The sequence below is a fragment of the Lactuca serriola genome, chromosome 3, assembly GCF_051521515.1.
Source record: "Lactuca serriola cultivar US96UC23 chromosome 3, Lser_US96UC23_V15, whole genome shotgun sequence".
Taxonomy (NCBI): domain Eukaryota; kingdom Viridiplantae; phylum Streptophyta; class Magnoliopsida; order Asterales; family Asteraceae; genus Lactuca; species Lactuca serriola.
Window position 1 is genome coordinate 153,747,779 of NC_136410.1, and position 72,089 is coordinate 153,819,867.

General features: G+C 37.1%; 1 protein-coding gene across 1 annotated transcript; it reads left to right on the forward strand.

The window, feature by feature from the left end:
- Positions 1 to 18,679: 18,679 nt before the first annotated feature.
- LOC145095806 (uncharacterized) lies at positions 18,680 to 19,117 on the forward strand. Its single transcript, XM_079033628.1, has one exon. The coding sequence runs from the start codon at positions 18,680 to 18,682 to the stop codon at positions 19,115 to 19,117; it is 438 nt and encodes a 145-aa protein (XP_078889754.1).
- The last annotated feature ends 52,972 nt before the right edge of the window (positions 19,118 to 72,089 follow it).

The following is a 72,089-nucleotide window of genomic DNA, read 5'->3' on the forward strand; positions in this document are numbered from 1 at the left end:
CTCTCTGTCTATGTGTTGTTTCTCAATTTCCGATTTATGACGACCGAAAACAGACTACATTTGAACACATCAAATTAGTCTTGGCTTGGCCAAGCGCTTCGTGCCATCACTAAATCATCGAGGGGCCCACAGATATCGCTTTCATCCTACTCTGGATAAAAGGAACGGATAAACTTTGATTCAATGCTTGCTTGCACTCACTCACCGAATCACACACAACATATGTTTTATGACACCAATTTACTGGTGCGTTTACATATTATCAATGTGTAACCGACTCGCAAGATACAACTCGCACATCTCGGTTTCAAGAATATAAGATATTATCGTCTCACCAATCACTCGTGATAAAATCCATGAAGTGATTCAAGTGAGCGTGGGTTTAATCCAATGCTGAAATCATATTCATAAGCACTCATGAATGTTGCAGCAAACATTTGCTTATGTCTAATACACTTTAGACAATCCACACACCAATTCACGACAGTCTTCATTCATACCTACTTCCAACATATGAACGACTGTGGTTCGTTCGAATAATTTGATTGTTCTGAACCAATTTAATTATCCAGGAAGTCAAAACATGCAAAGTGAAACACAAGAATAATACTAATCCCATATGGCCCCAAACTCTGGGTATAAATAAAACATTTTATTTAATCACCATATTGATTACTCATTATTTGTTGTTTCGGGTAATCAAACTCTTACTTGAACTATTACTACACTTGTCCCATCCTCTCAGCATGCACACAATGTTTACCTACGGTCCTTACTTTGTGAAATAGATCAAATGAACATATTTCCAATCATACTCATTTCACAACTCCCAATCCTTATCATAAGTATAAGAATATCAAATTCTTGTTACTTATGCTAGATTCTAACATTTTATGCAATGATTCTTTCGTAAAGTCATAGCTCAAAATCATCAAGACTTGGCCAATCTCTATCAGAAGCAATTCTATAGATATGATGTCTATCATTCAAGGTACATTCCTTTGAACATCCTTCTTGCATAAAAGTTTCTAATCTAGATATAGATTCTCAATATCCAACTCCCAATATGGAAACATTTCCATATTTTTCCATACGACAACTTATTCTTAATAGAATCTTATCTATTCATAATATTATCGATATGGTCTGTCGAATACCATACTTCCAACTACTCACAAGCGACCAATCCTCAGCGAGCTTTGGATTGTCCTTTGATAGTTGTTTAATTATTTTAGTCAAAACCGATTCTAGTGCTTTTTCCCTCTAAATGCGCTAGACATTTGGAAAATTTAGAATGGTCAAATATAATAGCACTAGTAATCAATCCTATACCTGAAGCGTATGGGATACGATGCATAATGTCTTACATAAAGATATGAAACTTTATCAAACTTCTGCCATAATATTTAATGTGTCACGTTCTCACAATTCGAACTATGAAGAGGGATGCCATAATCATAATCGAAATTTTGAGAATGCACTATGTATCCTTGACTAAATTTATTAACATTCCACAACCTAAGCCTTTAGATTTGAAATGAAGTACAATATTCTCTCCCTTAATTATAGCAAAACAACTATTCAACCCTTACGATTTTGCAATGTATAACTCTTGTTTTCTATAATTAATATTGCTAACTTGCAATACTTGTTTTAATAATCATACAAGCACAACATTTATGCTCCCACTATCATGATGATTATTATTGAATAGGCATAACACTTATGCTCCCACTAGCTGTGACATGATAATCCTTTATCTAAGCTTCTTAAACCTATACACCTTTGCCTTAGATAGCTCATATGTGTGTCTAAATAATTCAAACTAATTTCCAAATCTCACAATTCGAATCATGGAAAGGGATACCGTAACCATAATCGAATTCGAGAATACAATTTCACAACCACTATCTTCTTAAAATCTCTCTTAGTGAAAGCATTTCCTCACAGTCATCTTCATGAAGGAGGGAATCTTATGACTCTTAGATTTTAATGGTGTATGTGTTCCTATCCATACGAATTTATCAAAACCATGGTGTGCGACAAATACAAACTCATATGGACCGAACTTTCTCAATCTTGATTTCTTGCCTTATGGTAACACGAGTGCCTACCATGTATTCCAAGTAGTTAAGCAGCTTACCCTTTCCTATCAATTTACTTTTCATTGATCAAGGTGCTTGCCTTTTATGCGTTCAAATGAGAACTCATAGAACTCACATGCATAATTAACCCAATTGGAATGGCACAGAAACAAAATAATGTAAACACGATAGGTTGTAGACCTCAAGTCGTGTGCTAGTGATAATCAATAAGGTTTATTCTTGATTAGTTCTTGAAACTTTTCAAGACCATTAAGACTCCCACTGAATCCTTGACATATAAGATTCTCTTGTCAATAAACATTTCTCGACAAACAAATATTCAAGAGTTAGTGTAGATTTTATCAAGACAAAACACTTCACAAAATTGGTTCTAGTTGGTCTTTGTCTTATCCAAGACATCACAACTTTCCAATTTCAAATGTACAAGAATAAGAAAACCTTTTCAAATTCCAAATTTGATGAATGTTATAAAACTTCTTAAGACTTGTCACTCAACTCGCAATCTTAACTCTAAGACTTGTTTTTGGAACGAAGTATGATTGACTTCTTGATTTAACCATTTCTTGAATTCTTGATTCCTCTTCTCAGACATACAGTTGCAGTAAGACTCACTTAGAGGATCAATTGAGATATGGTTCTTAATCATTAAGACCTATCATAAATCATAATAAAAGGTACTCTCCCTTCTTCTTAGAATAGAGAAACTTTTATCTTTCTGCCTACTTGATTCTTCTTATTCGTTCTGCTATTTATTGAAACTCTTTCAATCAAATGAGAATCACACTTAATCTCATAAGCATAATCATATTTACTTAACCATAGTAAATCATGACGAATATCTTCGTTACTCTTGTGGTGGACTTGATCAACACACAACTTTGTGTACTCGATCTCCTAGTCCTTCACTTGACACTTTGTCAACGAATTAGTCTAATTTTCAAATATGAAATTTCTCATTCATCATGCAACCAAGTTGTATGATTCCAAGTTTCTATCCAATTGAAACTTGGGTGATGAGAAACTTTCCCTATTTTGACATTTCCACAAATAACATAATTAAGAACCAAATCCATTATTGCTAATAACAGAAACATTCAATTTTTCATACACGCCATTGCAAGGATAAATATAAAATCAAAGTCTATTTTATTGCGGAAATTTTTTTCCTTACAATGCAATTCATTGAAAAACTATGTCAATACATATTTCTAAGCAATGTATTCTAACTCTAAGTAGTAGCTCAAGAATCCAATCTTCAAGCAATGCGATCGAAATCCAGTCAACACGAATTCAACCAGCAAAATTTCGTGGGAAATTTGGTTTTGAATGATTTCCTATTGAGAGTCAAGTCCAATATGACCAAAATTTCAAGCACTTTGACTCAAGAACATAAATCTCACAAGTGAAGAATTGGAAGGAATTTACCGAATCGTGCGTGGGATTGTGTTATTCTTGATGTGAAAGACCTTCTTTAATCTCCCCAAGCTTTCCCTTTTGAAGATTAAGACACAAAAACACCAAAATCATATGAGATTTTCGGACCTAGGGTTTGTCAAGACCACCAATTCCACCATTGGAATGCAAGAAAATGATGTTTAGGATGAAGAAGATGCAGTATAGATGATAAAAATCAAACCTTTTTGGAGATGTAAGCCAAAATCTTGTAGAAATTTAAAGGTTTCGATGAAAATCGGACCTAGGGTTTTTGTTGGGAGAGAGGCTGTTATGAAGCGATTGTGGGGATAAATGAGGCAAAGCGCCGATTTTTCTCATTAAAAACCACCAGGTCTGATGCACGAACATGACCCGTGTTCCCACAGGCTAAATTAACATGCCCCGTGTTGGGGGTTTTTATGTTAACTGAAGCTCGAACACAGCCCGTGTTGAGTATAAGGCAAAACTCAACACGACCCGTGTTGCTCTCTGTATGGGTCAAAGTAATTTTTTATGAACACGGCCCGTGTTCAATATGGGCCAAAATCCAACACGATCCGTGTTACTCTCTGGATGAAAAATGATGCTTTTTTCATGAACACGACCTGTGTTGCTCTCTATATGCTAATCCCCACTTTTTGAACTTAAAAATTCTCTCTCTTTGAAATGAAATGCGTTTGCATCCCAAGGTCCGTTTTTTTTTGTTTGAAAAAAAATGACAAAACACATTTGGAACACTAAAAACCATAAAAATGCAAAGAACGAACCGTTTAACGAAAAATGACGTAAATACCCCCGGGTTGCCTCCCGATTAGCTGCCCTTGTTTTAAGTCGTTGGCTCGACTTTGCCCCCAAGTATGCTTTAGTCTTGGTACGTGGGGTTCTCTAACACATCAACCTCCTCATTCTTCACCTCGAATCCTTCATAAAACGGCTTCAATCTATGACCATTAACTATGAATGTTTTACCGTTTTGCTTGCTCGTGATTTCCACCGCACCATGGTCAAATACCCTTGTGACCACGAAAGGACCATCCCATCTTGATTGTAACTTCCCTGAAATTAACTTGAACCTTGAGTGGTAAAGAAGCACCTTTTGTCCTGCACAAAAGTCTTCCGGGAGATCATTTTGTCATGGTACGCTTTTGTCTTTTCTTTATAAATCATGTTGCTTTCGTAAGAAGCATTCCAAATCTCCTCTAACTCTTGAATGTCTAGCTTCCTTTTGTTTCCCACCTCATCTTCATTCATGTTGAATTTGTTTACAGCCCAAAAAGCTTTATGTTCAAGCTCAATCGGAAGATGACATGCTTTTCCAAATACTAGCCTATATGGGGACATACCAATGGGAGGTTTTAAAGGCAGTTGGTATGCCCATAAGGCAACATCTAGCCTTATGCTCCAATCTTTGTGGTTTGGGTTGATCGTTTTCTCCAAGATGTTTTTGACTTGCCAGTTTGAGATCTCGGCTTGTCCATTTGTTTGGGGATGATAAGTTGTTGAGACTCTGTGTGTCACCCCATACTTCTTCAAAACAGCTTCGAGCATCTGATTGCAGAAATGGGTCCCGCGGTCACTTATGAGCGCCTTTGGTGTGCCAAACCGTGAGAAAATCTGTACCTTAAGAAAATCTACCACAACTTTGGAATCATTAGTACGGGTGGCCTTAGCCTCCACCCATTTGGACACATAGTCCACCGCCAATAAAATGTATGAACAACCAAAATAAGGCGGAAATAGTCCCATAAAGTCAATACCCCATACATCAAATATCTCACACACTAAAATGGGAGTAAGGGGCGTTTGATTCCTAGAGATTAAAGATCCGGATTTTTGGCACTTTTCGCAATGTGCACAAAACACATAAGAATCATGAAATATAGAAGGCTAAAAAAATCCGCTATCTATAACTTTCCTAGCTGTCCTTTGGGGTTCAAAGTGACCATCTTAACCATAAGAATGGCAAAAATTAAGGATAGATTGTACCTTTTTCTTCTCAACACACCTTCGGATCATTTGATCTGCATAGTACTTCCAAAGGTATGGCTCGTCCCATATGTATCGCTTGGCCTCCTTCTTGATTTTATCTTTTTGCCAACAGGATGAATCCGGTGGAAATTGACTTGTGACCAAAAAATTGACGATATCTGCATACCATGGTGCTTCTTTGGCTACAAATAGATGCTCGTCTGGAAATGTGTCACATATTGGTATACCATCTTCGGTTGATACAATGCGGCTTAGATGATCCGCAACTAAATTCTCCTTTCTAGTCTTGTCTCTGATCTCAATATCAAACTCTTGCAAAAGCAGCATCCACCGTATTAACCTCGGCTTCGAATCTTTCTTTGTAAGTAAGTGCTTTATGGCTGCATGGTCTGAATATATGATCACTTTAGTTCCAAGGAGGTACTGTCGGAACTTCTCTAGAGCAAAGACAATAGCAAGCAACTCTTTCTCCATTGTGGTGTAGTTGCCTTGTGCATTATCAAGGGTCTTTGATGCATAGCAGATGATATGATGTGCTCGATCCACCTTTAACCCAATACCGCCCCAACAATCGTGTTGCTCGCATCACACATAATCTCAAACGGAAGCTCCCAATTAGGTGGTTGGATGATTGGCGTAGAGGTGAGTAAATCCTTCAAACGATCAAAGGCATCCTTGCATGGCTGAGTAAATGCAAATTCATCATCTTTTTGGAGTAGTTGACACATCGGCACTATAATCTTTGAAACATCTTTGATGAACCGCCGATAGAAACCTGCATGACCAAGAACGAACGAACTTCCCGAACATTTGTCAGGTAAGGAAGACTCTTGATAACATCTATCTTGGCTTTGTCAACTTCCAAGCCTTTTTGGGATACAGTATGACCTAAAATCAATCATTTGTCCACCATGAAATGACATTTTTCATAGTTAAGAACAAGGTCTGTGTCAATGCACCTTTACAAATTTTTTGCTAGATTACTTAAACATTCATCAAAGGAGTTTCCATAGACTGTGAAATCATCCATGAAAACTTCAATGATGTTTTCATCATATTCAGAAAAAATGCTCATCATGCATCTTTGAAATGTTGCGGGTGCATTGCATAGACCAAAAGGCATACGCCTATAAGCAAATGTGCCAAAGGGACAAATGAAGGTGGTTTTCTCTTGGTGTTCCGGGGCTACCGGAATTTGATTAAAACCCGAGAAACCATCCAAACAATAGTAGTGAGATTTACCCACCAATGTCTCTAACATTTGGTCAATAAATGGCAAGGGAAAATGGTATTTTATCATTGAGGCATTCAACTTTCTATAGTCAATACAAACCCTCCACCCGTTTTGCACATGAGTGGGCACTAAATCTCCCTCGGAATTCTTAACAACTGACACCGACTTTTTTCGGGACTACCTGAACGGGGTTCACCCATTTAATGTATGAGATAGGGTAGATTATACCTGCATCCAAAATCTTCATGATTTCTTTCTTTACCATCTCCATCATGGGTGGATTCAATCTCCTCTGTGCCTCTCGAGTTGGTTTGAAATCTTCATCCATGAGAATCTTATGCATACACAAATAAGGGTTCAACCCTTTTATATCAGCAATTGTCCACCCAATAGCTTTCTTAAACTTTTTTCAACAGGGTCACCAACTCATCTTCTTATGCAATAGACAACTTGTTGGAAATTATCACCGGTAATGTCTTTTCCTCTCCAAGATAGGCGTACTTGAGATGGTCCGGAAGAGCCTTCAACTCAAGAATCGGTGGTTGTACTATGGAGGGGAGAAGTTTCAGATTGGAACTTTTTAGCTTCATGAGGGGTGGTTTAACTCTCATGGGTTGTGCTTTTTCCAAGGAATTGATTACTTCAATCAATTCATCCTCCAATGTATACTTGTCATCCAAATTCTTAATACCTGTCTCATCAGAGTGTTTGCTCAAGATGGTGGTTAGCACATCTTGGCTTGACATCTCAAAGCAATCATTAGTACATGTATCAATAACATCTATGAAGTTTAAAGAATGAATATCACTAGGATATCGCATGAATTCAAAGTTATTAAAGTTAATCACCTCACCATGATACTCCATTGACAAAGTACCATTGGCTACATCTATTTTTGTTTTTGTGGTACTCATAAAAGGTCTCCCCAAAAGGATGGAGTTCGATTGTGGGGTGTTTTCATCACCCATATCCAAAACATAAAAGTCAGTGAGAAATACAAGTTCCTTAACTTGTACTAACACGTCCTCCAATACTCCTTTCGAGTGTACCAAAGACCGGTCGGCAAGTTGAATGATAACTTCGCTTTTTGATAAAGGTCCAATTCCCATTGTCTTATAACTTGAATAGGGTAAGACATTAATTGATGCTCCAAGATCAAGCATGTCACGTGGTACAAAAAGGTTACCCATTTTCCAAGGAACCGTGAAAACACCCGGGTCCTTGCATTTTTTTGGTAGCCGATTTTGTAACACGGCTGAGACATTTTCACCAACTTTCACAGTTTGATTTCCTTTAAGCTTTTTCTTATATGTGAAAAGTTCCTTGAGGAACTTAGCATATCTAGGAATCTGTGTAATAGCATCTAAAAGAGGGATATTGATTTCAACCTTTCATAACATGGACATGATTTCATAATCTTCCCGTTCTCTTTTGGTGCTTTGCTAACCTTGAAGGAAATGGAGCTGGTGTGACTTTTACCTCGGTCTCTATGTGCTTCTTTGACTTGGAAGTACTTTTCCTTTCCTCATCTTTGATAGCTTCTTCCGCCTCTATCTCCTTCTCTTTCTCTTCTTCATCTGGCATCCTTGGACCTTCATAGCTTTTCCCACCTCTTAGAGTAATGGCACAAGCATTGTGTTTCGGGTTCTTCTCCATTTGAGATGGTAGCTTGCCTTGTGATTCCATCTTACTCACAGATTGAGCAAGTTGTGACACTTGTTTCTCCAAGCTTTTTATGCTTGCCTTGGTTTCTTGTTGGAAGCTTTGAGTGCTTGTGGCAAGGCTTTTGACAATATCTTCTAGTGATATGCTTGAAGAACCTGCTTGTGGAGGTGGTTGTTGTGGATGCCTTGGCTGGTAATTTTGAGGTTGGAAGGGTGGTCTTTGTTGATTTTGAGGAAATGGTGGTCTTTGCTGGTATTGATGTGATTGATTTGACTGATAATTTCCTTGTGATTTCCTCCCCAACCCTGGTTATTGTTCCATCTTTGATCACCTCGTTGTTGCTCATAACCTCTCTGATTTGACCCAAAATAGCCTCCAATGACTTTTTCTTCTTCATAATCTTCCTCTTGAAGTTGTGGGCACATATCAGTTGGATGCACCACTTGAGTTCAAATACCGTAAGGGCGGGGTATGGGTTGCACACCTTTGTCTTTGATCAGCATCATTACTACTTTTGTGAGCTTGGGCAATTGAGCTTCAATATGAGGAGTTTGAACTTTCTTTACACCTCAGGGTGCATCCGTGTACCATTCTTCATCATGGATTGAATGTTTGGAATCTTCAGCCATGTTCTTGATTAGATTGCAGATTTCGGTTGGAGTCTTATCGGGTAAAGATCTTCCACTAGAAGTATTGAGTAGTCTTCTTTCCATTGGGGTCATGCCTTCAAGGAAGTACTGTAGGAGCTGATATTCGGTAATCCCGTGCTTTGGACAACGGGCACATAGTTTCTTAAATCTTTCCCAATATGTGTGGAAAGCTTCTCTTTTGTGTTGCTCGATTCCGATAATTTCCCTCCGTAGGGCTGAAGCTTTCATTTAGGGAAAGTACTTATCCAAGAACAACCGTGCAAGGTCTACCCAAGTAGTCACCGTCCCCGGTGGGAGGTCATAAAGCCAGTCTTTGTCTGCATCTTGCACTACGAAGGGGAATGCCCTAAGCTTGATCTGATCCTCCTTGACATTGTGTGGTTTCATACCCATACATAGTACATGGAACTCTGTGAGAAACATGTGAGGATCTTCATTTTCCAGGCCCCTAAATGTTGGGAGTAAGTGAATGAGCCCGGATTTTAGTTCCAAGTTGGTGGCGGCTGGGCATGTGATGCAAAGAGGTTGTTGAGTAACCTCTTGTCTTGACCATTGATGGAGAGTTTGTTCGGGTGATGGGTTTGGCGGCCCTTGATTCCCTCCAGGGTTGTCTGCCATGGCTTGAGAAGTGGGTGATGTTTCTGTAGGTGAAGTGTTTAGGCTATTATGAACAGGTGAAGAGGGTGGAGTAGTATTTATGGGTGAGGCTGGTTATGGTGAGAGTGATGGGTTTTCTATTTCTGAGGTTGATACACTTGAGAGGGGTATGTCCTTCTAAATGTTAATGACCGGGGGAGTAGATGATGAAGAAGTACCGGAAACCGGTTGCCTCTTACGAAGCTTGGCTTGCTTCCTTAACTTCCTTGCACTCCTTTCTATCTCCGAGTTAATTGGCAAAGGTGTACCTGCATGAAAAGATCTAGGCATAAACAATTAGTAACACCGTGTCCCAGGCAACGTCGCCAATTTGTTAGGCGTGTCAGACCCAACAAATAATAGGGGTACGATATACTCCAAAAGAATCCCACTATATTGCACTAAAAGATAGTACAAGGCAAGTAGGGTCGATCCACAGAGACACGGGATAATTAGAATATACCTCTTTGCGTAAGGTATTTGATCACAAAAGATTAAATAAGGGGGGTTTGAGTGTAATGAAGTAGCAAACCAATTTAAAACATGAGTGAACAACTAAATGAATGAATTAAGTTCAGAGTTTGTAAGGACTCCAACTCCATGTACGACTATCCAACAATGTGAATCAAAGATGACAAGACATTTGTTTCATTCTATCTAAGTTGGTACTTGAAAGTGTTAACAGGCTCTAACACATTCCATTCACCACATTAATCAATCAAAACAATCTCTTTGATTAATCCTAACCTTACTAACCTAATCTAAACAAGCTCTTAGAAGTAGATTAAAAGATTACATTAAGCTTATTGTGAATGTTCCCAACAACACCCAATACTCCTCACAAACTCGGGAGCGTAAGAATGTGTGAAAAGATTTACACTAAATTCATTCATAAGAAATCAATTTAATGCTTGTTACTTAGTTCAATTCACAAAACAATTACAGATTTTTCAAAATGAATAACTTGAATGACATAACCCTAATTTAAATGGCCAATAAGAATCATTATTAGAATCAAACATTCGACTGAAGTAAAATCAGTTTCATTAGATAGAAATTAAACACAAACATCCGGTCATATGATTTGATTCACAACCAAAAAGTCAAAACATGAAATTGGAGAAGTTAGGGTTCTAGCCACACATGGCTAGAACAAGATCACAAGTCTAAAAGATGAAATTAAGTGTAATTACAACTTACAAAAACGAGAATTAATGTTTCCAAATGATTAACAGACAAACCCTTACAAAAACCTTCGAATTCTCCTCTCCGATGGTGCTTTGATATGTTGTGTGTATGTAAAAATGGCCCTCAACCCATAATATGAAAGATAGGAAAAACTGCAAAAAGTTGGTTTCTGGGTCGAACACGGCTCATGTTAAAAAGGTTAAACTGACACGGGTCGTGTTCAGCAACCAACACGGCTTGTGTTGATTTGCACTAAACTGACACGGCCCGTGTTCAGCATGGTTACCAACTTATTCTTGGTCAAACACGCCCCGTGCCCACTTTTCAGTGTAAATTCAACACGCCCCGTGTACCTCTCTGACTCCAATTAAAACTTGATTTTTCCAACTTTTTCGTTCTTCGCCCGATCATCCTGAAATCTTCACCAATGCTTCTCGGCACTTCCCAAAGCGCATTCCAACCTCGGGTTTACCTGAAAAAGACATAAAAGTGTGCAAATAAGGTTGTTCTAGAGACTAACATGAATATGATGAAACGCAAGAAAAAGGAAGAACAATTGTGCTAAATAAATGCATAAAAGGGGACTAAAAGGTGTGCAAAAAGGTGCACAAATAGCACCTAACAGTGACCCTCATTGATCTTACCTATTTGCTAATTGTTGCTGAATCAGCAATGATTTGGCACACTGGTCAAGCAAATTTGATTGGAAGATCAATCTCCCAAACTTCCATGGACATTGAAAATGGCGACATTGGAAGTCCAGAAAAGTCTTCTCTTCCCAAAGGAAAGGATTTGGCCAATGTCAAACCATTTGAACAAGTGGTAAAGAGAAAGGCTATGTCTGAGATTGTCCTGCGTGCTATTCCGAAAGAGTCTGTTTGTTTCTATTGCCAAGAGAAAGGGCATTGGATGCGAAGCGGTCGTATCTACCTGAAGGATCACAAGGATGGTAAATTTAAAGTGTTTGACTCTGCTTTAGGTAAGTCCAGTATCTAACTCTATTAAGTTCGTATTTCTAGATTTTTAATACATGATGTGATAAGATTACATTTTAAAGTTATGAAGGATCGAAGAAGAGAAAGGAAGCTTAAAGAAAGAGCATGTTAGGCCTAATCGCGAAGAGATGGATTTCGATCGCATGATTCGATGATCAGATTTTGAGCTGCTGCTTAGGAGTTATGATAGATTGCTTAGAAATATGTAGTTACATAGTTTTCATATGTATTTGCATTGTAAGGAAAGGTTTCCACATTTTATAAATAAAGAAAATTTTTGATTTTATCTTATTTTATATTTCCTTGCAATGAAATTTGTGAAAATTGATGTTTGTATGTTTCTATTTTTAGCAATACATATTTGATTCTTTCGTTTGTGGTAGTGTCTAAATTTACCAAATAAGGAAAGATTCTCATCACCAAGTTTCAATTGGACAGAAACTTGGAATCATGCAGTTTGTATTGTATGATGAATGAGAATTTTCACCTTTAGGAAATTAAGACTAATTCCTTGTTCACATACAGAGGTGAGTCAAGTGAAGGATTAGGGGATCTAGTACAAATTGTTGTACACTGGTCAGGTCCACCACAAAGAACGATAAGACTATTCGTCCTTGTTTACTAAGAGTTTAGTGAAAATGGTTATGTTTACAAGACTAAGTGTAATTCTGAATCATTGAAAAAATTTCAATGTATAGCAGGACGAATAAGAAGAATCAATTAGGCAGAAAGATAAAAGTTTCTCGAAATCTAAAAGGAAAGGAGAATACTTTAGTATCATGCTTTATGATCTTCCTATTGATTATGGAACCATATCACAATTGATCCTCTAAAGACACCTTAGTATACTTGAATGGCTAAGAAGAGGAATCGGGGATTTTTAAAATGGTTTAAATCAAGAAGATGAGTCATATTTCGTTACAAGATCAATTCTTAGAGTCATACTCCAAGATTGTACATTGAGTGACTTATACTAAGTAGGTTTATAACATATCATGAAATGTGGAGTAGAAAAGCTTTCTTGCTCTTGCACATTTGGAATTGGTAGTTGTGATGCTTTGGATAAAACAAAGACCAACTAAGACCAAATTAAATGAAATGTTTTTCTTGATAAGAGCCCGCACTAACCCTTGAATATTTGTTTTTCAAGGAATGGCTCTTTACAAGAGAATCTTATATTTCAAGAGGTTAGTGGGAGTCATAAAGATCTTGAAAAGTTTCAAGAACTAATCAAGAGTAAACCTATCATTTACCACTAGCACACGACTTGAGTTTTGTAACCTATTATGTTGACACATTATTGTTTCTGTGCTCATTCCAGTTAAAGTTGACTATGCATGTGAGTTCTATGAGTTCTCAATTGTTTACATAAGGTAAAGCACCTTGATCAATGAAATTTCATTGATAATTAAGGGTGATCTCTCAACAACTTGGAAGAAATGGTAGGCCCTTGTGCTGCCATGTGGCATGAAATTAAGATTGAGTAAGTTCGGTCTATATGAGTCTGATTTTGTCATAAACTTTGTCTTATGAAAATGGTTGGAAATGACATTTTCACATTGATAGGAACACATAGACCATAAAATCTAAGTGTCATAAGATTTCTCTCAAATTCATGAATTGTGAGGAAACACTTTCACTAAGTAGATTTTAAGGAGATAGAAGTTGTGTTAATTGAGTTCTCAAATTCGATTATGATTAAGGCATCCTTCTTCGTAGTTAAAATTATGAGAAATGGAAAATATTTTAAACGTTCGGGACTTATTGTTGTAAGTTCTGAATAGTTTAGACACACATATGAGCTTTCTTATAAAAGGTGTATGAGCTTAGATAAATGTTTATCGAAGCATCTCGTGTTAGAAATCTAAACTTTGGTAAGGAAGTCAATAAGTATTAATTTCTAGAAGTCCAACTGATTTCTGAGTACATGTCAAAGCTAGTAGGAGCATAAGTGTTATGCTAGTAAGAATATAATTATCATGATAGTGGGAGCATGATTATTATGTGAAGTGTTGCAAGTTAGCAATACTAGTTATAGGAAACAAAGGTTACAAATTCGCAAAGTTGGAAAATTTGAAAAGTTGTTTCGCTATAATAATGGAGAGTATACTTATACTTTATTTCGAATCTAAAAGTTTAGATTGAAGTATTAATCAAAATTAGTCATGGATATATGTATGAATACCATGTTGAAATATTTCAACATTGGAAATTCTATATATGGTAATGTTATAGCAAAAGACCGATAAAGTATCATGTCTTTTTGTAAGACATTATGAATCGTATCCCATATGCTTTGGGTATAGGATCGATTGAATATGCTATAATATTCATCTGTTCTAATTCTCCAAATGCCTAGGGCATTAAGAGGGAAAAAGGACTAGAATCGGATATGACTGAATTATTAAACAACTATCAAGGACGATCTAAGGTTCGCTAAGGATTGATTGCTTGTAGTTGGAAGTATAGTAATGGATGGACCATATTGACATTATTATGAATAGACAGGATTCTATTTATAATGAGTTGTTATATGGCATATATGGAAATGTTTCCATAATAGGAGATGAATATCCAGATCTGTTTATGCAAGAAGCATGTTCAAAGGAATGTACTTTGAATTTGAGACTTCGCTTCTTTGGAATTGTTTTGTTATCAATCTCCAAAAGAATACTTTGTAATATCGTTGGCAAAGTCTCTGTGACTTTTGTACCTCAACATTACAAAAGGATCATTTCATGATAGTGGTAAGAATTATGTGTTCTTACACTAAGGGTTTGGAATTGTGAAATGAGCATCATTGAAGTGTTTTAAATTGATCTATTTCACAAAGTAAGGACCATAGGTAAACATAGTGTGCATGCTTGGAGCATGGGATAACTATTGTTTTAATTCAAATATTAAGTTGATTAATCGAAACATTATATAGTGAATAATGTGGAATCAATATGGTGACTAAACAAAAGGTGCTTTATTTATATTCAAAAGTTTTGAGACCATATTGGATTCAATTATTCTTGAGTTTCACTTCGCATTTTTTGACTTCCTGAATAATAAGATTATTCAAACCACCCACAGTCGATCATACTTTGGAAGTAGGTATTGAGGCAAGACTGTTATGAACCTGACTGTAGATTATCTAAGGTGTTTAGACATAGCACAAGTTGTTGTAGTGTTCATGAGTACTCCTGTAATAAGATTTGAGTATTGGATTAAACCCATGCTCATCTGAATCACTTCATGGATTTTATCATGAGTGATTAGTGAGACGATAATATCTTATATTCTTGAAACAGAGACATATAGTTGCAGTTTACGAGTCGGTTTCACATTGATGATATGTAAACGTACTAGTAACTTGGTGTTATAAAACATATGGTTGTGTGTGATTTGATGAGTAAATAGAGCAAACATATGAGTCAAAGTTTTTCCATTCCTTTTACCCTAAGAGGGATAAAAGCGATATCTATGGTCCCCTCGATGATTTAATGATGACAACCCTAGGCGCTTGGCTAAGCCTTGACTGATTTGATTTGTTCAATTAGTTGGTCATCATAAATCGGAAATCGGGAAAAAAAACATGAACAAAGAGAATGATTATAATTCATGTCTCAGTTCATATGATATCTAGAATGGAGGAATATATGATCCCTTATCTATCGGACGCATTACTGATAATATCAGATTTCAACAACGGCTTTTGAGAGCTACGATTGCTAATCGGATTTTGGAGTTGTACTTGCAATAATAGTTATTAGACTTATCCATGTGGGAGACTGTTGGATTAGGTGCTTAAGCCCATAACTATAATTGGTATGTACTTGACCCGATAGTAGCATGAACCTTTTGGGTTGCATTCACCAGGGCAATTTGATAGGATGGATATTTAAGAAAGAGTTTATTTGTGATTTATTAATATATTCAATATATTAATTGAGAAATCATAATATTTAATTAGTATTGATCAAGAATTAATTTGGAACTAATTCAGTGACTAAAAGACTACTAATTAAATTAACGGGGACTGATTAGGTAAATCATTGTTACAATATAGTTTGGGCTAATGATCCATGTTGATTAGGATGGACTAAGAGTTAGTCCAAAGGGCTTATCATATGAATTATAGGATTAAAGGCCCAAGGGGTGGATTAGGGTTTACAAGTTGAAACTCTAGGAATTCCACACTATAAGTGTAACCTATTAGCTCCAAAATTGGAACCCAAGAGCTCCATGAAGAACCCTAGCCGATTTTATGAGCTCCTAGCCTTTCTCTCATTGTCATCCATTTGTTCATGGTGTCTTGCGATTCCATTAAAAGCATCACACTTGAGGTGCTAAGCTCTTGAAAGGCCAAATTCTACATGCTACAACTAAGAGGTATTCTTCTACTTGATTTTGTGTTTCAAATATCAATTGTATGCTAGTTGTAGGCTTCATGCTACTTGGTGCCTAATGAACTCTCCAAGATAGAGAAGTTTGCTAACGAACTACCAGCATGCTTTGGTCCAACGGTAAATATGGCAACTACTTTGAAGGCAGCTGTTAGAGCAGCCATGAATGTGGAGACCCAACTTTAGGAAAACAGTATGAATGGAACAAAGGTTGGAGATAAAAGGAAATTTGATGGATCTTCAAGGTCAAAAAGGAAGAGTAGATTTTCAAAATCTGGTTCCAAAAAGTTTGGGAAAACAGCACTATAGGTAGGTGGAGACAAGTTGACTTATTACAAGTGTGGGAGGACTGGTTATTACGTCAACGAGTGTACATCCAACGAGAAGGTGTGTTACAGATGTAATCAAGAAGGACATATTGCAAAGGACTGGCCGAAGAGGAAGGAGGCTGCAAAGCCTAATGTGCCACCAAAGCTAAAGGCGAGAGCAGTCAGACTGACCAATGCTCCAGCAACATTTATAGATTAGATGAATAGGGTTTGTAAACCTTTTCTTGACAAATCCATAATAGTGCTCATATGATATTATGGTATACTTGAAGAGTCAACAGGAGAACGACAAACATTTGCGGAAAGAGTTAGAAGTTTTGAAGAAGGAGATATTGTACGCAAAGTTCTCCAAATGTGATTTTTGGATTCTAGAAGTCAAATTCTTGGGTCACATGGTTAACCAAGAAGGGATAATGGTTTACCCAGCAAAGATTGAAGTTGTGATGAAGTGGGAATGACCAAAAAGTCCCACTGAGATTCAAATATTTCTAGGATTAGTTGGATATTATTGATGTTTTATCCAAGGCTTTTCTTCGATAGTTACTCCATTGACAACTTTGACCCATAAAGGACCTACATATACATAGATTGAGAAGTACGAAGAAGATTTCAAGAAACTAAAGAAGAAGTTGTGTGAAGCACTGATTCTTTCTTTAGCTGACGGATTTAAAGACTTCACAGTTTATAGTGATGCATCTGGAGTTGGGTTAGGTTGTGTTCTAACCCAGAGGGACAAGGTGATAGCATATGCATGTCGACAATTGAAAGAGCACGAGTAGAAATACGCTACTCATCATCTAGAGTTGGCAGTGGTAGTTTTTGCGCTAAAGATATGGACACATTATCTTTATGGAACGAAGTGTAAGGTTTACACTGATCATAAGATTCTTTAGTATCTCTTTGGTCAAAAGGAGCTAAATATGAGAAAACGATGATGGCTAGAACAACACAAGGATTATGACTACGAGATACTTTACCACCCTGTTAAACCAATGTTGTAGCAAATGCTTTGAGTTGAAAGATAAACCTAGAGAGGAAAAGGCCAAGAGCCCTGAGGATTGAAATTGTCTCATCGATTCTCGAAAGCATTAAGAAAGCTTAAAAGGAAGCTTTGGAAGGAGATAACTAAAAAGAAGAGTGTTTAGGTAAAACGTTGCAATTCGGTATAAACAACCAAGGGTTGAAGGTATTCCCAAATAGGATTTGGGTACCTAATTCGCGAGGAATGATAGATCTTCTTATGAAAGAAGCTCACAAGACAATGCACTTGATTCATGTAGGTAGCACGAAGATGTATAGGGATCTGAAACCTCATTACTAGTGGCTGACGATGAAGCTCGATGTTGCAAAGTATGTAGCCGAGTGTGTAACTTGCACAAGAGTTAAGGCGTAACATCAAAAACCATATGGAAGTTTGGAGCCTTTACCGATACCCATGGGAAAATGGGAAGACATCACCATGGATTTTGTGACTAAATTACCCACGAAGAAGAGTGGTCATGACATGATTTGGGTAATCGAGGATCTATTAAAAAAGTGCACATTTCATAGCGGCCAATGAGAGATGGTCTATGGATCAGCTCGCATATGTATATGTGAAGGAGATAATAACACTTCACGATGTTACGTTAACGATTGTATCCGATCGTGACAGTCGTTTCACTTCAAGGTTTTGGAAAAGCCTACAAGAGGAAATGGGTACAAAGTTGTGTTTGAGTACGACCTACCATCCACAGAATGATGGGAAGAGTCAAAGGACAATTCAAACACTAGAAGATTTGTTAAGAGCATGTACCCTATAATTCCAAGGTAAGTAGGATGAGAATTTAGGCCTAGTACAATTTTCTACAACAATAGTTACCATTTGAGCATTAAGATAGCACCTTATAAAGCTTTGTATGGACAAAAGTGTCGCAGGCGATGTTGTTTACTTGAAGCTGGAGAAAAGCAGTTTAGGGGTCCCGAGATAGTTCATCAAACTACTGAAAAGCTAGGTGATTAGAGAAAGAATGTTAGCAGCTCAAGATCGTCAAAAGAGCTAAGTTGATTAGAAGCGACGACCAATGAACTTTGAAGTTGGAGATTTGGTGTTGCTTAAAGTCTCACCACGGAAGGGTATTTTAAGATTTGGAAAGAGAGGGAAGTTGAGTCCAAGATTTATTGGACCATTCAAGGTTCTTCAAAGAGTTAGGAATCAAGCTTACAAGATGGAATTGGTAGAAGAACTGGATGGTATTCATAACACTTTCCACGTGTGTTATTTAAGGAAATTCGCAGGAGAGGTCCTCGATATAATTCCATTTTCGGAGATGAAGATTGATGAAGATAAGAGGTTAATCGAAGATCCCAAAGTAATTTTTGACCGTAAGACAAAGAAGTTACGACGTAAGATGGTCGAATTAGTGCTAGTGCGATGGAAACATTCGTATGTGCCGAACCTCACCTGGGAAAGAGAATGCGAGATGAAGAATTTCTATCAACATTTGTTTTTTAATGCATGATTCCAAGAACTGAATCATCCTAAAAGGGAGAAAATGGTAATGCCCATGTTTCTCATTAGGTATCGATTAGATGATCATGGTCAATAATTGTAACTTATTTAATATAATAATGGAAATTATTTGAGTATTATGTGATTTATGTGCAATTATTTGTAATACATGTGCTTACAACAATATAATAAAATAAGAATAAAATACACGTAAAAAATAAAATAATAATTAGGCTAAATATACTGGACAAAGTTGAAGCAATTGTGATATGGATTTTGGGGATATAAAAAACACTTAAATCAGACTTATAACGAAGAAGTTATCGTCTGTTGAAGTTTTTCGATTCAACCCGATTCAGCAATGCACGTTGTAACACCCGCAGATCCAGATCCAGGCTAGTCAATTACGATATATTAAGCATTAAAAATGATATTTTTTTTATAGAAGATTATCTAGGATAACTAATCTTAACCAAAGTAATTGTAACATCCATACAATTTTGAAAAATATAAAACTTTTACATAAATCCAAAAATCATCATTTATTACATATTGTTTTCAAAATAGATTTCACATCAGAGTTTTTCCCATAAATCTTAACATGAAATACAAGGAGGTGCACGATCAAGCCTTCGTCTTTCCACGATCATCTGAAGTACCTGAAACACAACCAAAAACTATAAGCCCAGAGCTTAGTGAGTCTTCCCCAAAATACCACCACACAACATACAGACAAGAACAAGCATAAATGAGCCTTCAGCCTAAGTGGATCACCTCATAGGGCCTTCATCCTAACTGGACCGTTCCCGAGCCTTCGACATGACTGGACTGCCTGGCAGCGCATAGAGCCTATCCGGACCGCTCACCGGGCCTTCAGCATCACTGGACCGCCTCGCAACCCTACAGTCTAACCGGGCCGCCTTGAGTCTATTGGCCTTCAGAACGAAGTAGGACTGCATCAACCTAATCACACACACCCATGTCAACATATACTTAACTCATAAAAACATAATCAACCAACTGGCAAGCACAGATCATACAGATCAACAAGCATAACATCGTCCTATCTACCAAGATACCAATCTAACAGATCGTAACAACATAATAACATCCTAAGATAACCATGATAACAATCCAAAAGGGTCGGCATTGGTGCCTTCAACCTATAAGTACAGTGAGGAAAAACTTACCTCATAAGTAGTTGAACTGATAAGAACTAACTCCGAATCCCAACTGCCGACCCAAAACCTACAACCAGCATGACCACCCATTAAAACCTCAAATACGCAAAATGCCCTCATAGTCAAACTTGGTCAACCATAGTCAAGGTCAAGGTCAACAGTCCATGTTGACCTAACTCGTCGAGTGCATCTACCAACTCGTCGAGTTCCTTTATCACTTAGAGAAATGGGGAAATACCCCGACCAACTCACCGAGTTAACAAGACAACTCGTTGAGTTCCTACTGTATCCAGAAAGTGGGAAAACTCAAGCCAACTCGGCGAGTTGCCAAGAGAACTTGTTGAGTTTTCCCAAATTAACTCATTCAGTCCTTTTTTGTCCTATCCAACGCTCAAGAATGCATATCCGGAACTCATGAGCTGGAAAACCATGTAAAGTTGCTAAATTTACATCCATGTATAACACAAGGAGGCTAAAACACTTAAATAAGGCCTAACAAGGGCCTAAAGCATGAACGGGAAGGGGCATATAACATGATAAATCTTGAAAGCTTTAAGCCCAAAAAGGCCACAATAATCCAGATCTGAAGTGACAACTTCAGTAAATGGCCAAATCCAAGAATGACCCCAATATGAGCCAAAAATAACAATAAACTTCCAAAGGGAAAGATCTAAGCAATAAAAGGCCAAGGTATCGACTTTATACCTCAAAGTGGTTGCAAAAACAGAGAAGATATCGAATCTACAACCTTCCTCTCAATCAAACCTCTTCAAACTCCAAGCTCCTTCAAAAGATCACCAAAAACTCACTCTTCAAGGTCACACACACACAAAAAGTGAGAGAATGCACGAATTAGGGTTCTCTGGACAGAGGGGTGGACAAAGAGGCCATCCAAAAGCCATAAGGTCTTTAAATAGGGCGCAACACCCTAAAAATTAGGTTTTCATAAACAGCCGTCAACTCGTCGAGTTATCCTCAACAACTCGACGAGTTGGTTAAAAAATGCGCCTCCCAAGAGCTTCGAACATGTCGAGTTGAGGCTATCAACTCAACGAGTTCAAAAGGGAAATTTGTATTTTAAGCCATAAATCTCATACCTGGGATTTAGAATGTACAATAATAGTACACCAAAACACACACACACACACAAATATATATATATATATATATATATATATAGATATATATATATATATATATATATATATATAGAAGGTACACGTCTTCCCGATCCCGAAAATATAAATTTCGTAGAAATCCGACTCCGTATAAATTAGATATGATTTTAATAAGATATAAAAGTCAGCCGCGGATAATGGATGCACAACGTAAAAAGCTACGGAGAGAATTGTTGACTTTTAGCTAATGCCACCGAAAAGAAAATCGTAGTACTCCTTAAAATAGGAATTTTGAGAAAAAGAATGCCAAAAACATAGTCCGTACGAGAAAGTTATGATTTTAGAAAAATCATTTAATTTTATAAAAATCTGGATGAAAAATAAATTCAAAATTAGCTGACGGATTCTAAACGAAACTTGTAGATTTTGTCGATAGCTACTCATGCATATAAAGAACGTCAAAAACGGAGTTCATATGAACGAGTTATAATTTATAATAACATAGTTACGTATTAAAATAAAGTATAAATCATATGTACGTGTATATATATATATATATATATATATATATATATATATATATCATTAGAAAGGTATCAACGATGCGGTCCTTATAAGACTAGTGCTGAGTACTTTTGACATTAGTTTAGTACAAATATCATTAAATCTACTTAAAGTCGTAGTTTAAAGGGATGTTTAGTCGTTTAAATAACTATAAGATCATTAGGTAACTATAGAGGGAGGTTTTTTTGAGAATTCAATTACTATAAATAAGAGGCTCTAGGCTCTAATATTTCTTGCACCATTCTCTTGATTCAAGAGTATTTCTCTTCTTATCCTCCGAGCATTTCGGTCCCTTGTGATTCGACTTCTCTTTCTGTAGTTTTAGTATAGTAAGGTGAGCACTGAAACACTATGAGAATCTTTATAAGATTCAGCAACAAAGTTCTGCCCCTGCAGAGTCTGGCTCTAAGCTAAAACCCCCTTGTAAGTAAGTTATGCTTAACCTACTTTAAGTATAACTTATGATTAAGTTCATTATCATTATTATGAACCTATAAACAATATATTTGCTAAGTATTATAAATTATACAAAGTGTTGTTATAATACCCTTTAATTGCTCAAGGTACGGGGAATCTGGTTTGAAGGGCTGCATAGGGTTGTTGCATTTCAGAACATCTTAAATGCCAAAATGGTCCTGCCCTCCGGTCTTTCATGTATAACCCCTGTCTTTACATAGTAGTTGAAAATAATTAGTCGAAATAATATATTAGACTAAAGTTTATAGATAATGATACTAGGTTTCATCGAAGGAAAATAAAATTATTAGAAGCGAAGCGCTGCACGAGTTTAGAGTCATCACTTTAACAAATGAGTGCATAGTCCCTTTCATGAACATGATTGTAATACAAGTATTAATTAAAGTATTAAATATATGTTTATGTGTGAAATATTTAATATTGCCCGAATTATGTGTTAAGAGCATATCTGACAATATATGATGATTTAGGATACCGAATAAACCTAAATTAATTAAGAGAAATATTAAGTAGTATCTTCTTACGAGTACGAGTGAGATATAAACGGAGGATAAAACATCAAAAATTATCATTAATCCGAGAGCATGGATTAGACATAGTCATTTGTCCCTAGTCTAAGAGTATGGAGTGAGCCTAGTCATTTGTCATTGATCCGAGAGCATGGATTAGACATACCTGATCTTAGAGTATGGATTAGGTAAAGCTGTTAATTTTAGATCCGAGAGTATGGATTGTATCAGTGTGAGCATCGACAGGGTGGGCTAAAATTGCTTATATGAGGTGAAATGGTATATATTTTGATTTATAAAATAAATATACGATATAAAATTGTGGGATTGAAATCCCCATGTACTCGCCAGGTTTCCCAACCTGACCCACTCAGTTTATTTTTATCACAAGTGTCGATACGAAGCTACATTACACCGAGAGATTAACAGAGATGTAGATCCTTAGTGTATATGAATGTAAGGTCTGTTTATGCTTATGATTTTCTATTGACGATGAAATCCCAAAGTTTTAATCTAAAGAAAATTCATTTCTCCGGAAATGCTTTGGTAATATCTTTATCATGTGTTCTGGGAAGAAATTCTGCAATATCATTCTTTAAAATGTATACTCTGATTTTTAAATAACCATAAATAAAAATTCTAAAATGACCGTGAATTTAGGGATGTCACAGTCTGCTATATTTAGGATGTATGCCTGAATAGACACGAGCACTAGCTTATTTAGGGGAGATGCCTAAATTGCTTTTATGTGCTAATTGATTTAAGCTATAATATGTATTATACGCTTTATGATGTTATCGTTTGATCGGATCTATGGTCTGTTGCCGTCTGGATCTCGAAACTTTATGTGTTTCGATTTCTAAACGATTAATTATGGTATTAGAACTAGCATGTATGTTTTCAAAATGATAAGTGGATTTATACGTCTATCGTAAATAAAAATTTCCCTATCTTAAATCTCGTCATTGTACACCAAACGTCTGATTTGTTGTATAGATCGACATGGTGAGAACTAGAAGCAGACTGGGAAACGGTAACCCTTAGCCTGAGCCATGAGTCATTGAGCATGCACCAAAGGTAGCAGCTACACCCAAGCGAATCATAATGGCAAGAGTACATGAAATGATACAAATGATGTTGGATCTTCAGATGGAGGAGACAAGGCGTGTACTTCAACAAAATAAGGATGAACCTACCGTGTCTATTATGCAGCTTAAATTGAATGAAGAGCTGTCAGAGGAGGAAAATACAGTCGTACTGTAACTCAAGTTCAACCCCAAGTTGTCAGGAGGAACGACCCGAATAGAGGGATTGACAGGGATGGGCATATGTATAAGAACTTCTTGGGTGCCAAACCACCAAGTCTTTCTGGAAGCCCAAAGCAAATGGAAATTACGGATTGGATCTCCGAGATGGAAATGGTATTTGAAAGCTGCAACTGCAGCAATAAGCAAAAGATCGTCTTTGTAGTCAGACAACTAAATAACGGAGTTTTAAGTTGGTGGAAGTTGTTGAAAGATACAATGCCACACGGAGAAGCCATGTGGATGTCTTAGGAAGCTTTCATGGAGCATTTGAAAATGTAATACTACTCATAGATAGATCTGATAGACCTAAACAACGAGTTTCAGAACCTAAAGAAAAGGAATATGAGTGTTGATGAGTATGCCACCGTATTTACCGACAATATGAAGCTATTCCCCTACTTGATGCCTACTGAACTCTCCAAGATAGATAGGTTTGTTAATGGATTGCCAACATACTCTTGTGCAACGGTAAAAATGGCAACTACTTTGAAGACAATCTTTAGAGCAGCCAAGAATATGGATACCCAACTTAGGGAAAAGGGTCTAGAAAGAGCTAAGGTAGGGGAGAAGAGGAAGTTTGAGGGGTCTTTAAGATCCGACAAGAAAAATAGGTTCCTGAAGTCTGACGCCAACAACAAAAGGTATAGGGATAGCAATGGAGAAAGGTGGTGTGACAAGTGTAGAAGGAAACACATTGGGAGATGATCTAAAGAGGTGACCTTCTTCAAATGCGGGAAGACTAGTCACTATGATGACGAATGCATGACCAAAAGAGAAGTCTGCTTTTAGTGTGGTGAAGAAGGAGACTTCAAGCAAGACTGACCAAATAGGGAAGGAGCTATAAAGCGAAACGTACAACCGAAGCCAAAGGCAAGAGCATTCCAAATGGTCCTTAATCAAACAGGTGACAATGCAAGGGATCAGGAGTGAGGATCTATATATCCAAAGATCAGGATATAAAGTAGCCACATAAATAGTAACATGTGGTGTAGCCTTATATAAGAGGCATAATTTAGGGTGAACTTGAATATTATGTAATATTTCAAGAAATAATATAAACCTTAGTTATGTTATTCGATGTGTTAAATGACTATGTGAAACTCTTGTATGGTGACTTAGAGAACTGTGAGACAAATTTTGGGACGAGTATGAGTAGGTGTGAAAGGTAGTAGAGGCCTATACTACCGAAAGCACATGACTCGCACTTGGATCATGGAAAGTAACAAGGTTACCAAGGCACTAGTAAGTGATTCCGTTTTGTTCATGTCTGGCGTTACCATCGTTTCAGTAATGATTATGAAGATGATTGTTATTCCGACCCTAGTAGTCATATCAAATCGAGTCTGGATAAGATAAGGTATGTTATGTGGTTCAAAGAACCATGTTTGATGTAGCATCTGACATAAGCCAGAAGATTGAAGTGAAAGATAATCGAAGTGATCAATAGAAGTATCTCAATCACCGTGAAAGTAAGAAGCTTGTAGCTAGAAGTTCTACATGCTAGAATGTGATTATATGATATTAGAACATGAAGGAAGGTATCTTCGATACTTGAATCTGAGTTAAAAAGACCGGAGTCTAAATGTTGCATCATACGAAGAGAGGTCATTAGAACATGGTCAATCGGTCTGTTACGGTAATCGAATTAAAGACCTGATCTTATGTTATGTATGTTTAAGAAGAAGCATGAATCTCCAATAAGGACTGATTTTGTAACTCGAAGGTTAGGATTGAAAGTCCAACATATGATAAAGAGCGGGTGCAAGATTGCGCACCACCAGCAGTCAAGGAGTCCTAGTGTTAGATACTTATTTGAAAACACATAAGAGTTACGATTACCACCTAGGATGGAAATGAAACTTACGTAGTCATTATACAAGCCCTGTTTTGTTGATGATTCCGGGACATAATCATCCTAAGAGCGAGATAATTGTAACACCCACAGATGCAGGCTAGTCAATTATGTTATATTAAGTGTTACACATTGTGTTTTTATAGAAAATTATATACGATAAATAATCTTAACCAAAGTAATATTTATGTTCAATAATTGTAACCTATTTTACGTAATAAAGAAGACTTATATGAATATTATACATTTCATGATTATTATAATATAACAAAATAGGAAAAATCAGCCGAATCATCCGTAAATCATAAAAGTAAGTGCGCCAAAACATATATATATATATATATATATATATATATATATATATATATATATATATAGAAAGTAGACATCTTCCCGTTCCCGAAAATATAAATGTCATAGAAATCCGACCCCGTATGAATTAGATATGATTTTTATAAGATATAAAAGTCAACCGCGCACAACGAATGTACGACGTAAAAAGCTACGAAGAAAATGGTTGACTTTTAGCTAATGTCACCAAAAAGAAAATCGTACTACTCCTTAAAAAAAGAATTTTGAGAAAAAGCATTAAAAAAAACGGAGTCCATACGAGAGAATTATGATTTTAGCAAAAATAATTTAGTTTGATAAAAATATGGATGAAAAAAAATTCAAAAATAGCCGACGGATTCTAAACGAAAGTTGTAGATATTGTCGATAGCTATGCGTGGATATAAAGAACATTAAAAATGGAGTTCGTATGAACGAGTTATAATTTATAATAGTATATTTACGTATTAAAATAAAGTATAAATCATATATATATATATATATATATATATATATATATATATATATATATATATATATATATAGACACACACACACACATACATATGTATATATCATTAGAAAGATATCGACGATGCGGTCGTTATAAGACTAGTGTTGAGTACTTTCGAAATTAGTTTAGTACAAATATCATTAAATGTATGTAAAACAGTAGTAAAGGGGTGTTTATTCGTTTAAATAACTCTAAGGTCATTAAATTGTCGGATTAGTGTCTAAGCCCATAACTATATTTGGTATGTAGTTGACCCGGTTATGCATGGTCATTTTTGGTTGCCTTCACCAAAGCAACTGGACAAGTTGATATAAGGAGAGAGAGAGAGAGAGAGAGAGAGAGAGAGAGGTTATTATGGTTTATTAATATATTATATAAATAATATATTAAAAGAAAAATCATATAGTTTAATTAATATTGGTAAAGAATTAGTTAAGAATTGATTATGTGGTTAAAAGAGATTAATTGAACAAGGGGGACTAGAACTGTCAATTATAAGATAATTGGTTTGGGATATGAATCCTTATAGACATAGGGGGGGGGGACGAAAATTAGAGTGTAAGCCCACTCTAATTTCGTCCAAGGGACATTATTCCAGAAGGTTCTTAAGCTGCTTAGGGCCTAAGTCATCCAATTAGGGTTTTGACTGAAACCCTAGCAGCTCAGTTATTTAAGGGACCATATGGCTTCAGTTTTGGCTACACCAAGAAACCCTAGAGTTACTATAGCCGAAATTATGCCTCTCGCCTTATCTCTTTTAGATCATCTTCTTGCTTATGGTGTTTGTGAGCCATTAGAGGTGCTACACTTGTGACACTAAGCTTCTTGAAGATTGAAGATTCTTGCAATTATTGAAAGGTCTCATCTAAACTTGTTGTGTTAGAGATCTCAATTTCAAAGTATGCTAGATTAGGGTTTATAAGCTTTGGATAAATTTGCATGTACAACAGAGAAACCTAGATCCAAAGCTTTAGGCTTTTGCATGTTTACGTAGGATGTTCTTTTGCTCAAAACCCATCATAAATAACTATAAAGGGTGGTTTTTGAAAATTCAATTACTATAAATAAGAGGCTCTAGGCTCTCATGTTTCTTGCACCATTCTCTTGATTCAAGAATCTTTCTCTTCTTATCGTCCGAGCATTTCGGTCCCTCGTGATTCAATTTCTCTTTTTGTAGTTTTAGTATAGTAAGGTGAGTGCAGAAGCGCTACGAGAATCTTTATAGAGAGATTCAACGATGAAGTTTTGCCCTTGCAGAGTCTGTCTCCAAGCTAAAACTCCCTTGTAAGGTATTCTTACCCTACTTAAAGTATAACTTATGGTTAAGTTCATTATTGTTATTATGAACCTATAAACAATATATTTTCTAAGCTATACATTATACAAAGTGTTGTTATAATAACCTTTAAGTGCTCACGGTATGAGGAATCTGGTCCCCTGCAGAGCCACATAGGGTTGTTTGATTTCAGAACGGCTTATATGCCAAAATGGTCCTACCCTCCAGTGTTTCATGTCTGACCCTATCTATACATAGTAATTGAAAATTATTGTTTAACAATTATATAGTACAAGAATAACAATATGCTTGACTAATAATTAGTCGCAATAAATATTGGATTAAAATCTAGTGATAATGATACTAGGTTTCTTCGAAGGAAAATAAAATTGCTAGAAGCGAAGCGCTGCCTGAGTTAGGAGTCATCACTTTAACAAGTCAGTGCATAGTCCCTTTCAAGAACATGATTTTAATACAAGTATTAATTAAAGTATTAAATATATATTTATGTGTGAAATATTTGATATTACCTGAATTACATGTTAAGAGCATATTTGACAATGTATGGTGATTTAGGATACAAAATAAACCTAAATTAATTAAGAGGAATTTTGAGTAGTATCTTCTTATGATTCCGAGTGAGATATACATGGAGGATAGAACTTTAAAATTTGTCATTAATCCGAGAGCATGGATTAGATATAGTCATTCGTTCCTAGTCCGAGAGTATGGGGCAGGCATAGTCATTTTTCATTGATCTGAGAGCATGGATTAGACATACCTGATCTGTGAGTATGGATTAGTTAAATCTGTTAATTTTAGATCTGAAAGTATGGATCGTGTCGTTGTCAGGATCTACAGGGTGGGGTAAAATTTCTTATATGAGGTGAAATTGTATATATATTATGAGTTCTAATATATATATATATATATATATATGATATAACATTGTGGTATTGAAATCCCTATGCACTTACCAGGTTTCCCAACTAGACCCACTCAGTTTATTTGTATCATAGATGTTGATACGAAGCTACAATTTATTGAGATATTAACGGAGATGTAGATCCTTAGTGTATATGAATGTAAGGTCTGTTTATGCTTATGTTTCTGTATTGAAGATCACATCCCAAAGTTTTAATATAAAAAAAATACATTTCTTCAGAAATGCTTTGATAATATCTTTATCATGTTTTCTGTGAACAAATTCCGCTACATCATTCTTTAAAATAGATACTTTGATTTTCAAATAAGAATTAATAAATTTTTTAAAATGACTGTGAATTTGGGGAAGTCACGCGCGTTGTAGAAAGTAAAATTTTGATAGGTTACCTTTTAGCCTTAGTGGTGTTAACAAAAGTCGTAGTAGTTGCTAAAGCAGGAGCGCACATATAGAGAACATCCAAACTTGACTTCATTAGAGGAAGTTATGATTTTTCTATGATTCTGTGTAGCAATAAACAACTCAAATATCAAATTTTAGATCAGTCGAAAACGGACGTCACATGATAAAGTTATGCATTTATACGGGATTTAGTAGTCTAAGCCTGTGTTAAATAAATAAAGTCAAAATTAGCTGATGGAGTCTAAATGAAAGTTGTAGATCTCGTCGATAGCTACATGTCGGTCGCTACAGGTGGATATAAAGAACGTCAAAAGCGTCTGTACTCCGCGTGCGTAATTCTAGAAGCCACCGTGTAGCACCAATCAAATTTTGACATGTGGCACCGTACCCAAGCAAGCACATCGACCATGTGCGAGCCATGTAAGGCCCTTGCACGATGTACATCCCTAAATCCCAGCCTATAAATATATGCCATAAGCTTATTCTTTTCCCACAATATTCGATTCTCTCTCCCGATTAATCTCAATTTAGTCCGAATTTCTCTTTAGTAGTTAGGATATTTTTACAAATGAGTGCCTAGTTACTTTCATCTTACACATACATATAAAGTATGTAAGATAAGTACATGCTATATGTGCCTATTATTTGTGTTCCTGATATCTATGCTAGATGAACAATTTTTACATGTTTTATTTGATTCAAACTATTTATTTATTTTTATACCTATAAATATATATTGGGTAGATATGGGAAGATAAAAGATGATATAGATGATGAGAGATGAAAGATGAGATAGATGATGAGAGGCCTTGACTTTAAAGATGATCTAGTTGTCTAGTGGAGTATAGATGACGACTGCAGATTATTCTAGACAGTCCAGTGGAATGCTAGCAGGCTTGCAACCTGTTGGTGTTTTTGAACTAAGTGTTCACTAGGTGTACTCCATCTAACCATGGTTTCCTTAGTGACATATATTGATAAGGAACCCCTAAGCATTATTGTTTATCCCGAAGATGATCGTTAGCATAGGTCCCTCAAATTAGATGCCTTGGGGACAAAGAGTGAGGTTAACGAGAATAGGTAATTGGGTTTAATGATTTGATGAAAATATATATAATTAAAAGAAATTAATTATTGTGGGTTGAAAACCCTATGTGCTTACTAGACTCCCAAGCCTGACCCACTTAGTTTCGTGTATTTCAAGAAGTGGCACAAGAGCATATGTGTGATGATCAGATGAGAGATTTATCGATTATATGCCAGTAGAATAATCGATGTTTGTAATGTTTTTACTATTTATGTTTATGCTTATGTACTATATTGACGATGATATCACAACGTTTTTAATATAAATAAAATACATTTCTTCGGAAATTCTTTGATAATATCTTTATCATGTTTTTTTTGTAAGGAATTCGCAATATTATTCTTCACAATTGATACTCTTGTTTTAAATAAGCATAAACAAATCGGTCTTTTCTGGTCGAGAAATTGGCGATGTTACAGTTAGTATCAGAGGATTTATTTAAGAGAACTAGGAATTTGTTGGATTTATAGACTTGAAATTAGAATACTAAGCGATGATTGTAAGATTAGTGTTTTCTACATTTAGGAAGTATGCCAGAATACATGGGAACTAGCTTATTTTAGGAATGATACCTAAATTGCTTTTATGTGCTAAACGATTTATGTTATAGCTATAAGATGCCTTATATGCTTTAGGATGCAATTATTTGATCGGATCTATGGTCAATTGCCGACCAGATCTGGAAATTTTATGTGTTCAGGTTTCTAAACATTTAACTACGATCTTTGAACTGACATATAACTTTACGAAGTGATAAGGAGATTTATACGTCTATCACAAATAGAGCTTTCCCTATCTTAATTCTCATTACTGTACAGTGAACGTCTGATTTGGTGTATAGAATGTCATGGTAAGAACATGCAGCAAATTAGGAAAGCCAAACAGAAACCAGTGGCCTGAGGCATGAGTGATTGAGTGTGTACCAAAGGTAGAAGTTGCACCTAAGCCAATGATGATGGCCGGAGTACATGCAATGATGTAGATGATACTTGACCGTCAGATGGAGTAGACAAGGCATCTACTCTGGGAAAATGGAAAATAAACTATTGCACCCATTGTGTAACCTAAGTTGGGTGAAAGAAAGTCCGAGGATGGAAATTATAGCCGGAGTGTAAGTGAAGTTGAACACCTAGTGGTAAGGAGAATCAATCCCGATATAGGGATTGATAAGGATGGGTGTAAGTATAAGGACTTCATGGGTTCCAATCCACCACGTCATTCTGGAAGCCCAAATCCACGTCTTATAGTCAGGCACCTAAAGTTCAGAGTTTTAAGTTGGTAGAAGTTGTTAGAGGATATAATGCCACATGGAGAAGCTCTGAGGATGTCTTGGAAGGCATTCATGGAGTAGTTGAAGATGTAGTACTGCTCAGAGGTGGATCTTATAGACCTGCACAACGAGTTATAGAACCTGAAGAAGGGGAAGATGAGCATTGGTGACTATGCCACCACATTCACTGAGAAGATGAAATTATTCCTCTACTTGGTTCCTACTGAACTCTCCAAGGTAGAAAGGTTTGCTAACGGACTACCAACGGACTTTGGTCCAACGGTAAATATGGCGACTACTTTTAAGATAGTTGTCAAAGAAGCCAACAATATGGAGATCCAACTTTGGGATAAGGGACGGGAGAGGACAGAGGTAGGAGAGAAAAAGAAGTTTGATGGATCTTCAAGGTCCAACAAGAAGATTAGATTTTGAAAATCTGGTTCCAAATTTTTTGGAGGCGGAGGAGAAGCAAAATAGTACGAGAAGTGCAAGAAGAAGAACTATGGTAAGTGTGGTGAGGAGTTTGATTGCTACAAATGTGGGAGGATTGGTCATTACACCAACGACTGTACATCCAACATAAATGTGTCTTATATTTGTAATGAAGAATGGCATATCACGAAGGACTGCCCGAACAAGGAGGCTACAAGGCCCAGTATGTTGCCTATGCCAAAGGAGAGAGTGTTCCAGATGATAGTAGAAGCAACAAGGTAGGAAGAAAATGTCGCTTTAGGTACCTTTCTTGTTAATTGATTGCTTTCCAATATAATTTTTGATTCTGGAGATAGTTACTCCTTTATATCGCATAAATTTGGTATAAAACTAGCATTGCATTCAGATAAACAAGATAGTGCTCTAGTAGTAGAAGTTGCTAGTGGAAAATTCATACCTGTTATTGATTGTATTAAGAACATCTTCATTGACATGAATGGGAATAAATTCCACCAGGAATTGTTTCCATTAAATTAAACAGCTTCGACATAGTGTTCTGGATGGATTTTCTTAGTGCGATCAATGCCGACATCAAATGTAGCAAGAAGATTGTGGTGATTAAATGACATCAAAGAGAACCATTTATGGTGTATGGGGACAAATACAAAGTAATTTCTGGAATCACCCCCCTGAGGAAAGCCAGAAAGTGTTTGTCGAAAGGGTGTACATCATACAAACAATACTATGTGTGCATGCAACCCTAATTTAGATATATGTTTTCACTATTAGACGTACAAGAAATGAACACAAAAGGAAACCATAGCATCCATCTAATATTTCGAAAATTACAAACAAAAGGGATTAGAATACATACCTTTATAGCTATATAGGTATAACAACTAAATCTTGAAGTTACTTTGCCCTTGAGAACAAGTACCACAAATGTAGTACCTCTAATGGCTCACAAACACACAAGAGTGAAAGGATGAATATGACAGAGATGAGAGAATGTAACTAGCTTTAGAAATCGTCTCTTCTAAGGTTTCTCAAGGGGTGATATGAATTCTTAAGCCTAGATGTCCTATTTATACTTGAGGCTAGCTAGGGTTTTAGGGTGGAAACCCTAATCCCTTAGCTTAGGGCCTAAGCATGTCCATGGACCTCCTTGCATTTGGCCTTGGATGAAAACTCCTAGATCCTTCTAGGATTTTCAGCCTAGCTCTAACAAAGTTGATCTAATGGGCCAAAGCCTCAACTATCAAATAATTACAAAACAACCCATGTACTTTTAGTCAGTTCCTTCAATCCCAAAATTAATTCCAAATGAATTTCTGATTAAATACTAATTAATAATTGGAACAAACCGTTATTTCAAACCTATGTAATAGTATAGGTCAATTTGTAGTTCTTTTTAAAATAATAAAGAGAAATTTTAGCATACTGTGTACATTTACATAATTGACCCTCAAAAATAAAGTATTTAACAATCTCGATTGGGATGAATAAAGTGATAGATATTGTAACAAGGTTTCCAAAAATATAAAGAACACTAAAATCCGAGTTATAACGAAGAAGTTATGACCAATCAAAAATCCGCGACAAAACCGGAAAAACATTGTTCAGTGTAAAACGTGAGTTTTCAATAAAAGGCTTTTTATCCTTAACAATCTAAATGAAAGTTGTAGAATATGCTAAATCGAGAATTTTCATAAAAAGAAACGTCAAAATCTGACTTCATATGAGGAGCTATAATTTTTCTAAGTTTCAGTATAGCGGTATACAACTAAAAACTCGAAATAAAGATCAAGTTATTTTTAGCCAACACAACCTAAACGAGAATTGAAGGTCTCGTCAATTGTAGCACAACGGAAAAAAGACAGACAAAAATGAACGTCAGATGAAGAAGTTATGAATTTTTAATGGATTTTTCTGTCCCGGCCTGTTAAAAATAAAAATATTAAAAATAAATTCAAAATTAGCCGATGAAGTCTAAACGAAAGTCGTATAGTATAATTTTACCTACGCGTGCATATAAAGAACATAAAAAACAGAGCTCGTATGAGAAAGTTATGAATTTTGGAAATTTTGGCTCAAAAACCGAGAAACAGTGGATAATACCGGGAAATTTCGCATGGTGCATATTCGTCCACATCACCTCGCATGCGTGGCTCCTCGTGTCTGCCCCGTGTCCGCCTTGTGTCAGCTTCTGATTCGACCGAAGTCGCGGCCCAGTGCACATCCGACATGCCCTTCGTACGGTGTAGCTTCCGAGCTCGGACCAGTGTCCGCCTACGAGCCGAGCCACGAGCCTCCCTTCCCTCGCCGCCACCTCGCCTGCTGACTCTTCCCTCTGGATCCGAACTTCAGCCTATAAAACCCTAAGCAAGCCTTGAGTCCCCGAGATTCTCAAGAAAAACAACTTTCTCCAGTCAAAACTCTGCCCGAATAAAGCCGTTTTTTCTTCAAATAAACTCCTTTCCAGAAAACGAAACGCTATCCAAATCACCGCCTGTCAAGTGAGTTCATACCCCCGTATTTTCAAAATTTTTATAGTTTTAAGGGGGGGGGGGGGAATACAAGGCTAACACAAGAAATTTTTGTGTTACAAAGAAATGATTTCAAATTGTTATAAAATGATATTAAGTCATCAAAAATGATTCAAAATATTAAGCTCTTATATAAACTTATATTTTTCCCCAAAATTCATATTTATATAATATATATATATACATATATATATATATATATGTGTGTGTGTGTGTGTGTGTGTGTATATATATATATATATATATATATATATATATATGTATTTACATAAATAAGATTTAAAAGGCTTAGGACTGATAACTCATTCTGGGTCCTTTTCCTTGTTTGGATGTGGGCTTATAGTATCGGTTGTTTGTCCGAATGTCATTTAAATTTTACTTATATATAATTGTATATGTATATAAATATAAAAGTTATTTCATTTAATTTAAATACCCTTGTAACATGTTGAGCAAGGGATTATATTCAAAAACAGTTAATACCAATTCAGAAAGTACATATAAATTATAATAGGTATAATTTATGGTACATAGAACATTAATTCATGATTCAAGTATATTAGAATACACCATTTTACAAGAAACAAAGGTTTGATTCAAAACAATTCAAGGGTATACAACTTTCAAATACATGTTAAGAATACTAATTCAGGAATATACAATCAATCATTATTTCTGGATGATTGGGTTTTCATAACTATTATACATGTAACGTTTATATGCTTTTTATGAGTCATCGATTCAAGTTGTTTAGTTCATTTAAACAAAATAGTCGAAGTCCTGATATTACAACCAGAATCTCCAGTCAGGGGACCGAAACAAGTGGTGTGTAGATCTATATTGGGATTGACAACCCCTCACTCAGGCTGCTAGCTACAGTCAAGCATACACGCCAAGGAGTGACAATTGTTATCAACAGTTTTAAACGCCTTCAAAGTGTTTGTTTCAGGCCAACTAGTCTCAGTATGGTTATAATAACTCTTTAATAAGATATTAATAATACGTTAGTGTATAACTAATAAAACATAAGTACATTTTCAAAGTACTAGTTTTACAAGATATAATTTACAGTATTACATTACAGTTTACAATAACAGCTGGTGGAACCAGGCTCACTCACAGTTACTAATTTTACATAAAGGAATACAAATACAGAACATTGGTTTACAAATAAGAACAGTTTTATGAGATTGAAACTACTTTTCATATACACCAGAAAATATAGGATTTTCTAGAACAGCTTACAGATTCATGGAACAGAAAACATAATTTTATACATAAATACTTTTGCACTCACTCAACTTTATGTTGATACTCTCTTTTCAAATTACTTGTATTCTCAGGGAAACAATAAACAGGTACTCCCGAGATTTTTGAGAAGATGGGGCTATTTTGAGTCATATCTTCTTCTTTTGTATAACTATTTTGGTTTCAATATACAATGATTGAACACATGTAAGTACTTAAACTTTTTAAATACAATGGTTGTTTGTACTTTGAATACTATGATACATGTGTTGTGATACTACAAATGAAGTCCTCCACCCCCGGACGTTTCCGCCGTCTGGTTTGGGGGTGTGACAGATTAGTATCAGAGCATTGTTTATAGTGAACTCAGTATATCAATCCATAAGAGATATATGAACAATAAATACATCGGGGCTGAGAGCTCTGACTACAAGCATACTTTTCAAAAATTGAAGTATTTTTACAAGAAGTATAATAACACTCATACTTACAAGTACATTATCACAGTCATAAGAACTTAAAAGTATTTGGATGTTGAACATTATAGTCAAACCTAGGCAATTATGTAATCATATTTGGGATTAATATAGCCTGATCAATTATATTGATTTGAGATATGACCAACATATGTTTGGGAGTGATAGTAGTGTTGCGATGTGTCTAAAACATACCAACCATACATATTTAGAAGAACTATAGAACAAAACATCAAGATTAAAATACTATAGGAGTATTTTACTATTCTTATCCTTACTTCTAATACAAACAATATGGTTGAATACAATTTACCTGGAGACCCCTACAATCAACAAGATCCAGATTTAGATGAAGAACCTTTCGAAGACAGTGAATCAAGTGGTATCGACACGGAACTACAAGTCTACAATCCTAGGGAACGTCCCCTATGACAAGATGAAGCGGAATCTATACCAGAATTGGGCCAGTATATAAACCACTGGAGTCGGCAAGATGGCCAACACCTTCCTTATGGGATGGCAAAGGGTTTCTATAATGTCTCTCGAGGATGAATAGCTGATAGAGATCTTCAGGTTATAGTAAATCGAATAGCCCGTAAAGCCGATCAAGCAAGGATTTCGATCAATCGAGTCCTACAAGTAAATACGGTAGCGCAGGTTAACACTGTAGATATCCTTCGTCTTGATGAAATGCAGGACGACACCCAACATCATACAGAATTCCTTCAACGGCAAGTCAATGCTGCTTTAATCTGAGAGCATCAAGCTGCACAAGAAAGGCGCTGGAAAGCACAAGACGAAGCAGGACCCAAAAACTGTCGTATCAATCGCCACAAGTAGTGTTTACACTACTTCTACTTTCTATTTTAATGTATAGAATGTATATACTATTTTTCACGATATGTACAAAACCGTGTGTTAATAAAATAATAAGCACTTTACTTCAACATGAATTATTACAATTTTCATAAACAATCCTATTTCAAAGTTTTGGTTATAGTATAAATCTACATATATGTTCTAGTGTTATTTTTCATGTTTTTCTATACGATCGCGAACATTTTATTTTTGGTAGGTCGGTTTGATGTCGACGCTTTCTCAGTATTGTGGTATATTATAGACCTTCTTTAGGGTCAAGTTTTCTAGATTACATATACTTAATATACCAATACAATCGACATATATTTTCATGCTCTTTGAAAAATAACCACTCAAATTCATATTACCCTGTTGCAAGTTGTACTTGCAGTGGACTTCTATTTCCAATTGCTTACAAGACATATTGAATTAAGTGTTTACTTCAGAGATATCAAATTCATATTCATTCTTGATATCTTACCATCTTTTTATCTTTTTAACTTTTATAGAAAAAGATGCCTCCTCGTAGAAATCCATGACGTAACAATGTTAATGAAGCACCGACGGCACCTCCACCACCACCTCCTCAATTTGACGCTGCTATGTTTCAAGCAGCGGTCACGGCGGCTTTAGCGGCTGCCATGTCTCATATCAATACTCCTGGTGCTAGTGGGTCGGGAGCTGGTGCACATCCTTCTAACCATGGCGAGAGTCATGAGCACTCGCGAGAGTGCACTTATAAAGACTTCTCGAATGCCAAACCCAAGACCTTTAATGGAACTGGAGGAGTGATGGTTTTAAGTCAATGGATTGAGAAGACAAAAGCAATCTTTGAAATTTGCTCCTATTAGGAGGGTAGCAAAGTTAAATTTGCTACTAGGACCCTAACATGGTGGAACGGCCATGTTAAGTCACTAACTTTGATAGTGGCTAATACTATAAGTTGGGAGAATTGGAAAACCATGTTGATGCGGGAACACTGTCCGCGAGGGGAAATTCAAAAACTTGAGAAAGAGCTCTGGGGTCTTACCATGGTCGGTACAGACATAACAACATACACGAATCGATTATGTGACTTGGTGATTTTGTGTCCAGAAATGGTTGCTCTGGAGAGCAAAAAGATTGAAAGGTATATTTGGGGACTGTTGCCCCAGATACAGGTAAGTGTCATTGCTTCTAGGCATGTCACCTTTGACAATGCCAATGAGCTGGCACAGTCACTTATTGACCACGAAAATTGACAAAACTATATGGTTGCTACCCCAGAACAACCTAAAGAAAACAACAACAACAGAAAGAAGAAGGGTTGGAACAAGCGGAAGGGCAAATCTCCTCTGGAACCTTCAAAGAAACAACAAGTAGTGGCAGTCCATGCTGCTACTGTACCTGCTACCATACCTGCTACTGTACCTGCTATTGTCCCTAATAACTCTGCATAAACTAAGCCCTATACTGGTACCCTCCCTAAATGCAACAAGTGCAATTTTCACCACAACGGAAATTGCCGAGAAATGCAGTGCCGTAACTGCAACAGGAAAGAGCATACTGCCCGATTCTGTAGAATACCACCCTAACCGATTGATCAAGTACCTGTCGTTGGAGTAGATCAAGCATGCTACCATTACGGTGATGTGGGGCATTTCAAGAGAGACTGTCCAAAAGCTGGAAATGCTGGTGGAGTTGGGGGGATTCCAGCACTGGGTCATGACGAAGCAGTGGCAGACCCTACGGTGGTTACGGGTACGTTCCTTTTCAGCAATACTTATGCATGCATTCTATTTGATTGTGATGCTGAGAGGAGCTTCGTGAGCCATAATTTTAAACATCTACTAAATCAAAACTCCCAACCACTAAATGAAACCTTCACAATCGAGATGGCTAACGGGAAGTCTGAATCCACCAACGATATATACATAGGATGTACTCTTACCTTGAATAACTTGTCTTTCCCAATAGACGTTATGCCGGTCTCTATCAAAACTTTTGACGTCATAATAGGTATGGATTGATTGTGCCCTAACCATGCCGACATCCTGGCTATGAAAGAGTTATTCGCTTGAACTTGCCAAATTGTTAAGAGAAAAACATCGAGACACACTTGAACAAACGTTAGAACAAGTATATTGCGAAATAGTTAATCTCAAAGGATCTAAAAGCTCAACAATAATATTTTGAGTTAGATAGTTAGAGAGTTAGTTGTGGAAAAGTAAAGAAATGGAAATGACAACAATTGTTATATCAAGTATACATATAAGCTGATTCATAACGAGGAATGCATTCAAGCCAAGTTAATAAGTGAGATCAAACTTAGTGATTAAGTCATAAAAGACTTGCTCCGAAGAGAGATTGTAATCAATTATAAGAGTAAGAAGTGTGAGTAAGAGAGATAGAAAATATAACTTCAGAGATTGGTATTCAGAATAGATGCGTTAGTTTTTTTTTGAATACAAGAGAATGAGCTCTATTTATAGAGACTCACAAAGTACACTAGATTACATCTCTAAGAGTAGCCATGCAAGGCATACTGGACAATAGAGAGTATTACAATAAAAGACAAGTAAAGTAATCTAGTTAAGAGACTATGGTAGGTAGAGACTGCGGTTGCTGATGAAGAAACTTGATTGCGGGGGCTTGACGGCTGCGGTAGCTGAAGTTCAAGAGGGTCACTTTTTATGATTCAACAATTTCCCCCTAAGTGACCTCTTTAACTTTAGATTAGCTATCAAGTTTAAAAAATTTGATCAGGATCCACCAAAACTTCCTGATATTTTCCAACCAGATGATTCTTCTTAAGATCTCGAACTTGACTGTGGCAGTAGTGTGCTTTGATTTTTCAACTGCGTTTCGGCAGATATCAAGTTGCTTCTTGGTGGGGCGATGCAATGCAGTCATAGGAATGAAGTATTTGACATTGTCGATCTTCCTTTTGAAAATGACTCCAAGTTCAGGGTAGTTGGTTGCACCTAAGGATCTTTCTTCATAGCCTTCGGTAGGCATTGGTGCGGGGTCAAGTGGTGGTAGATCGAATTTCTTGGCAATGGTAGGGTAAATGTCAGCGTCGATTTTAGAAAAATCACAAACTGTTTCCTTCAAGAAAGTATTAGCCCTTTCAAGTGTAATTTTCATCTTCGGGTGCTTCTCTGAATTGTGTTGGAACACCTTTGCAATGAGAAAGACTTCTTCCAGATTCATACAGGGGAAGTCAGCCTGGGTGCATACATAGTCGTGTTCCCTTCTGGTTAGAGTTTACTGGATGAAGTCAGCCTTCATGAACTTCCTGATCTTGTAGTTCTTGACTGCGGATGGTCTATCATTAGACCATATATTCTCAATGGGAAAGGCATGTTTAGCATAAAAAAGACTAAGTCTCTCAAATTCCATTAGCAGTCTTTTGGAGTCTGGAAGGCTGTGGTCGAATTGCTCAAATACTTTGAAGTATCTGGCATTTGGAGAGATTGGGACATCCCAGTAGCCATCCAAAGGGGGTTCCGCATAGGTGAGGTTAGGAGTGTAATAATCATCAAGCAGTCTTTGGTGAGGATTGATCCAAGAATTTCTCAAGGACTCATCCATGATAGTATCAAAACCACATTCTCTCCATATGAGCTCAACAAGTTTGGCTGCCTTCCAATTTTTTTTTCTTTGGGTGGTGGCAGGTGAGTCATTTGAGCTCGGAGAAGACATGTGCTCTGCAAGATTTTTGAAGTGAGGGGGAGTCTCGATTGGATTAGTGTCTAAGTCCATAACTATTTTTGTATGTACTTGACCCGATTGTGCATGGTCCTTTTGGGTTGCCTTCACACTGGTGACTAGACAGGATGATTGTTGAGGAGAGAGGCTGGTTTATTGTTAAGAATAATAAATTAGGGTATAAATATGATTTGTTAATATATTATATGAATAATATATTAACTTGGAATCATATTATTAATTAGTATTTAATCAGAAATTAATTTAGAATTAATTTTGGGATTAAAGGAACTGACTAAAAGTGCAGGGGCTATTTTGTAATTATTAAATAGTTGAGGCTTTGGGCCATTGGATCACCTTTATTAAGGCTTGAACGAAAATCCTAGAAGGATCTAGGAGTTTTCGTCCAAGGTCTTAAGGAAAGGAGTCCATGGACTTGCTTAGGCCCTAAGCTAAGGGATTAGGGTTTACACCTTGAAACCCTAGTTAGCCTTAAGTATAAATAGCACCCTAAGGCACTAAGATTTCGTCCAAGCCTTGCGAAACCCTAAAAGGGATGAAATCTAGTACAAGATACCCTTCTCTCCTCTCTCACATATTCATCCTTTCACCTAGTGTGTTTGTGATCCATTAGAGGTACTACGCTTGTGGTACTTGCTTTCAAGAGCTAAGGAAATTCAAGGAACCAGTTGTTATTGCTATATAACAACAAAAGGTACGTATTCTATTTTTATATATGAATTGAGAAAATAATAGTAGCATTCCAGGTTTCTTTTTGTGTTCATAAAGTTGTATAACTAACAGTGAAAACATAGATCCAACTCTAGGGTTGCATGCACACATAGGATTGTTTGTATAAAACCCATCAGTGGTATCAGAGACATTGGTTTTTGTTTTCAATTAGCTTTATTCAAATGTATGAACTTGACATATTAGGGTTTATGGCTAATAAACCCTAGAGGCTTGATTTTCGAAATTAGGGTTTCTAAACCCTAGATTTCGAAATATTTGGTAAGATTTCCTAAACCTTTTTCTTTGTCCCCAAGATTTCGATTTTAGGGTTGTCTAACCCTAGAATTTCGAAATTACCTCCTTCCCTAAGATTAGATCCTAAATATGAGGGATTTGGATAATGCCATATCTTATAATTATCCTTTAAATGTTTAAATTTGGTAATTAAATATTTTGAATTATCCCATCCCATAATTTCGAATTCTAGGGGATTTAAGGGATTAGGTTAAATTAATTGTTTAATTTAAAAGATATCCTTACCAAAATAAAAGATAATTGTCAAATTAATTAGATAATCATTTCCTTATGTGATAAACTTGATTTATTTGAATTATTTGATAGATTATCTTGCAAGAAATTGAACTAGGTCATATTTAGATAATTACTAATTAATTGGTTAATTATTATTATTTGTAATTTGATCTAGAATGTTCTTGCTTATGTTTTGAAAAGTTTCAAAACTTGCCCTCAAGTTTTGGAATTTAAATTTTTTGATTGAAAGGTTTAATTTTGAAAGTCTAAATTCTAAAACCCGTAGTTTTGAAAAGTTCAAATTACACCCTTATGGTTTTTTTAAGTTAATTAAAAGTATAATTAAAAGAGAGTTTAATAAATCCATAATCATATGGTTTATATTTAATCAAGCTAAAAGTGTAATTTATTAAATTAAACCTCCTAGTATTTTAAAAGTGTAAAATACACCTTATACTATATATAACATTAAAAGGATAATATCATATATGTATAACTTAAACTGCTAGTCTTACCGTTAGTAGGCCTCATTCACGAAGCCGATATATAAAGGGGGTATAAGGTTATGGCCTATAAAATGGCTGTTTAATGGGTGTCCACTCTCACCCACCACTTCCTTGATTGGTAGAGGGTCGTTAGCCGAATGGGTAGGATAGGGCAAACACTTTCCATTAAAAGTATAATGAAGTATAAAGTAACTGAATGTTTTTACAAAATTCCCAATCTTAGTTACTTTAGACAAAAGTGAATTGATGCAATTCCATGAAATTACACTTTGTGCCCTTGCGAAGACGTTAGTGGAGCGTGTGTGGTTAACCGGCACACTAAATGGTTCTAAGCAAAGGTAGCAAAGGGAGACTCAATGTTTGTCATACTTCGGTGGAGCGTGTGTGGTTAACCCGCACATCGAATAGGTGACTATAACATTTGTGGCACCATGTAAGTTTAGATGGTTATTCACACCCTGTTTTGTGATCCTCAGTATCCCAGTCACAAATCGAGGAGAATGTCGAGATTTAAACATGCCATTGAAAAGTTCAATGAATCTTAATAGGTCTAGGAGTTCTCAATACATTTGAAACTAAAGTTTCCTTTGCGTTTTTCATGGTGGCAATTGGTAAATCGTCATTTACCTACCTTCAAATATTCTGCAACTAGATTACGGCATCCCTCTTCTAAGTTGTAGAGTATTGTGTTGGATCCTACCCTTGATGTTTCATTTGGGTGTCACATAAAGGATTTGAATAAACATAACTTGAATTTTCTCCCGTTTTGTAGATGTCAAAGTATGACAGCTATGGTCTTCCCAAATCCCTTGGAACAAGCTTTCCACATGAAGATGATATTCCGCAATATGATCGAGGAACAAGAGATCATGCTTCACTTCCTCCACCTCCTCCAATTATTCTTCCTAACCCACAATTTCTAAGCCTTGAAAAGTTCAAACTCACTCAAGACCTTTTGGCAAGTAAACATGAAGATGGGAAACCTGTGTGTGCACACGTCTTAGAGATGAAGTCACACATCGATAGGTTAAGGATGTTGGGTGTCGAGATTTTAGGCGAGTTGGCTGTTGATTGGGTTCTTCAGTCACTTCCTGAATCATGTAGTGATTTCGTTAGAGAGTACTATATGATGCATCACGACGTGACCCTCATTGATCTCACCTATTTGCTTATAGCTGCTGAATCAGCAATGATTTAGCGTGCTGGTCAAGCAAATTTGTCTGGTGAGTCAAACTCCCAAACTTTAATGGGCACTGGCTACATCGGAAGTCTAGAAAGAACTAAGTCTATGATTGTCCGATGTGCGGTGCCAAAGGAGTCCATTTGCTTTTATTGCCAAGAGAAGGGGCTTTGGAGACGAAGCTGCCCTAACTACCTGAGAAATCTAAGAGATGGGAGAGTCAAGATGCATGGCTCTACTTCAGGTAAAATCCATTAACTAACTCTTTTAAGTTCCTATTCTAGATTCTAATACATGATGTAATAAGATTACATTTTGATGTTTTATAGGATCGAAGAAAAGAGAGGAAGCTTAAGGGAAGAAGTGAGCTGAATCTAATCGTGAAGAAATGGATTTCGATCGCATTGCTTGAAGATTAGAATTTTGAGCTACTACTTGGAGTTAGAATAGACTGCTATGAAATATGTATTAACATATTTTTCAGTTGAATTGCATTGTAAGGACAAATTTTTCCGCAATAAAATAAATTTTGATTTTATATTATTTATTTATCCTTGCAATGGCGTGTATGAAAAATTGATGTTTGAATGTTTCAGTTATTAGCAATAATGGATTATGTTATTTGTGGAAATGTCAAGAATTTACCAAATAAGGAGAGTTTCTCATCGCCCAAGTTTCAATTGGACAGAGACTTGGAATCATGCAACTTGGTTGCATGATGAATGAGAAATTTCATATTTGGAAATTAGACTAATTCGTTGACAAAATGTCAAGTGAAGGACTAGGAGATCGAGTACACAAAGTTGTGTGTTGATCAAGTCCACCACAAGAGTGACAAAGATATTCGTCATGATTTACAAAAGATTTAGTAAATATGATTATACTTATAAGATTAAGTGTAATTCTGAGTTGATTGAAAGAGCTTCAGTCAATAGCAGAACAGATAAGAAGAATCAAGTAGGAAGAAAGATAAAAGTTTATCTATTCTAAGAAGAAGGGAGAGTACATTTTATTATGTTTTATAATAGGTCTTAATGATTTAGAACCATATCTCAATTGATCCTCTAAATGAGTCTTAGTACAATTGTATGTCTGAGAAGAGGAATCAATAATTAAAGAAATGCTTAAATCAAGAAGTCAATCATACTTTGTTCCAAAAACAAGTCTTAGAGTTAAGATTGTGACATTGAGTGACAAGCCTTAAGAAGGTTTATAACATTCATCAAATATGGAAAGTTGTGATGTCTTGGATAAGACAAAGACCAACTAGGACAAATTTTGTGAAGTGTTTTGTCTTGATAAAAGCTACACTAACTCTTGAATATTTGTTTGTCGAGAAATGTTTATTGAGAAGAGAATCTTATATGTCAAGGAGTCAGTGGGAGTCTTAATGGTCTTGAAAAGTTCAAGAACTAATCAAGAATAAACCTTATCGATCATCAGTAGCACACGACTTGAGCTTCACAACCTATCGTGTTGACACTATCTTGTTTCTGTGCCGATCTAATTGAGTTAATTATGCATGTGAGTTCTATGAGTTCTCATTTGAACACATAAAAGGCAAGCAACTTGATCAATGAAAAGTACATTGATAAGGAAAGGATGAGCTGCTTAACTATTTGGAAGACATGGTGGGCACTCGTGTTACCATAAGGCAAGAAATCAAGATTGATAAAGTTCGGTCCATATGAGTTTGGATTTGTCGCAAACTTTGGTTTTGACAAATTCGCATGGATAGGAACACATACACCATTAAAATCTAAGTGTCATAAGATTCCCTCCTTATTGAAAATGACTGTGAAGAAATGCTTTCACTAAGAGAGACTTTAAGAAGATAGTGATTGTGAAAATTGTATTCTCGAATTCGATTATGGTTACGGTGTCTCTTTCCATGATTCGAATTGTGAGATTTGGCAATTAATCTGAACTGTTTAGACACACATATGAGCTATCTAAGGCAAAGGTGTATAAGTTTGAGAAGCTTAGATAAACAATTATCAAAGCATTAGGTATTAGAAATATGAACTTAAGAAATTTAATAGGTATTGTTTTCTGGAAGTTAAGCTGTTTTCTGAATACATGTCAAAGCTAGTGGGAGCATAAGTGTTATGCTTATATGATAATAATCATCATGATAGTGGGAGCATAAATGATATGCTTGTATGATTATTATGGCAAGTAATGCAAGTTAGCAATATTAATTATAGAAAACAAGAGTTATACTTTGCAAAGTTGTAAGGGTTGAAAAGTTGTTTTGCTATAATTAAGGGAGAGAATATTATGCTTCATTTCAAATCTAAAGGCTTAGGTTGTGGAATGTTAACAAATTTTGTCAAGGATACATAGTGCGTTCTCAAAATTTCGATTATGATTATGGCATCCCTCTTCATAATTGAATTATAAGAACGTGAGACATAAGATATTATGGCAGAAGATTGATAAAGTATCGTATCTTTATGTAAGACATTATGCATCGTGTCCCATACGCTTCGGGTATAGGATCGATTGCAAATGCTATAATATTTGGCCATTCTAAATTTTTCCAAATTTCTAGCGCATTAAGAGGGAAAAAGGACAAGAATCGGTTATGACTAAGATAATTAAACAACTATCAAAGGACGATCCAAAGCTTGTTGAGGGTTAGTCGCTTGTGAGTAGTTGGAAGTATGGTATTGGATGGACCATATCGACATTATTATGAATAGATAAGATTTTATTAAAAATGATTTGTCATATGGCAAATATGGAAATGTTTCCATATTGGGAGCTGATTATTGAGAATCTTTTACTAGATTAGAAACTTTTATGCAAGAAGGATGTTCAAAGGAATGTACTTTGAGTGAGAGACATCATATCTATAGAATTGTTTCTGAAAGAGATTGGCCAAGTCTTAATGATTTTGAGCTATGACTTTACGAAGGATCATTGCATAAAATATTAGAATCTAGCATATTCTATAAGTGGCAAGAATTTGATATTCTTACACTGGTGATAAGGATTGGGAGTTGTGAAATGAGTATGATTGGAAATGTGTTCATTTGATATGTTTCACAAAGTAAGGACCATAAGTAAACATTGTGTGCATGCTGAGAGCATGGGACAAGTGTAGTAATAATTCAAGAAAGAAGTTGATTACCCGAAACAACAAATAATGAGTAACCAATATGCTGATTAAATAAAATGTTTTATTTATACCCAGAGTTTGGGGCCATACGGGATTAGTATTATTCTTGTGTTTCACTTTGCATGTTTTGAATTCCTGAATAATTAATTATTTCAGAATAATCAAATTATTCGAAGGGACCACAGTCATTCATATGTTGGAAGTAGGTATGAATGAAGACTGTCGTGAATTGGTGTGTGGATTGTCTAAAGTGTATTAGACATAAGCAAATGTTTGCTGCAACGTTCATGAGTGCTTATGAATATGATTTGAGCATTAGATTAAACCCACGCTCACTTGGACCACTTCATGAATTGTATCATGAGTGATTGGTGAGACGATAACATCTTATATTCTTGAAACCGAGACGTGTGAGTTGTATCTTGCGAGTCAGTTACACATTGACAATATGTAAACGCGCCAGTAACTTGGTGTTATAAAACATATTTTTGTGTGTGATTCGGTAAGTGAGTGCAAGCCAGCATTGAATAAAATTTTATCCGTTCCTTTTATCCAAAGTAGGATGAAAGCGATATATGTGGGCCCCTCGATGATTTAGTGATGGCACATAAGCGCTTGGCCAAGCCGAGACTAATTTGATGTGTTCAATTGTAGTTTGTTGTTAGTCATCATAAATCGGAAATTGGGAAACAATATAGAAGGAATCATTGAAATCCATGTCTCAAGTCTATATGATATCAAGAATGGAGGAATATATGATCCCTTATCTAAACGACATGCTTCTGATAAGATCAGAGTTGACAACGGATTTTGAAAGCTACGATTGCTAATTAGGATCTGAGGTTATATGCAGAATCGTTATTAGACTTATCCAAGTGGGAGACTGTTGGATTAGTGTCTAAGTCCATAACTATTTTGGTATGTACTTAACCCGATTGTGCATGGTCCTTTTGGGTTGCCTTCATACTGGTGACTAGATAGGATGATTGTTGAGGAGAGAGGCTGGTTTATTGTTAAGAATAATAAATTAGGGTATAAATATGATTTGTTAATATATTATATGAATAATATATTAACTTGGAATCATATTATTAATTAGTATTTAATCAGAAATTAATTTAGAATTAATTTTGGGATTAAAGGAACTGACTAAAAGTGCAGGGGCTATTTTGTAATTATTAAATAGTTGAGGCTTTGGGCCATAGGATCACCTTTATTAAGGATTGAACGAAAATCCTAGAAGGATCTAGGAGTTTTTGTCCAAGGTCTTAAGGAAAGGAGTCCATGGACTTGCTTAGGCCCTAAGCTAAGGGATTAGGGTTTACACCATGAAAGCCTAGTTAGCCTTAAGTATAAATAGCACCCTAAGGCACTAAGATTTCGTCCAAGCCTTGGGAAACCCTAAAATGGATGAAATCTTGGGCAAGATACCCTTCTCTCCTCTCTCCCATATTCATCCTTTCACCTAGTGTGTTTGTGAGCCATTAGAGATACTACACTTGTGGTACATGCTTTCAAGAGCTAAGGAAATTCAAGGAACCAGTTGTTATTGCTATATAACAACAAAAGGTATGTATTCTATTTTTATATATGAATTGAGAAAATAATAGTAGCATGCTAGGTTTCTTTTTGTGTTCATAAAGTTGTATAACTAATAGTGAAAACATAGATCCAACTCTAGGGTTGCATGTACACATAGGATTGTTTGTATAAAACCCATCAGTCTCTGGTTTCTCAGGAGTATTTTCCTCTTGCGGTGGAGAGTTATGAGGTGGAGTATGATGAGATGGTTGCGGTGAAGGTTGCGGTGTAGGAATTTTTTCTGTAGAGATGTGGGGAGTTTGATGTTGTGAGATGGAGTGATTGGAGTGATGGAATTCTTCTTCACTTCCCCCTATTGAGGAGTTCAGAACAAGAGCCTCCTCAAGCCATTGACGAAGGCCATCAACTTTGGCAAAAACTTCTTGAAATTGAGCTTTTAGGGCTTCTGCCAGTTGTTGATTGTTGGGGATGGAGGGGTTGAAGAGTAGCTTGTGAATTTCCTTGGTGAGTTGAAGGATTTCGGGACCATGGAAATTTGTGGACAAGGACCGATGCAAACTTTTGAGATTGGGAAGCTTGATCTGCAGCGGCTGCTTGAAGATCTTTCATGATTGCAGTTACCTCAGAGATGAGGCGTTCCGCAGTAGCCATGAAGTCCTTGTGATCTACTTGTCTACTGTTGTCAAGGGACTTGATCCCCATTTCCACTTTGAGGGAGATACGCTCATCAGCCAATCTCTCACGAGTTTCCAAGCGCTCTATCCGTTCAATCAATGACTGCGGTCCGGGGATATCTTCTGGTTGCGGTTGAGTTGGCTTGATCGCAGCAAGGATTTGATCAACCTTGGCTTCAAGGCTGAAAAATTCTTTCCTAGTGACAACATTCTTCTTCTTTTTCTTCTTCTCTTTGGGCTTAGAAGTTGAATGATGAGAGACACCAGATTCTTCTTCTTCATCAAACATCATAAGATCATCATCAGAGGGAGAGGGTTTGTTTAGCTCTTTCAGATCAGCATCATCAAATCTGAAGGTGGGAGCAGAGCTCGCTTCTATTGCAGTTCTTTCGTCTTGTGATTCTTGGACAGTGGGAGTGGGAGGAACTTTGGAAACATTTTGATAAACAGTTGCTTCCTGAGCCTTGCGGAAGGTTTCGACCATTTCAGACATCCAGTCTTTAACTTTCAGAATGGTGGCTACGGTATGGGCATTGTTAATTGCATCTACCCAATACTTAGCCACAACTTGGATTTCTTGTTCCTTTTGCTGCTGTTGCTTGACATGTTGATATTTGCGTGCTTGGAATGCCCTACGGAAAGCGACATATTTCTGAATCTCGGCTTCAATTACCGGATTGTAGTTCAACCAAGAATCATTAGAGTCTTCACCGTCAAATCCTTTATATCGCACCGAAGTGTCCTTCGGGTCCACAGATCCTTGCATAATTGTGCTCACCGTGCCTAAACCACCTGTTACACATGTAAGCAGAGTAGGATTTCCTGAGCTTCCTTGGTCTCCTTGACCTGTAGTCAAGTTTGTCCTCGGCTCAGTTTTGGCATGGGCGGAAGAAGCGCTCTGCGGTTGGGAAAGTGTTTGACGTGTATGGGTTACATTTAAGAGGATGGAGTTCAACTCCTCAAGAGAAAAGAAATGCAGTCGGGAAGCCCTGGAGACTTTAGGGCGAGAACCAGTATTATCCTCTTGGGATTGAACTGGGGGGGGAGTCTCTTCGTTGCGGTGAATCAGACTCACTTTCTGAGTTTGAGTGATAGAAGATGGTTGTTTCGAATGGATGTGCAGCCATCCCAAGGAGTACCGAAGCCTGTTGAGAGGCTGAGGTATCAGTCCGATCACACATATGGCTAATAGGATCGGTTTTGCGTTTCTTGAGGATTAAAATGGGCTGATCATCCTCGTCTGAGTCACTGCTGGAGTCATGTCGACTTGGTTCGACAATAGTAACTACTGGTGGTGTTTTCTTTTCTTTGAAGGCTTGGAAGAATCCTTTTTAGGAGTTCCTTGCTTCTTGGTGTTGCGGGGGCCATGAAAAGCAGAAACTTTATGCTTGTGTCTTTGGGATTGAGAAATGTTGGAGAGAGTGGTGGAAGAAGGGACTGAGGTGCCTTCAGGGTTAAGGATTGCGGATGGATTTTGAAGAGTTGGGGTAGGAAGGTATGATTCAATACCTTCCGTAGCCTCAATGTGGTCTGAGACATCAGCAGTCTCAAGACTGAGGGTAGAAAGAATGTGGGTAGGTAGTCTTCGGATTGGTCCAAAAATTGATTGATCAGATGAAGGATTGTACCTTTTGAGATTCTTGGTGACAAAGAATTTGATGTCACTGCCCATGTCGATCCCTGCGTCCGCATGAAGGTCTGAAATGTAGAAGGACCAGAACCTTGCAAAAGTGAGTTCGGTTGGGTTCTTCCTTGGGCTCTCCTTGGGAATATATTGAAGGAAGTCATCCCAAAGGATCTGTCCGTAGTTCACGTCATGACTTGTGAAGATACTCCATACCAGCTCTAAAAGTTTGAGTCCCATATTATCCGTGCCTCCGGTTCTGCTGGATAGACTACGGATGAAGAAGTGGCACATGAATTGCCAGACCGCAGGCAATTGCTTGTTCTTGAATTCACCAATTCCTTTGATCTTTTTCTGATATCCCATTTGGTAAAGTGTCGAAGTAATGTCTGCCATGGATGGGGTGAAAATCTTGATGGAGGTATGAACCAGAAGGTTAATGGCAGTAAGAAACTTCTCTTTGGACAGAATGACCAAAGAATCGTTAATCAGGTTGAGATGAACTTCTTGGGGGTTTTCGAGTGGGCGATAGGCGGAAAAGGCACATTTGAAAAGGATTGTGATTGGGACAACGTCTGTGAAAGCATCGAAGGGGCAAAACAGAGGATGATTCTTCAGGAACTTGATCATTATTTTCGTAGGAGCATTGTAGAAAGGGTGTTCTTCAAACATGGCTCTGAAATTGCTCGAAGCAATTGTGGGAGAGTCTGAACCAGTAGGATTCACTGATCCAGATGCCTTGGATTGTTTCTTCGATACATTGGATTTCACCATTGTTGAGAGTTTAAGAAAGCTTTGAAGAAGAAAGGTAGAATGCAAGACAAGGTTTAAGGTTTAGAGAGCGTAAACTTTTCTTTGTGGAGAAGAAATTGGTTTTATAGTGGCTTAAGGGAGCGGGAAACGTTTTTGCGCTAAGTGAATTTGGGTGAAAACGTTTGGATTTTTCTTTTGAATTAGGGTCTTTAATCTCAGCCACATATTGATAAAAGAGGGATTAAATCTGAATTTGGGGTTTACCAAAAAGGGTTTGCATTTAATGAAATGCCAGATTTGATACCACGTTTGGTGAACATGTGGTGAGGGTGAGATCAATCTGTTGGGTAAAGGGAAACTATAACGGATGTGATGTTTTAGGGTAATAGGAAAGGACATATTAAAAGGATTTGATTTGGAAATCTTTCTTTTTGTCATAATAACTAAAATAGGTCTGACACGAGGTTTAGAGAAAAAAATGAGACAGTTTCTCAAGGAATGTTTTTATTTAATGAAGGATCCTTAAATAGCACACTATTTTTTTGTTGTTGTTTTTCAAAAGAATGTAACAGTCTGAAAATCAATTAATGTGACTGCGGATAGACACATCATTGTGGATGGACCCTTTTGCCATTGCGGATGAATAGATATATGACTATAGTGGAAGAAACTGAGAAGAGCACTTGTACAATAAGTTAGTAATAATAAACAAGAAAGACCAGTGAAGGATAAATATAATATATGGTTGCGGTACATAGATTGCAATACACAGGATATACCAAAACCATTTATTATAAATAACTTTCAGTTAGGACCGCAATGGAGACCAAGGATGGTCTGCGGTGCCTATCAATTCAAGAAGAATTGAGGGTCCGAATTCAGCATTCCTAACATTTGTAAGAACGTGTTGAGGTTGGTAGAGTTAAGTGCTTTTGTAAATACATAAACAATCTCTTCATGAGTAGGGATAAAGATGAGTTCAATGTTACCTTTTAGAATGTGGTCTTTGATGAAGTGATACCGTAGTTCAATATGCTTCGTCTTGGAGTGTTGAATAGGATTATGAGAAATCACTATGGAACTTTCAAAGTCACAGTAGATTGGTACCCGTAGCATTCTGTATCCGTAGTCTAACAGTTGTGTCTTCATCCATAGAACTTGAGAACAACAGCTGGTTGCGACCACATATTCGGCTTCTGCGGTAGATAATGATACAAAACTTTGTTTTCTTGAGGACCAGCTGACGAGTCTTCCTCAAAGAAATTGACATCCACCTGAGGTGCTTTTTCGATCAAGTTTGCATCCAGCATGATCCGCATTAGTAAATGCTTGAAGACTGAAGTCATTGCCTGCGGGGTACCATAGACCAAGAAATTTGCTTCCTTTTAGGTACCGAAGAATTTGTTTGGCTACGGTCATATGTGACACTTTTGGGTCAGCCTGATATTTTGCACATACACCAGTTGCAAAGTAAATGTTTGGTCGGCTTGCGGTGAGGTACATTAAAGAGCCAATTATACCTCTATAAGTATTGTGATCCACAGATTCGCCAGAGGGATCAGCAGAGATCTTATATCCGAAGGCCATGGGGACCTTAGCCGAAGAGCAATTATCCATTGAGTACTTCTTCAATAGTTTAGTGGTGTATTTCTCTTGATGAATGAATATCCCTTGCTGAATTTGTTTCACTTGAAGACGTAGAAAGAAATTAACCTCTCAATTCATGCTCATTTGAAATTTGTTGGTCATGAGCTTAGCAAATTCATCCACCATTCCTTGATCAGTCGATCCGAAGATGATATCATCCACATATATTTGTACAAGCATAAGGTGGTCACCATTTGCTTTTGTAAATAGATTGGGATCAATCACTCCTCTTTTGTAACCTGAAGAGACTAGAAATTCAGAAAGAGTCTCATACCAAGCTCTTGGGGCTTGCGTCAGACCATAGACTGCTTTTTCATGCTTGTGGCAGTGGTCAGGGAATTCAATACTTTTAAAGCCGGGAGGTTGCTGAAGATAAACCTCTTCTTTTAATTCCCCATTAAGAAAAGCACTCTTAACGTCCATTTGATATACCTTGACGTTTTTGTGGGCTGCGTATGCTTAGAAGATTCAGATGGCTTCCATTCGTGCCACCGGAGCATACGTTTCATCGTAGTCAACACCTTCAAGTTGAATGTAGCCCTTTGCAACTAGTCTTGCCTTATTTCTGATGACCACACCGGATTCGTCTAACTTGTTCTTGAACACCCATCTTGTACCAACAAATGTGTGGTCTTCCGTATGGGAACGAGTTGCCATACCTTTTTCCTTTTGAATTCTTCCAGTTCTTCTTGCATTACGGATATCCAATCAACTTCCAATAATGCTTCTTTGATCAATAGTGGCTCAACTGAGGACACAAATGCTGCGTAGTGACAATGATCAGATAAGTCCTTAGAAGATCGAGTCTGGATACCGGCGGATGGGTTGCCAATAATTTGACCTGGTGGGTGGTCCTTTGTCCATACGTGTAGACGAGGTATCAGATGATCAGTAGCTGCGGTAGAGGGAATGTCTTCAATATCCGAAGTTTCTTTGGTTGGAGATGGCAATTCCCCCTGGATTTGAGAACATCCTGCAGAATCATCTTGGCTTGTTGGAACGAGAATGGAATTTTCTAGAGCAGTTTGGAGAGGTTCCCCTTGGATTGCTGATGGGAGTTCCTCGGGAACCTGATAAGGTTCCCCCTGGACTACGAATAGGAGAGTGATAATGCTAGAATCGGTTCTATTGTCAATGTTCTCTATGATTTCATCATCCGAATCCGAAGATACGTTTGATGGTAATGATTTACTGCGGATAGGAATTTGAGCATCATCAAGTACTGGAACATCGATGATTGTTGCTTGATCTAGAGTAGAGCTTTGCCCCTCAACCGGAGAGGTGAAAGTATTGAGAGATGCTACTTCGGATAGTTTTTCCGTTTCAATGGGGTAAAAAAGATCGTCATAATTGACTTCAACTAGATTTAATGGACCTAAGGAAGCAGGAATACCGCTTTCCATGATTGCGGTGGTTTGAGTGGATGAAGGGGCGTTGCAGATGTGAGAATCATAAAATTTCACATCGAAGCTTTCAATGATTATCCTTGTACGTCTGATGAGAACCTGATAAGCAACCTTGTTCATGGAGTAGCCAAGATAGATGCCTTCATCAGACTTCGGTGCAAATTTGTTAAGCTGATCTTTGTTGTTGATCAAAAAACATCTACACCCAAAGATATGAAGGAAATTAACATTTGGTTTGAGGTTGTTAAGGCCCTCATATGGTGTTTTATTGAGACGTTTGCACACAATGCTTCAATTTTGTACAAAGCATGCGGTTGCTACTGCTTCAGCCCAGAAGTAAAGAGGAAGGTGTGTGAAGTTGAGCATGGATTTGGCTTCTTCTACTAGTGTACGATTCCTTCTTTCTACTACTCCATTTTGTTGTGGTGTATAAGGAGCTGAAAAGTTATGAGTGATTTCATTGGACACCAAGAAACTGTTGAGAGGATGATTAGTGAACTCGATTCCATTATCACTGCAGATTCGTCTTACTGGCAGCTTGATCTGAAGTTCTATTTCTTTGATTAAGTTGATGAGAATTTGCGGTGTTTCGGATTTAAATCTGAGGAAGAAAACCCATGTGAAGCGAGTGAAGTCATCTACTATAACAAGTATGTACTTTTTGTGATGGAGACTGGCTACGGTTGATGGACTGCAGAGATGAATGTGTAGAAGCTCAAGTGGTTCATAAATTAAAGAGTCAATCCCCATGGCATGACTTGCTATGGAATGCTTACCACATTCACATGCAGGACAGAGAGTGTCATTGCTGAACTTGCGAATAGGGAGTCCTCTGACCAGCTCTCCAGTGACCATAGTGTTGATGTATCTGAAGTTGAGATGAGCAAGCTTGCGGTGCCATAGCCAGCTGACTTTGGATATAGCTTTGGAAAGGAAACACGACTATGGTTTCCCAATGATACATGGTACCCTCGGATCGAGACTTGATCAAACAGGTGCTCCTATCACTTGTCATTACATAACATAATTGATCATCAAATTCAACTCAATGGTCTGCCTTACATAGTTGGCCAACACTAATTAGATTGTGTTTAAGGCTTCCTACATAAGCAACCTTTTGAATTAAGAAGTTCCCCGTAGTGAGTACACTGTAACCTCGGATGATTCCATTCGCATTGTTGCCGAATGTAACATTTCCACCATTGCAAATTGGCCTGAAATCCCGAAGGTATTCTAACCTTCCGGACATGTGCAAGGAGCAGGCACTGTTAATTAACCATTCATCTTCTTGTTCCTCCTTGCACAAAGCCTGAGAATTACACGGTTAGTTTAGGCATCCAAACTAGTTTGGAGCCTGGAACAACACATGAGTTTCTGAGTGATGCATGGACCGAGGTTGCAGGGACTGGTTTCGTGTCAACTTTTAAACGTAGTCTTGGGTGTTTGTGTAGTTTTGGAGTGTTGTGTGTTTTTGCAAAGTTAGGAGGTTTTTGATTTTGGCAACTACACTGACATTCACAGGTTGAGATTTTGTCTTTTTTTTTCTGACACCACGTTTGGTCAACGGTCTAAAGGATGAGTTGTTGGCTTGTGACTAGTCCGAGATTGAAAAGATCTGACTTGAGTGTTGTTTGGTTTCTGAAAAGTTTGTTTTGAAAAAGGTTTCGCACGTGTAGATCTTTGTGTCCTTTTTGTTGGATTTGGTAGAAGACCCTTCCATTTGTTATAACTTTGATGTGACTTTAAAAGTGTTGGTTGTGGGTAAGATACCTTTTCCATTTCGGATCATCTGAGGAATAGATTTGAAAACAATTGTTTCGAAAAGACTTTACACCCTTTTCGATTGTGTCAGATGAATTAGGAATGACTATTGAAATTGTACATTCCTTTTTGGATGTTTTCTTGATGGTTGAGTTTTTAGAAAATTAGTGAGAGAAAACAAATTTTTCTAGACTTTTGGATTTTTGAAATCTGACATGCTTCTTGTTTTTTGAAAGAATTTGTCTATTTGTGCCTCGGGAGTGAATTTCCTCTTTGAAATCCTTTTTAGCTAAGGATTTTCGTGAATCGCAGTCTCTGTTGTTCAATTGTGGTTTCCTAGAATCGTTTGAAATTTTGTGAAAACATAGGCTTGATTCATCCGAACTTGAGGACTCGGGGATTGGAGAACTTTGACCCACTTCAAAGTTTTCTATGGCTAATTCATGATGAATTGTTTGAAGAGTGGTGTAACTTTTTTTTGAAGACTGCGGTAGAGAAGAGTTGACTACCGCAGAGTAAGTCGTAGTTGGGACTTTAGTGAGACTTTTGTGGGACTTTTGACTAGATTGTGGGACACTGCAGTTTGAGGACAGAGATGGAAAGTCTTTTGAGACTTCAGTGTCCTCAATAATAATTTCTTCATCAACTACATATGAGTTTTGAGAATTTGGGTAAGTAGTGCCACAGATGGGAATTTGATCACAAGTGTGACCCGAAACCTCAGGCACAATTGCCTCAATGACCTAATTGTTGCTTAGATTATGCAGTCTACCGAAGTGAGTTTTGATTTCTTCAGAAAAGGTCATGTCATTGACTGGGAAATGAAATTCTCGGTCTGGAGGGACATACAGTCTGTCTTTGTTGAACTGGGGTGAGGAATCCATTGCGGTAGGATATCCATTCGACCAACCCCAATTATATGTGTTGTCCACGGTTCCATTATTTACCAAATTTTCAATAGCTTCACTTTCATTGAACAATTTTTCGATTAAAAGATTTAAGCGTATAATTTCACTATGAGCTAAATCTCTCTAGTTCAAAGCTATCTCTAATTGGGTTTCACTCAACATTCTTGCATATTTTTCTAACTCTAAATATCTTTCTAATATAGCTATTTTGAGTCTTTTGTTATCCAGTCGACCTCTCACATGGAACATCTCCTAGGATGCAATGTTCTTCTCATCTAAGGCTTTGTTATAGTCTGTAAGGACGGCAACACATGTGTTATTAAGATCATCTATGTAAGGTTGACAATCATGCATGCTATAATTTAGAGTTTGGATCATGACTTTTACCTGTTCGACGATGCTTTGAGTTCCAGCCTTTTCCATGTAGTAGTAGTTTTTGTCCATCTTTGTAGACCCATCATCATCCGTAGTCACCAACATGCAGATCTTCCCTATTCCTTTGATACTGCTGATGGCTTCATCTTCGTCTACGGATGACCAAACTTGATGGTTCATTTTGACATGGGCTACGTATGCCTTTGCTTTTTCCTTTTCCTCCAACTCTTGAGCCATTATAAGCTATAATGCTCTATCTTTTACTAGATTGGCCTTACAATATCTTGCAAAGTGATTCTCTTTGTTGCATTTGTGGCAAACTACAACATCAGTCTTGTCTTCTGAGGGAGTACCGGAGTTAGTGGTTTGAGTAGACTGCAGTGCTTCCTTTGGTTGAGTATTGTGAGATTGCAGTGGTGGATGAGAACTTTTAGGATAATGAGAGTGATTGTTTTGTGGGGTGAAGTTACGATTAAAAGGTGGTTTGTTGAATTGTTGGTTTTTGCGAAAAGAGTGAGGTGTTAGTCGGTTGAATTGTTTGCTAACTAGAGGAATGCCTTTTGAAATTCTACTTCATCATCATACTTTGAATCAGGTTCGTTTGACTGCGGTGAAGTGTCATAAGAGGGAGAGTAAGATTGATTATGTGGAGTTTGTGCTATGAGAGCAAGAGGTCCTCCGAAGTCAGCACAGTCTTTAAGTACGTTGGATTCCTATGCTTGCAGTTCTCCATAGTGTTTGTAGAGTGACAAGGAATGAATCTTTCTATCACCTTGGACTATCATCTAAGCCGTAGTCCAATGTCTTTCCAAACCATTAAGAAACTGAAGATTTGTTTCATGGTTACTGCGGATATGCCCGCATTGGATAGCTTGGTGACAATCAGGTTGAACCTTTTGAAGGAGTCTTCCAAACTTTCGCCAGTATGAGCTTTGAAGTTGTTGAACTCATTGAGTGTAGTTGTAAGCTTGTTGTCTTGTGCTTGTTTTGAGCCTTCGTACAGATTGTTGAGAACATTCCAGATCTCTTTTGCTGATTTGCAATTTATGATAGTATCAAAGTTGTCAGGAGCAACTCCATAGGAGATTTCATAAAAAGAAACAACATCATTTCCCATCTTATCGAGATCATCCTTGGTGGGACAGTTCATAGCTGGTTGACCTCCTCCTAGTCTGGTTGTAGCTCCATCAGTTTGGACTGGTGTAAGGACAGGGACATGTGGTCCTTCTTCTACTGATCTCCATACGTCTCTACCAAGTCTCCTTAAGTATCTTTCTATTCTTTGTGACCAGTGATGATATTCATTTGCAACCAGTATTGGGGCTCGATTAGACCCACCAACACTGTTGGAAACATATAGAGATAATGATTGTGCCATTTTTTTGTTTTAAAAGTGAGCTTTAGTGGTATAGAAGTCTCTCCGAAAAAATCAGAGTTCCGATTTTTAAAAAGCAACCACTATGGCCCTGATACCAATTGTTGAGAGAAAAAATTTGAGAGACACTTGAACAAACGTTAGAACAAGTATATTGCGGAATAGTTAATCTCGAAGGATCTTAAAGCTCAACAATAATATCTAGAGTTAGATAGTTAGAGAGTTAGTTGCGGAAAAGTAAAGAAATGGAAATGAAAACAATTGTTATATCAAGTATACACAAAAGTTGATTCATAATGAGGAATGCATTCAAGCCAAGTTAATAAGTGAGATCAAACTTAGTGATTAAGTCACAAAAGACTCGCTCCGAAGAGAGATTGTAAACGATTATGAGAGTAAGAAGTGTGAGTAAGAGAGACAGAAAATATAACTTCAGAGATTGGTATTCAGAATAGATGCGTTAGTTTTTTTTAATACAAGAGAATGAGCTCTATTTATAGAGACTCATGAAGTACACTAGATTACATCTCTAAGAGTAGCCATGCAAGGCATACTGGACAATAGAGAGTATTATAATAAAAGACAAGTAAAGTAATCTAGTAAATAGACTGCAGTAGGTAGAGACTGTGGTTGTTGATGATGAAACTTGACTGTGGGGGCTTGGCGGCTGCGGTAGCTGAAGTTCAAGAGGGTCACTTTTTATGATTCAAAACAACTAATGAAACTTTTATTATTTACGGCGACAAACCCGGAACGAAACTTCAGATCATTTCTTGCATCAACGCACATAAATACCTTCACGAGGAGTACTGTGCATTCTTAGCTCATGTGGTAGACAAAAAGCAAGAAGTGAAGGACATCGCAAGCATTCCTGAGGTCTGCAAATTTCACGATATATTTCCTGATGATCTTTCAGGAGTGCCTCCCGAATGACAAGTCGAATTCAGAGTCGACTTAATCCTTGGGGCTACACCTGTAGCCAAATCCCCCTATCGCCTTGCACCTTCTGAAATGCAGGAATTATCTAGCTAGCTTAATGAACTTCAAAGCAAAGGTTTCATAAGACCAAGTTTCTCACCTTGGGGAGCACCAGTTTTGTTCGTAAAGAAGAAGGATGGATCATTCCGCATGTGCATAGACTACCGCGAGCTGAATAAACTTACTATCAATAATTGATATCCTCTGCCTCACATTGACAATTTGTTAGACCAACTTCAAGGTGCGAACTACTTCTCGAAAATAGACTCAAGATCTGGGTACCACCAGTTACGGATTTTGGAGGAAGATAGTCCCAAAACCACGTTTAGAACTCGTTATGGTTATTACAAGTTCGTAGTGATGCCATTCGGATGGACGAATACACCTGCTGTGTACACGAATCTAATGAACAGAGTGTGTCGTCCATTCCTGGACAAAATTTTTATAGTCTTCATTGACGACATCCTTATCTACTCAAGAAGTGAAGAAGAACATGGCCAGCATCTTCGTCAAGTATTGCAAACTCTTAGATCAGAGAAGCTCAATGTGTTGGGTCAAAATATGGTTTATACTTTTCTTTTCTAGGAAATTGTATTTTTCTATAATGTTTATGAGTTTACGGTCAGGTTTACGGCCCAATGGATGTTTACAGTCGTAAACAGGTTTACGACCGTAAACACATTTACGGCCCATGTTATCCGGCCCATGTTCCCCAAGTATAAATATAGGTGTTAGGGTGAGAAACAGATTGATGAACACTAGAGAGTTTACGACCAGAGAGAAGAGGGAAAATAGAGAGCATTTTGTGTGTGTGAATCTTTTGTATCTGGAACTTTAGTTCTTATCAATTCATACAGAGATTCATACTATTCTTCTTCTTCTCTTCTATTTGATCTGACATGATCCGTTTGATTGGGATTCCGCACCATCAAACGGATCTGATTGATACACAGGTAGATTAGGGATTTACAGTTGGTATCAGAGCTTGGTTGTATCAGTCAATTTTGTCAGATTTGGAGCATTATTTGATCTTATTTTCGAAATATTCTTGCGTTTTTGGATAGGTCTTTGAAAAATAAGGGGAGGGGGGGTTTGTTCTTCGTGTTTTTCAATAAAAAGGGTTTTTGATCGAGTTTTGGAGCTTCAAAATCGAAAAATCGGTGTTTTTGGTCGGAGTTTGCGGCCGACGGTTAGGGTTTCGGAGTTCACGGCCGAAAACTGTTCACGGTCGCTGGAGGTTTGCGGCCAGCGTTTAAGGTTCAACGACTTGCGGCTCGGCTTGGTGTGATAGGCTCGGTGATCAGCTAAGGAAATCAGATCAGTAGCCGCGCTTCATTAAAAAGGAAAGGCAAGGAGCGAAATTGTCGACGCCTAAGATCGAACCCGGGTCTCCCATTCTTCCTTCTTCAATGCCTTACCAGTTGAACCAACCTGTATCTTGTTTCATTACTCCCGATTTTAATTGATAAAGACTCATTCTCGCTTCCAACTTTCAAATTTTGACACTTTTAACCCAAAAACTCAATTTCTTTTAATTTTAAATTCCTTTTTCATCCAAAATAAAAATAAATAAATAAATAAATAAATAAATAAAATTAAATAAAATTAAAATTAAATATAAAATTATATTTTAATTTTTCACTTTCATTTTTTTTAACTTTTGACCTTAAATTTTGACTTTGATTTTGAAGTTTGACCTTTGACTTTAAACTTTGACTTTTTCGTTTAACTTTTAAATTTTCAAATTTAGCTTTTCGGTTTGACTTTTAAGTTTGACTTTTGAGTTTTACTTTTTAAATTTGACTTTTAAGGTTGATTTTTGAGGTTTATAATCAAAGGACATTTTTAAATTTTAGCTTGACTTTTAAGTTTTATGTTAGCTTCTAGTTGTGCTTTTTAATTGATTTTAAGGTCTACGAGTGAGTGGAAAATATGAAAGACAGTCGTCAGGATATGCTAAGACAAAATTTCAACATTTTCGATTATATCCCTGGAGAAACCCTCGAAACTCAGTTGCAGCGATTTACTACACTTACTACTGAGATGAATATAGTTGGGATCTTCTTGTCTAAGTTTGAGATAAAAAAAGCTATTGAATTCACTTCCAAAATCGTGGGATATGAAGGTGACTATCATCAAGAAGACAAAAGATCTCAATCATCTTAGTCTTGCTGATGTAATTCAAGAACTTGATGCTTTGAAGTGTCGAAAAACAATGAATTATGAAAACATTCCGGTCACTGAAGTTACATGTACTCCAGTTTGTGAAACTACGATTTAATTTCTTCGGGAACAAATTGATTTATTAAAAAGAGAAGTTGAGGACCTGAGATATGAAGGATATCAACTCATGAAAGGACAGAAACCCCTGAAGGCTGAATTAGAAGTAAAAACCAAGGACTTTATGAAACTTCAGGAAGAGTATAGCAACAAGTGTGAAAATTGTGACTATATTAAGAGACAACTTGCTGCTGTAACTGAAGAACTTGACACATTGAAAATTAAGTGTGGAAAAACTGATGTCAGTTTCAAAAATTATACTGCGTCAAGTCAGACAGTCGAGTCCTTATTTGAAACCGAATTAAAATTCAAAGATAATCAAAACAAGGGTCTAGGGTATGATAGTGTTCCTCCACCTTTCAATCATAACTACACATCCATCCCGATGACTCAGGAAGAAATTGACAGGGAGGCACATCTTCGATATGGCAAACCAGCTGGGTTTGTGTCAGGAGGTATTCAGGTTGAAAATACTAATGTGTCTACTTCATGTGCATGTAAAGTAGCAGAAGATGAGAACAAGGAGAACACTACTGAACAAAACAATGGCTCCTTGAGCTCTGAATCTGTTGCTTCGAACTCGGCTGCTTCTAATCAACCTGTTGTTGAGAAATACAGGCCACCAATTCCAGTGAAACAGAGTGCTTGTTGCAATTATGCTTGTGGGAACAATAAGAGACAAAGCAAGGATACGCCACCAGGGGCAGGAAGAAACAACTTCACAGTGAAGAAAAAGACATGTTTTCACTGTGGAACTCCTGGACACATTGCCTGAAACTGTCCAAATCGCGCATACGTTCCCTACTGCGCACAAGTATGGTAAAACACGCCAAGTGGGAGATATTTCAAAAGAAACCCTTCAAGGTCACGTTCAGACAATGCCGACTGCAATGCCATGAAGGCCAAGAATTCAACTCCCAAGGCCAAGCATTCAACTCCCAAGGCCAAGTATCCGAATCCCAAGGGCAAGAAGGAAATGTCAGCCAGCAAGCCCAATCCAAGAGATGATCCAGTAAAACAAAGACCGGTTAGGTCAAAGTCATCTCAACGGCCAACATCAAGATCAAAAGCAAGCACTGAGCCACCCATCAGATCGAAAAAGAAATGGGTTAAACCCAACTACAAATGGGTTCCGAAGGCTCAATCTCCCAAATCTTCTAACGATTCTAATATTTCTATATCTTTTGTTTGTGATAAACCGTACATGTCATGGGAGAAAGTACCTTGCGTTGATGACAAAGGTCGACCCAGTTTCAAAATGGACTGCGTTCGAAAGATCAATTGATCCCGCTCTGTGTCGGAGCAGCTATGGAGGCATATCATCAAACTTTAGTTTGTTGGTAGTGGCTGCTCCTGGCATATGATTAGGGACATCTATCAACTGTACAACACTCAGAACATTATTTGAGAGTATGTGTCCCTTTGCGGGAAGGGAAGAAAGGAAGGGATCACTCATGGGGTTAGTACTTAACCATGTGAAGAATTTTTGGATCTGTTATGAGATTACGCGTGCTGTTCTCAGACCTTCTGGATGCAAATTCAATAGGTGAATTACGGTTTGCGTTTTCCTCTCTATACTCCTGAGTTTTTCTTAAGCTGATTCGCTTTAAAGACTAATTTTTGTTTTAGGATAGTTTAAATTTGGGCATTTACTTTCGTTTCTCTCCTATGCACAAATTTAGGGGGAGAAATAAAAACAAAACAAAAATTAGAAAATTCAAAAATCCAAAAACAATAAAAAAACAGAAAATTTAAAAAATATTGCTGACAGTTTCGTTTGTAGGTGTTGTGATGGGAAATGAAATTAGCAAGAGATAACGGGAAATCTGAATCGGTGTAACGTACCTAAATTGAATCGTCTACGCTCTGTGTTCAATGTGCTGGTAGGCATGAAAGATTTTAAATGGACTTAACTAGGGAGAGTTTAACCTAATGAATTTAAGGACTTGACAAACTTTGACCTAGTTAGATCCGTTTAACCTGATGTCACGACGCTCGGATAGGTTGAGCAGGGAGATACACATGGGAATCTACAGGTCACATTAAATAACCCGTATCTAGAACGGTGGATTCACTTTTCCTCGATGTGCGGATTCTGTTCTTAATTCCAGTTAGATGGGGCGACTGGTAAATTCCGATAAATTAGGTCTGTAGAAAATCGTTTTCTTTCTTTCTGTCTGTTAGTCATATGTTACCTCCTCTGCGTGATTGAGAGATCCGACCTGGACTGTAACATATGCAACTCTATTTCTCTGCATGTTATATATATGAAATTCCTCTTATCTGTTAGCCATATGCTGTCTCCTTTGCGTGACTTCCAATCCGACCTGGAACACAACATATGCAACCTTCTACTTCTCAATCCCTCTAAAAGAATAAGTAATAGCAATATGAATCTGTCCTCCCTCTGAATGATTGTCTGCTCACCCGATGTAAGGAGTATTCTGGAAGTCCTTGATGGCTGGGGCATGCCAGGAAGCGGGAAACACGTTCTAGTATAATTAAAATTGAACACATACAGTTTGTCTGTAGATCTCGCTGCTCAATTTAGGTGGACAACAATATCCCTGTTCGTAGTCAGTTAAATGGTCATAAGAAAATTTTATTTAAGAATTGGGGCCAATCATGATAATAAAATTATAATCATCTATATGTATGTGTATCATGTCATTGGTAAATGTCACAAATTTGTCGTGTTTAAGTGGACCACAATACTAGCGATCGATCGGACGAAGATGTGAAGTTATGGGTACCGAAAAGCGGAATAAGGCTGTCCAAGAACTTTGATCCCAAATCACTCTTAAAGTTAGCTATTTTTTTGTTTTTTTTTTTTTAAGTTTGTTCATAGTGTTCTTATAATTTAAATAAAAGGGGAGAATTAAAAATAAAAAAAAAAACAAACAAAAATCAAAAAATTCAAAATAAAAAAAACAAATGTTATTTCTATTTTACTTTTGTTCTAAGTTTTCTTTTAGTTTTGTTTTTTCTTGAAAAGTGATTTCAGGTGAAGATGAAAGTCATGGAGTTTGTGTTGAAGATTTCTGAGCCAAGGCTTCGTCCGTGAGCATCGAAGAATTCTCATTCGAAGGAGCAAGAAATGAAGATTATTCTTTCGACTTTCAATCCTTCAACCCTAGAAGCAAGGTGAAGCAGAAATTGAAGATTATGTGACATATTGCATTGAAGCCTCCTCAATCAGTCTGCTACTATCTATAAACCTGCTGAAGTGATCCAAAAGATTAGTTCTCTCTAAATATTCTCAAGCTGAAAGCGCTATCTTTCAAGAATCAGTACGTCAAGCCTCCTCACCCAATGTGCGTTCAATGCCAAATTCTGAAGAAAACCTCAATTGCTCAAGATGAAGTCATTCATTGAAGATTCATATATTCATCCTGATGATGTGAAGAGATCGAAGGTTAAAGCTTAAGTTAAGCTCCCATTAAAGATTGACAAGAAGAGCCAGCTACTTTTTAGGGGGAGCTTGCTGGGTCAATTAAGATAAGAAATTTATAAACCAAGGGGGAGATTGTTGGGTCAAAATATGGTTTATACTTTGCTTTTCTAGGAAATTGTATTTTTCTGTAATGTTTATGAGTTTACGGTCAGGTTTACGGCCCATTGGGTGTTTACGGCCGTAAACCCATTTACGGCCCATGTTATCCGGCCCATGTTCCCCTTGTATATATATATATATATATATATATATATATATATATATATATATGTGTGTGTGTGTGTGTGTGTGTGTTAGGGTGTGAGGAACAAATTGATGAACACTAGAGAGTTTACGGCCAGAGGGAAGAGAGAAACTAGAGAGCATTTTGTGTGTGTGAATCTTTTGTATCTGGAACTTTAGTTCTTATCAATTCATACATAGATTCATATTATTCTTCTTCTTCTTCTCTTCTATTTGATCTGACATCATCCGTTTGATTGGGATTCCACACCATCAAACGGATCTGATTGATGCACAGGCAGATTAGGGATTTACACAATGCAAAGTTTTGAAGGTGTGATTTTTGGATCAGGAAGGTTGATTTCCTAGGTCATGTGGTCAGTTCAGAAGGAATACACGTCGACCCTTCAAAAATAAAGGCAATTGAAAACTGGTCAGCACCCAAAACACCTACAAAAATCTGTCAATTGTTAGGTCTTGCTGGCTATTATAGCAGATTCATCCAAAATTTCTCTCGAATAGCTAAGCCTCTTACCACCCTGACCCAAAATGGTGTAACCTTTAGCTGGGGAGAAAAGCAAGAACCAACGTTTCAAACGCTGAAGCGAGCTTTGTGTAGTGTACCGATCCTGTCTCTTCCTGAAGGGTCAGAGGATTTCGTAGTGTATTGTGATGCTTCTAATCAAGGGCTTGGATGTGTTCTCATGCTAAGAGGGAAAGTCATATCTTATGCATCAAGACAGCTAAAGACACATGAAGTCAACTATACAACACATGACCTTGAACTAGGAGCAGTGGTATTTTCTCTAAAGATCTGAAGACATTACTTATATGGAACGAAATGCACAATATTTATGTGTCACACCTTGAAACCGAAGGCGGAAACGTCTCGGGACGGATGTGACTTCATGTGAATCGTATCCAATGTACATAGTAAGTGAAGTAAAACACAAAACATTACATTACATAGATTTCATTACATCAGTTGAAAAGTAAAGTAGTACAAGTTTCATAGATATATAGTTTAAACAAAAGAAAGACGATTCTTCTACGCACTCCGTCTTCATCAAAAGAGATCGTCGGGTACCTGTCTAAAGTGGACCTGAGAATACAAGTGGTTTGAAAATCAGCATAAAGCTGGTGAGTTCATAAGCGGTTTATTTTATGAAAAGAACGAGTTCCTTTAGTTTCCTGAAAAAGTGGTTAACCAAGAAAATCCCATATTTTCTTAAGTGTTCGATACCAAATCCAAATTGTAATGTAAAAGATGTAAAATGAAAACATGATTGTTCTTATAATTTGTAAAGTTTAGTTATTTAACTTATTACACTTATCTGGTTACAAACTACTATTACTCAGGAAAATCCTATACTTTCCTATATGTGTAAGTGTGAACTATTACTGGTTCTGTGTGAGCTAACTGATACTGATTCCGATTATGTTCATTATTATCCATAGGAAAACCCCATGTTTTCCTGAATATGTGTGTGTGTGTGTACTATTACCAATTCTGTGTATGCTAACTGTTACCGATTCTGATTATGTTCATTCTTATCCGAAGGAAAACCCCATGTTTTCCTGAATGTGTGTGTGTGCATCATTACCGATTTTGGTTATGTTTAGTGTTCTCCCCAGGAAAACCCCATGTTTTCCTGAATGTGTATGTGTGTGCCTGTCATCCTTGAACGTACATTAGCATTACTACGTACATAAAGCTAGTAAATGAGTCTAAAGCGTTAATAATCTAGATTGCGATTCCTTAACCATACTCAGACTAGATATGACTCGAGTCGTGGCCAATATCCTTTTTATGACTTTCGTCACCCTTGAACCTTTCGGTTCGGCTGTAGCTAGCAGCCAGGTGCGGGATTGTCAGTCTCGTATAGATCTACACACTCAAGTCACGCTCTCCTACGTTCGGAGATTCTGGTTACAGGGGTAGTCCTCCACTCTCATGCCACGGGACGTGTTACAAAGGACGTGTCTCCAATCTTTAAGATTACTCATTACTTCTCGCCTAGGAGAAGTAGTATCTATGAATAACTAGGTTCTAACGTACCTGTCCTTTACACTCGGGCCTAGGTGTTATTATTAAGGACATTATAAATGTTCTATGTTTTCTAATGATGACTATCCATTTACACTCGAGTCGAGGTGCATTATTAAAGACATTACAATGTTCTATATTATCAAATGATTGTTGTCCTTTACACTCGAGCCTAGGTGTATTATTAATGACATACCGAAGTTTTATGTGTTCTTTATAGTGTCTGACTTTTATACTCGTGCCTATGGTATTTACTTACAGACTTTACAATGTTTTATGTTTTCTATCAATAAAAGTATGAACAATCAAATGTGAAGTATACAATATGACAGTATATATAATAAGAATTGAAAATCGGTTTTTAAACAAATAACTCTGCAAGTTAAAACAGTTTGTTAAAAGGGTTTTCAATCCTTAAAAAAATGTACAAGTATGAAATCATTTAACTAAAATCATAAGTTTAAGGACAAGATATTCTTGTACTCTTGCTTCTATTCCCCCCTGAAAACATTGAAAAACCATTGAAAAAAGGGTAGGGTATGAACTCACCGGACACAGAAAGTGTCGAATGGGATGCTTAACGTCGAACCGAGGCTTGAATACGAGTGTGGTTCCTATGTAATATTAAATAACACACAACATATATCTAATTAGATTTAAATAACTAATTAGATACACTTGAACATTCTAAGACGCGAAAACACTCCAAAATGAGCGTTTGAAGTGACCTGGGTGGCATTTCTAGGGAGTGTTCACGGCCCTAACACCACATCCCCATGAGTTCACCGCCGTAAACTCATGGTGGGTGTTTTTATGAGCTAAATGGCCTCAAATCTAATAATGGGTGTTGGTAGGTTTGGCTTTTGGACATTTGAAAGGGACAAAATCATTATATGAATTAATAGAAGAGTTTAGGGCAGTAAACTAAGAGTTTATGGCCGTAAACTCTCACCCACATCCAACTTAATTATTTTGAAGGCCAAGGATTAATCACAAGTGATTCAACTAATTTTACAAGGCTTAGGGTGAGTTTAAGGCTTCAAATGGCATCCATCTTGGAGTTTACGGCCCTGGAGCATATGCTCTGGCCGTAAACTCTCAATTAGAGTGTTTATGATGAGTTTAAGGCCCCTAAATGATTTTTGGTTGGTTCCATAATTTATTCCAAAGCCTAAGGGGTGTGTAAGTTGCATTTTAACACCCAAAAAAGGAGTTTACCACCCATTTATATGAGTTTACGGCCCAAGCATATTCTTGGGCAGTAAACTCATGTTTACTTCTTAAAATTGATATTCAAGGTGTTCCAAGTCCATTCCAATAATTCCTTAAGCCTTATCTAAGCTCCTATGGTGATTTGGAAGGGTTTTAAGGCTCAAAAACCCCAATTACATGTGTTCACGGCCTAAGGCTGATCCAGGGCCGTAAACAAATGTTTATGGTCCTAACACATGATTTAAACATGAAATTGAAAGCTAAGGATGTTATACTAGGAGCTAGGATGCTTACCTTGGTATTTTAAGGCTTGAAATGGTTGATTTTGGCTTAACAATATGGATTTGAGGAGAGAGGTTAGAGAGAGAGTGAAAAAGCTTCAAATGAGGCTTAATCCACTTTAAATATGGTTTGAATTGGATACACGGTGGAATTTTACCCGATACCGACGTTAACTTATGCTTTGGGTCGCACTCGATTAAGTTGTCGTTACCCGATATGGTCGAAACTATAATTTTTCAAACTACTAGTTCGGGACGTTTTCGCATGTTTCCAACATGTTTGGATACTTACCAAGTGAAAATAAAGGTTTTGACTTAATTGACCTAGTTCAGGACGAAATCGGAACAATTTGCTTAAGACGAGTTTTGACGGAACGGTTACGGCGAGGAAGCAAAGTTTCGGGTTGTTACATTATCCCCCCCGTTAGAGGGAATTTCGTCCCAAATTTCAAGAATTTAGATACAAAATTATGTACAAAGGGTGTGGATGTGTCTGCTGTATCGGGTCTTCGCGCTCCCATGCGAATTCAGGTTCTCGCTTGGAACCTTCACTAACGGGATGTGGCTCGGTTTCATACGCTTGATTATTTGGTCTATGATCTTAGTTTGCTCGTCCAGAGAGTTTGGGTATATCAAGGTTCTTGGTCACACTAGAATGGATTTCTGTGGTTTATCAAGCAGGTATTCATTAAGGATAAAGGTGCAAGGTACAAGATGAACGCTGCTAATTACTGAAGGTATTTCGGAGCTGAAGGTTAAGGAATCAATCCGAATGGGGATCTCAAAGGGTCTAATGTACCACAGACTAAGTTTTCCATGCCTTATCAACTTTACTATGGGTGTCTTTGGTGCCGAACAATTTTCTATTGCTTCGATCTTAGGAGGATCTACGCGTACGTCTTCATTGTATACTACATGACCGGAAAGAAAATGGTTTGACCAAAGGGTATCAATGCGAACTCTCAGTGATCATATCTAATTCTGAATGTTGTCTTTGAAACATGAACTCGTAGCTGGTGGTGTCTCGAACTTAGGTGTATCTTCGAGGAGTAGTTGGCTCCCTGAAGTTATCGAAGAAATCGTCTGTTCAGAAAAGAGAATATCGGTTTTGACGGTCAACTCATTAAGCGGATTGGATAACTCCTGCATTTCTGCTGGAGCAAAGCGATACAGAGGTTTGGCTACGGGGATAGATCCAGGGATTAAGTTGATACGAAACTCAACTTGGCGTTCGGAAGGAATTCTCGGGATCTATTCGGAAAGATATCAGGAACATTATAGTCCTCGGGGACATTCTTGGGGTCTTTAACTCCTTGTTTCTCGCTGATCACATGGACTAGGAATACTTGACACTTCTTTCGCATGAACTTTCGAGTTTTGACGCATTGAACGAAGCGAAGATTTGGGCTAAACTCGCCACCATGAATTATGAGGGTCTGATCAGAAGGAAGATTGAGGCAAATAGCTTTCTATAACGAGGTGTATCAACACAGTCGGGGCTCAATTGATACATAATAAGGATAACATCAAAGCTCTTACTGAAACTGACATCGGGTTAATGAGAAATGAATGATTACTCAAGGTAAGGACACAACGTAGAGATAAGTCGTTTATACACTCATTCTCACTGACAACTATCTTGATGGTAAATGTTTTTGGTTGTCAAACGAGGACTATGTTTAACAAGATAATTGAATGAATGACTAATTGAACTTTATTGACACTAGATTCGAAGAGGATGCGAGCATAAAGATAGTCGGAAAGAAATATACCCGCGACGTTAGTGGGATCGGCGGCTGCCTCCTCCTGCTTCAAAGCTAAGACCATTTCGGTGTTGTTGACATTGTTGGGGGTTGATGCTTTTGGGCAGTTTCGCTTGAAATGCCCAATTTCTCCACAACTATAGCAGAACTGTTCGATACTTGATTCAGAAGTTTGTTCGAGGTGTTGAACTAGTGTTCTGCAGCTTCTAGCAAGATGACCTTTCTTGCCATAGCGTTTGCAAATCATCTTGCGACATGGGCCAGGAATATAATGATGATAACTACACCTGTTGCACCAAGGGAGATTACCAGCATACCCAATGACAGGTGCTTGAGCCTTAGACGAAATAACAGGAGTAGTGGTAGCTTGAACGATAGGAAAAGCGGTAGGATTGGTAGCAACTTGGACTGCCACATTTTTGAGCTTCTTGGAGGGTCCTTGGGAACTCTGACCCTTTCGCTTTTTCCAGATAACCTTATTACTCTCATCAAACTCATTCTGATGCTCCTGAACATTTTCACGGTTT

Bases quoted from the DNA above. Each gene is read 5' to 3' on its own strand.
- LOC145095806 (XM_079033628.1), top strand. From the start codon at position 18,680: ATGAACTTTGAAGTTGGAGATTTGGTGTTGCTTAAAGTCTCACCACGG.